Raw genomic sequence first — 72,089 nt, 5'->3', positions numbered from 1 at the left:
AGTTGTGAAGTCCGATTCTCTGGCTAAGCTCTGGGGACAAAGGAAAAAGAATGAGCACATGACCTATGAGAAACTAAGCAGAGCATTGAGGTACTTTAGCAATCTATGTATCAGGCTGAACTTCCAAACAGAAATGTGATTTGGTAAATTGGAATTATTTTTATTTCACAATTAGGCACTTTTAATTATGTACAATCTAGTTATAATAGGGAAGGATTTTGCAAGGCACTGTTCAGTTTACATTGCAAGAAACATATCCCAGAAAAAACTAAATGTTCTCCCTGTGTCCTCATGCGTTTTCTCCAGGTGCTGCAGTTTCCTAACACATTCCAAAGATGTACAGGATTGTAGGTTAATTGGCTTCGGTAAAATTCTAAAATGTCTCCAGTGTGTAGGATAGCACTAGTGTACGGGGATCGCTGGTCGGTGCAGTATCGGTGGGCCGAAGGGCCTGTGCCACCCTTACCATTAAATCTCTACACTACTGTGGCTGCAGTATGAGATGTCTACAAAATGCACTGCAGTTACTAGTCTGGATGACCCCAATCTGGGTCTCTTCCATCAATGGACAAGGGCAAACCAGAGGACATAGGTTTAAGATGACAGGAGGAAGATTTAATAGGAACCCGATGAGTAACATTTTCACACAAAGAAAGGTGGGTGTATGGAACGAGCTGCCGGAGGAGGTCAATGAGGCAGGTACTATTGGGACGTTTAAGAAACATTTAAACAGGTTAATGGATAGGAGAAGTTTAAGAGGACATGAGCCAAATGCAGGCAGGTGGGACTAGTGTAGATGGAACATGTTGGCCAGTGTGGGTTAGTTAGGCTAAAGGGCCTGTTTCCACACTGTAAGACTCAATGACTCTATGAGTTAGTGATGGGCAGAGGCTAAAGGTTTGTTCTATTGGGAAGGTGCAAGTTCCAGAGCATAAATAAAAGTAAGTGCAAGAAAGGTTATGGAAATCCGGTTTATATGTGTTAAGAGATAGCATGCTGCAAATCCTTTGCAATTATAGAATCACTCATGGACCAATCCTAAATACTGGTAGTTTATTATTGCCAATAATACCTGATTGTCACATTTTACAGAGGGAAATAATTGTTGACAGATCACTTCATTTTATTTAGCTTTTCAGGCATTATTACAAAACTGGAAATTTGGAACGGGTGCATAGAAGGTTAATGTACAAGTTTGGAAGGAATGCATATGGCTGGAGATAAATATCCTTGTTTACTCATCAATTACAACCTGATTAAAAATATGGCCCTAATGGAAAATAAGAGACTACGCTAGAATGCACTCGTGCACTCTTCAGGAACTAGGCTATCAGTAATCATCATAACTAGGCAATGTAATCACATTCCTATTACAGATCAAACCCTTACAATGAATGTTGTATTAAAAAAAAGATTAAATATACATTAAGCTCATAATATATAGATGTTGAATTGCAATGTATTATGTTGCAAAGCACTTTGTAAATACTCAGGAGTCAACGCACTTCAAAATCTATGATCTACATCTACCTATCACTTTTGTTTTCTTGTGTTTTATAGACAACCAGTTGTTTATCTCTATTACATTGACCTACATAAAGGATACAGTGCAGAAATAAGCAATATACTTGACCTTCCTCCCATCTTTCCTCGCCTATCCATTTATCCCTTTATTCTTTTCTTCCTTGAATGTTTGTTTAATTTCTCTCAGTGTAGACATTCAATTAATTTGGCAGTGATTTCCACTCAATGGTTTCTTCTGAATTTCCTATACAGATTACCTGTAAATGTATTATTTTTCATTAGTTGAGATACTTTCCCTCTGCTTACTTTATCAGCATATTTCCATGGGGCCAAATCCAAGTCTACTTTGATTTAAATATGTACTTAAGTGCAGAATAGTAAATTATACCTTCTGTGCAATATATAGAGAAGCATTTCCTTTATATCTGAAGGTAGAGTTTGGCCAGCACTTTATATAGATGTGCAAACTATTTTCTAACAGTGATGGCTGAAAATTATTGCTGGTGATGATATTATTTTAACACTTTATTTTATGCAGGCTAATACCTCTGCTAAAGTCGCACAAAGAAGAATGTTATGAGAATGGCACAAAATGCTGTAGTAACTCAGCGGGTCAGGCAGCATCCGTGGAGAACATGGATAGGTGATGTTTTGGGACCCATTCATGTTCTCAAACGATGCTGCCTTATCCACTGAGGTGCTCCAGCATATTGTGCCTGTCCTTGTTAAACCAGCACCTGCAGTTCTTTGTTTCTATCTAATGTTATAAGAATATCTTCAGCACTCGGTCACCAAAATGATAAGCCATAATTTCAAACCTTTTATATTTTTTGTTTATTTCTTCAACATTCAACTTGTATATGTAACTGCAGAACTTTTTTGTACATGCAGGACCAAAATTTGATGGCAATATGAGTGGAACATTTCCACACAACCACATCTTACACAATGATGGGGCACAGCACAAGAAAGAGATAGAGATCCTCCTCGTATGGTGTCAAGATAACAACCTCTCTCTCCATGTCAGTAAAGGAGCTGGCGAAGAACATGCCCACATCTGCATCAATAGTGATGGGGTGGAGACGGTCAGGAAATTTACGTTGCAAGGTGTAAATATTGTCAGCATCTTGTCCTGGTCCAACCACAAAGATGCAATTTCTCTGAATGCATCACAGCTTGGTATGACAATAGCTCTGCACAGAACCATCAGAAATTGCAGGAAGTTCTGGAAGTAGCGCAATCCATTACACAAACCAGCACTCCCCCCCCCCCCCCCCCCCCCCCCCATTATTGACTCCACCTATCTATACTATTACAGGTGCACAACCTTTTATCCGAAAGCCTTGGGACCAGACACCTTTCGTAATTCAGAATTTGTCGGTCTTCGGAATGGAAATTTTTTTGCGTAGATTTTAATGGCTGGCTCAGTGGTAGAGTGCTCGGCTCATATCCGCAAGGTCGCCAGTTTGCGCCTTGATCCCGGCAGAAGTTGGAGCGGGGCTGGGCTGGGCTGCTGCTGGCTGTGGGTCTCTGGGATCTCTGTGCTTGCGGTGGGCCTGGTGGTCGACGTCCAATTGGTCCTGACGTCTCCGGTGACTGCACTGACCTGCAGCCATCGCCGTCGTGAAGACAGTACAAAGCCCCCGCGCCGGTGCAATGAGTGGGGAGCTGGAGAGGGGAGGGAAGGGGTCACACACATGGCCGGGAAGCAGAGGGGTGTAGGTGGGGTGAAACTGAAGGGAGCGACAATCTGCTGCTGCCTGCACGCTGAGTTTAAAAGTTCCCACGCAAGACTCACGATACACTGTGTATCGTGTCTATCATGGGAACTTTTTAACTCAGCGGGCAGGTAGCAGCAGATTGTCAATTATTAACCCTCCCGCGCAATATACTCTCACCTTCTCTTTTATGAATGGGGATTTAGTTCCCCTTTCTTCGAGGACCGACCGGAGGTTCCGCTGTCACCTCTGCGGGCCGCCCTCGGTGAACGTCCTGTCTCCCTGTCCCTGGGATAGTAGGGGGCGATCAAACAGCACAATACCTCCCTCCCCCTCCAACTCCAGAGGAATCCGCTCCCCGATGGGCCGCTATGGCGACAAGTGGCAGTTCGCCCACAGCCCGAGCTGCGCGACCCCAAGAACAAGAAGTACCTTCCACACTATCAGCTTCTGCCCATACACTGCGTGTTCCTCTGAAGTTGGAACGGGGCTGGGCTGGAGTTGCTGATCTGGGATCTCCGTACTTGCAGTGGGCCTGGGGGTCCGTGTCCCGATGAGAGGGCGCAGATCGGGCTGTGGGCGAACTGCCACTTGTCGCCGAAGCGGCCCATCGGGGAGCGGCTTCTGGTGGCCCTGACGTCTCCGGCCAGTTTGCAGTTTTCCTCTGGAGTTGGAACGGGGCTGGGCTGCTGCTGGCTGTGGGTCTCTGGGATCTCCGTGCTTGCAGTGGGCCTGGGGGTCGGTGTCCCGTTGGTCCTGACGTCTCCGGTGACTGCACTGCGCTGCTAGAATCGCCGACGTGAAGACAGTGCAAAGCCCCCGCGCCGGTGCAATGAGCGGGGAGCTGGAGAGGGGAGGCAAGGGGTCACACACATGGCCGGGAAGCAGAGGGGTGTAGGTGGGGTGAAACTGAAGGGAGCGACAATTTGCTGCTGCCTGCACGCTGAGTTAAAAAGTTCCCACGCAAGACTCACGATACACTGTGTATCGTGTCTACCGTGGGAACGTTTTAACTCAGCGGGCAGGTAGCAGCATATTGTAAATTATTAACCCTCCCGCGCAATATACCCTCACCTCTTTTATGAATGGGGATTTAGTTCCCCTTTCTTCGAGGACCGACCGGAGGTTCCGCTGTCACCTCTGCGGGTCGCCCTCGGTGAATGTTTTCAAGGACCTTTCTTCAAGGACCGAAAAAAATGTCGCTATTCGGAGGTTTTCGTTATTTGGATCGTCGGATAAAAGGTTGTGCACCTGTACTAAAACTCTCATCTTGTCCTCTTTCGGTTTGCCTTTTTTAAAAATTTGCACAAATACGGTGCCTTATAACGCTAGGATTTTTTTGCCACTGTACTCACCGTTCTCCTTTGCTCCAAGCGCACCAAGTTTTGTTCCGATCGGTGAAATATTACAAATATTATGAAGGCTTAAAAAATCGTGAGATCAGCAGATTGGTCTTCTCGCCTGTCAGTCACCACGAAGGTAACGCCCCTTCCGGCACCCGCTGTCAATCTCCGGGGCGAGGAGAATAAATCCCGGAGGCGGGGCTGAGTCCGCAAGCCGTACTGATTGAGTCCACAAGTGTGGAGTCAGGGAAGATGCTGTGTGGAGTCAGGGAACCCGTTGAGTGGAGCCGGGAGGTGCTGTGTGGTGCAACTGAGTGGAATCCCTCCCACACACACCCACACCACCCCACTCCACCCCCCCCCCCCCACACCACCCTTTCCCCCACACCACCCCTCCCCCACACCGCTCCCCCACATACCTCCCCTCCCCCACACACCGCCCCCTCCCCCACACACCCCCTCCCAAAAACCCCCTACCCACACCCACCCTCCCGCACACCCGCCCTACCCCACCAACTCCCCCACACACACCCCTCCCCCACACCACCCCTCCCCCACACACCCTCCCCTCCACACACCCCCCTCCTCCACACCACCCTTCCCCACACCCCATCCCCCACACACCCCCCTCTCCCACACCACCTCCCCTCCCCCACACCTCCCCCTCCCCCACACCCCCCCCTCCTACACACCCCCCTCCCACACACAATCCCCCACCCCTCCTCTCCCACAACCCCCCCTCCCCCACACACCCTCCTCCACACCCCCCCTTCCCCCACACCTCCCCACCCCCAGTCCCCCTCCCTCCAACCATGTCCGAATGGTCTCGACCAAAAAAGGTCAGCAATTTTTTCTCTCCAGAGATGCTGCCTGTCCCGCTGAGTTACTCCAGTATTTTGTGTTCACCCTCCAACCATATGTTCACTCTGCTGTCTTGCACTCTGCTGCTTGATTCCTCTCATTCCTTCATTTCTCTCCTGCGTTGAGCACACCCATCAAGGTTTTTTCAGATATATAAAGAGTAATAGAGAGGTTGAATAGGTATTTTGCGTCACTCCACAGTTAAAGACACCAGTAATGTACCAGAAATTCAAGGGAGTCAGGGGGCAGAAGTTAAGGGCCTGTCCCACGTGGGCATCATTTGCGCGTCACGCAGGTTGCCCGCGAAGATTTTGTGAATCCCAAAATCCTGGGGCGCCGCACGCCTACGTCTACACGCACCATGCGCACATATTGCACACCATGCACGCGTAATGCGTGCCACGACGCACGTGTCATGCATCGTGACGCATAAATGATGTCGCGTAAATGACACGCAAAGGACGCCCAAGTGGGACGGGGCCCTTTAGGCAAAGCAGACTTGGGAGACAAACAACAAAAAAATACTGTGATAATAAATCAGTCCAGAAGATGGCAGCAGCATGCAGGTGGAAAACTAAAGGAGATGTGTGCTATTGCAGTGGGGTTCATTAAATTTTTACCAATAAAGAGAAAATATCCATCAATATTATATTTACTGTACAATAATGACCGGGAGTTCCATGAGTTAATACCGGACAGGGTGGTGCAGAAAGTATTTGAAATGTGTCCCATAATCCGTAATGGCTAGTTTTCACGGGGCGACTTGACGCAAGATGTAGCCAGAGTGGAGTGGTCGTGGTCTAGCACGATATCACACGATATAACGGGGGGGTAGACAAAGAGTTCCCACGGTACTCGGCAATTCTGTCATTTTTGCGAGTGACTTGTCCGTCTCCCGATCTTTCCCGATAATCGTGAATGAACATCGTGGACTGTAGTGTAGTTAATCACGTGGCACAAATGATGTTCCTTTGTTGTCACACACTATATTGGTTTTTTTCACCCGAGCTCTATAATGAGCTGAAGAATAACCTGTGTTTTTTTAGACAAATGTTGTTTGGTGTGATGCACCTTCTCTCAATATGTGCAAGAAGTCGTCTTTTTATTTTGTCAAATATGAATAAAGACAGTGTCTCACATTGACCGTGATGATTGTGTTATTTTATGATTTACTGACAGGTGAAACTTTCAGTCTGAAGAAGGCTCTCGACCCGAAACGCCACCCGTTCCTTCTCTCCAGAGATGCTGCCTGTCCCGCTGAGTTGCTCCAAGCAACTGGTGTCTATCTTCAAAGGACTGACCAGGACTGCCTCTCTCTCTCTCTCTCTCTCCCTCCTTCCCTCTCACACAGGCATGACTGGAGGAACTCCGCGGGCCAGGCAGCATTTACGGAGGGAAATGGACAGGCGACCCATTCTTCAGGCTGCCTTATGTCTCTCTCCCCCCCCTCCCCCCAACTCCCACCCACACACACGAATGCTGGAGAAACTCAGCGGGTGCAGCGGGGCCGAAACGTTGTCTATTTCCTTTGTTCCATAGATGCTGCTGCACCCGCGGAGTTTCTCCAGCATTCGCGTGTGTGGGTGGAAGTTGGGGGGGGGAGAGAGACATAAGGCAGCCTGAAGAATGGGTTGCCTGTCCATTTCCCTCCGTAGATGCTGCCTGGCCAGCGGAGTTCCTCCATTCATGCCTGTGTGAGAGGGAGGGAGGGAGAGAGAGAGAGAGAGGCACACACAAGGTGAATGCGAAATCTCACCTGCCTGTTTCAGTGACAGACACCCACCGCCAGTAAATGAAGACACCCCCATCTGTCTCCCCCTCCTCTCCCTCGGCTGCCCCACCTTTCCCTCCCAACTCCAGTCCCGTCCCGACCCCCTGGGAAACTGAAGGGTTCCCGCTGTAATTAAAGAGTTCCCACGGTAGACTGTAAAACTGGGACCCTGGTTCTGACCTCCCCCAACATCGGGAACATTCTTCCTCCATCTAGCTTGTCCAATCCCGTAGATACGATTAGACAGGTATCTAGTTATTTAATTCAATTAATGATTTCTATCGCCCAGCCTCTCATCTTTCAATCGGGTTCGGCCAGGAAGGAACTGCAGATGCTGGATTAAAACGAAGATAGACACAACATGTAGCTCAGCGGGACAAGAGCATATCAGAAGGGTCTCGACCCGAAATGTTACCCATTCCTTCTCCCAAAAGATGCTGCCTGTCGTCGAACTCATTCTCTTTAAACCGGCATCTGCTGTTCCTTCCGATACATACACAAGAAATAAGCAACTTTTCGTGCCGAAACGTTGCCTATTTCCTTTGTTCCATAGATGCTGCTGCACCCGCTGAGTTTCTCCAGCATTTGTGTGTGTGTGGGGGTGGGAGTTGGGGGGGGGGGGGGGGGGGGTAGAGAGATAAGGCAGGCTGAGAAAAGGCTCGCCTGTCAATTTCCCTCCGTAGATGCTGCCTGGCCCGCGGAGTTCCTCCAGTTAGAAACTGCTTTCAGACAAAAAGAGACACACTGACATTAATGAAATGCTTGTTAGCTAGTTTTATTAGATTTGTATGTAAATAGCAAATTGGCTGGATTCACTCTATCCAACTTCCGGGTTCACCGTTCGCAGGAGTTCCCACGGTAACCGCAAGAGTTACTACGGATATCGCACTGGCCACTACGTTCATAAAATGTTGCAATGCTCAACCACAAGTGTACAAGTCACTCTTGGACAAATTCAAACATGTTTGAATTTTCTCCCGAGTACCCAAGTTACACGATTACCTGCCGTTAGCGCCACGGTGGTCCACGAATGCCGTACTGTTACCGCACGAGGTTCCCACGATGTTAAACTCTGGTTACCTCTTGCGTCAAGTCGCCCCGTGAAAAGGGGGTTTAAGGGTATTGAGTACATGAGTTGGGATGTCATGCTATAACTGCAAGATATAAGCCAAATACAGGCAAAAGGGACTAGCTCAGTGATAAAACCTGATTGAATGGATGTTGGGCTGAAGACCTTGTTTCCTTGCTCCATGATTTTGTGACTCTATGATTTATTGACTTCAGAATTAAGGGACAGAAGTTTAGGGGTAATATGAGGGGGAACTTCTTTACTCAGAGAGTGGTAGCGATGTGGAATGAGCTTCCAGTGGAAGTGGTAGAGGCAGGTTCATTGGTATCATTTAAAAATAAATTGGATAGGCATATGGATGAGAAGGGAATGGAGGGTTATGGTATGAGTGCAGGCAGGTGGGACTAAGGGGAAAAAAAGTTGTTCGGCACAGACTTGTAGGGCCGAGATGGCCTGTTTCCATGCTATAATTGTTATATGGTTATATGGTTATAATGGTTATAAGGAATAGGAGTAGAATTAGGCCATTCGGCGCATCAAGTCTACTCCACCATGGCTGATCTATCTCTCCCTCCTAACCCCATTCTCCTGCCTTCTCCCCATAACCTCTGACACCTGTACTAATTGAGAATCTATCTATCTCTGCCTTAAAAATATCCCCTGACTTGGTCTCTACAGCCTTCTGTGACAAAGAATTCCACAGATTCACCGTCAGTATAGTATAAGAATAAAAAAGGATAAATACAATTAAATAAGAAATACAAATAAAGACATCACGGGCCATGTAAAGCGCCACTTAATTTATTATGTTAGAAAACATCATGCAACAAAGCATTCACAGTTTGAGAATGTGGTTAAGTCTGACCACTAGTTTGTGAGTGGCATGTCAGAGAGGCAGGCCACCACATCAGGTGCCAAACTATAAGCCTGAAGAGGAGAGAGTGTTCCTGTTTATTGCAGAGTTAACTTCATAATCTGAAACAGGTGGAAGACCTCTGTGAAAAACACCATCTGCAAGAGAAAGGTAAGAAATGGCTCTATTATAATATATATTTTAATGTAAAATAATAAAAGTGTGATGGCCAGCAGAACTCCACCATGACATTTAGCTTCTGAACATATTGCAACAAGCTAAAAGAATAATAACATTGTTGAAAATATTTAAATAAAAATCAATAAGAGTGTACACAATTTCACACAGTCAGTTTAATTGATATAATATTAATGTGATTTTTATTTAAATATATTAAAATTAGAATATGTATGAAATAATTGTATTGAGGTGTTTATTTCACTACTTTCCTAAACATAGCTGGATTTTAGATTATGTTGCAGTTTATATTATATCTTACTTTAGAAGGAACTCTGACAAAAATGAGAAGAGTTGGCAGGGTAAATCCCCCAGTTAATGGAGAATTGGATTGTCTTTGTGAAATAGTGGGGTTGATTTCAGTGAAATTTCCACCAAATGACTGATCTTTGAGAAAGTAGAGGGAACTATTCATAAATTTGGTTTTGTTTTACTAACATCCTTTCACAAAAAATATAATTTAATATTAACATTTACTCTAATTTAGTTTAGATATATAGCATTGAAACAGGACCTTCGGCCCTCTGGGTCTACACTGATCACCGATTACACACTAGCTCTATGTTATTCTACCTTCTCATTCTACACACTTCCTACACATTTGGGGGCAATTTATAGAGGCCAATTAACCTACACAGTTGATAACTATTTGGCAATACGTTTATCTTCAGTGTTTCAAGATTTTATTAAGTCCAGACTCATTAACATTAACCTCTAACATGGTGGATTGATGTTGTTAATGTTTTGAAATTGCACTTCTTAAAAAAGGGCACGGAAATCTTTAAGATACCCCACCATTCCTGTTTTCAGTTACCTGGTGTCAGGGTAGCTCTAGATATATTATAATAAGTATATACATAGGAAATAATTTGTATGGGTTTCAAACTAAGCACCACACATTTCTTGTATTGGGGTTAACCTTTAGTTAAACAACAGAACAAATATTGTGACACAATGTATTCTTTACTGCTTTTGTAATCCATTTGAAGCAATTGCATAATTGTATATCCTGATTCCTTTTCCAGCTAATTAGCTGGTATTTATGCTGAATGCAGAATATTGCAATATACCAAGGTGTGCTAAAGAATCACAACCAACATTCTCTTCAATTGTCCTTTGTCTACATTCAATACGGGAAAGCAGATTATTATCTAAACGGTGGCCGATTGGGAAAGGGGGAGATGCAGCGAGACCTGGGTGTCATGGTACACCAGTCATTGAAGGTAGGCATGCAGGTGCAGCAGGCAGTAAAGAAAGCGAATGGCATGTTGGCTTTCATAGCAAGAGGATTTGAGTATAGGAGCAGGGAGGTTCTACTGCAGTTGTATAGGGTCTTGGTGAGACCACACCTGGAGTATTGCGTGCAGTTTTGGTCTCCAAATCTGAGGAAGGACATTATTGCCATAGAGGGAGTGCAGAGAAGGTTCACCAGACTGATTCCTGGGATGTCAGGACTGTCTTATGAAGAAAGACTGGATAGACTTGGTTTATACTCTCTAGAGTTTAGGAGATTGAGAGGGGATCTTATAGAAACTTACAAAATTCTTAAGGGGTTGGACAGGCTAGATGCAGGAAGATTGTTTCCGATGTTGGGGAAGTCCAGGACAAGGGGTCACAGCTTAAGGATAAGGGGGAAATCCTTTAAAACCGAGATGAGGAGAACTTTTTTCACACAGAGAGTGGTGAATCTCTGGAACTCTCTGCCACAGAGGGTAGTTGAGGCCAGTTCATTGGCTATATTTAAGAGGGAGTTAGATGTGGCCCTTGTGGCCAAGGGGATCAGAGGGTATGGAGAAAAGGCAGGTACGGGATACTGAGTTGGATGATCAGCCATGATCATATTAAATGGTGGTGCAGGCTCGAAGGGCCGAATGGCCTACTCCTGCACTAATTTCTATGTTTCTATGTTTCTAATAGGTGTATGCTTACAATACAAAAATACATAATATTTTGCAGCCAATGCAGGAGTACTTTGTGTCAACAGCAATGGAATAGAATAAAAAAGATCACCCTTGAGGACTACATCAATAACTGATGCTGTCTGTCTCATTACACAAACGATATTTTCTGAATTTTATCTCAAAACAGCTAAGGGTGTTGAATAAATGTTGTTAGCTAGATCACTCTTATAGATTGGTGTCACTTTAGTGGAACATACAAACCAATCAAATAAATGCAGCTGTTAAAGAGACACAAGAGATTGCAGATCTTGAATGATGAGCAAAAATCAATGTTCTGCAGAAACACAATGAGTCAGGCAGCATATTAAAGGGAATGGACAGACAACGTTTCGTATCGGAACTCTTCTGCAGATGGATTGGAATAGGGGAGAAGACAGCTGGAAAAGCTGTGGGTATGGGGCAATGCCTCACAAGTGAAAGGTGGATACAGGTGAAATGGGGGTGTGGTTGGTTGGCAGATGGGAGGGGTAAGTAACAAAGGGTAGAAGTGAAAAGGAGACAAAAGTTGTTAGATGAAAAAGGAGTGAAATGTAGAGCCAGAGGGGGGATGTGGATCGAAGTACACCACTTACCAAACATTCTTTTGCCCATGAATTACTTCAATCAAATTTAGCAAGTTCCTGTCCAATGCCATCAAAGTTGGCCGTGCCCCACTTTAGAATTTTAACTTGTTTTGCCCTGTCTTTATCCATAACAATTTTAAAGCAAATAGAACATAAGGCAAATAGCCCTGGAAAATTTAGTTGCCGGTGCAGTCCTTCCCTTAGTTAGGATTCCATAATTCCTCCACCGTCCCAGTCATGGAAGGTTGGTTAAGAAGGTTAAACTGTTGAGTATAAATGCAGGAATAGCAAGATGGATTCAACAATGGCTGAATGGGAGAAGCCAGAGGGTAATGGTGGATAGCTGTTTGTCAGGTTGGAGGCAGGTGACTAGTGGGGTGCCTCAGGGATCTGTATTGGGTCCTTTGTTGTTTGTCATGTACATCAATGATCTGGATGAAGGGGTGGTAAATTGGATTAGTAAGTATGCAGATGATACCAAGATAGGGGGTGTTGTGGATAATGAAGAGGATTTCCAAAGTCTACAGAGTGATTTAGGCCATTTGGAAAAATGGGCTGAAAGATGGCAGATGGAGTTTAATGCTGATAAATGTGAGGTGCTACACCTTGGCAGGACAAATCAAAATAGGACGTACATGGTAAATGGTAGGGAATTGAAGAATACCGTTGAATAGAGGGATCTGGGAATAACCGTGCATAGTTCCTTGAAGGTGGAATCTCATATAGATAGGGTGGTAAAGAAAGCTTTTGGTATGCTAGCCTTTATAAATCAGAGCATTGAGTATAGAAGCTGGGATGTAATGTTAAAATTGTACAAGGCATTGGTGAGACCAAATCTGGAGTATGGTGTACAATTTTGGTCGCCCAATTATAGGAAGGATGTCAACAAAATAGAGAGAGTACAGAGGAGATTTACTAGAATGTTGCCTGGGTTTCAACAACTAAGTTACAGAGATAGGTTGAATAAGTTAGGTCTTTATTCTCTGGAGCGCAGAAGGTTAAGGGGGGACTTGATAGAGGTCTTTAAAATGATGAGAGGGATAGACAAAGTTGATGTGGACAAGCTTTTCCCTTTGAGAATAGGGAAGATTCAAACAAGAGGACATGACTTCAGAATTAAGGGACAGAAGTTTAGGGGTAACATGAGGGGGAACTTCTTTACTCAGAGAGTGGTAGCGGTGTGGAGTGAGCTTCCAGTGGAAGTGGTGGCGGCAGGTTCGTTGGTATCATTTAAAAATAAATTGGATAGGCATATGGATGAGAAGGGAATGGAGGGTTATGGTATGAGTGCAGGCAGGTGGGTCTAAGGGAAAAAAGTTGTTCGGCACGGACTTGTAGGGCCGAGATGGCCTGTTTTCGTGCTGTAATTGTTATATGGTTATATGGTTAAATGTACCTATCCATGCCTTGAGTTCATCCTCCTAACCTGTCAGGCCTCTCACATTAAAATATATGCAATTCAATCCAACAGTCCATCCTCGCTCCTAGTCATGCACCTGTCTATTCTGTCCGATGAACTTTCTTCATCACCTTCCATACTGACTACCAGACTCTCACCAGCCTCAGTCCTGCATTGAATCCCACCCCCCATCTCACATCTCACAACCCATGCTAATCTCTCCCATCACTGAGGTTAAGACAAATGGCTAGGTTCATCCTTCTCTTATTTTTGAACGCATGCATAACATTTTCAGTTATTTCCTGGTCATCAAAAGACATCAGAAGCAACTTTACATTAATCCGCTGATGGGAAACTGTGTGGAAGAGGCTGTTTCACATTCTGGCAGAGTGCCAAGTAGATTAAGTTACTTTTAACTTTCTGATGAATTAGACTAGATTAATTTTATGCCTCTTGGAATTAAAAGCACAATGTTCGCTTTGCAGTGAGAATGTAAGTTTTATAAATTAAAATTAAGTGCAAAAGAGATTAACTTAAATAAACGGCATGAATAGTGATCCTATTTTAATCAAATTCACTCTTATGTCTCTATTAGATACCACTTTCTGATGGAAATGGAGATGCCGCTGCAAATAATACCTGAATATTTCAGGAATTCAGAAACCAGGCCAACAATAAACGTCCAAAAGAAAGCCAAGATTTCAGCGCCAAAGGTTTTTGAGCCACAAACTGTTCAGCCAGTTCATGGTCTAATATGGCAAATGTCACCCCCTCAAATCAAGCCACCGGGATCTACATGTTTGGAGACATTGCCCTTGGACAAGAAGACTTTGGAAGATAAGTCTCTGAAACACATGCCTTTAGAGGTCATCCCACCAAAGGCCAAGTGCTATGAAAGGCAAATGGAAACAAAATCTTTGGAAGATCACATGTTAAGATTACAAAATCTCTGCCGCATTTGTGGAGTTTCCTTTAATACCAACAGCTATGACATGAAATACCCAGTCAATGGCCCTGTTGATGATGTCACACAAGAGGTTCTTAGGAAAATGGGATATGGACATAGTTTTTGGCCTGAGCTCATCCACAACACATTTAATATTGATGTGCGGCTGGACTCAGAGGCCAGACATCCCACCCACTTTTGCTACAATTGCTGGCGGATTGTTATTCAGACAATCAACAACACAACTAACGAAGATGCATTTTTTCCCATCAGCACAATTGTTCAGTGGAAGCCACACTCCAATTTCTGCAATGTTTGCAACTTTCGAAATGGGACTCGCAAACGGAAAGTTCTCAAACGAAGTCCACCAGCCGCAAAGAAGCCCAAAACGGCAGTCGATATATCAAGAATTACTAAAAGAACAGATCAAAGAAATTCGACAAGTATTCTATTGGCCAAGAAGATTGTTAACTGCAAGAAGATCCACCTAAATACAAAACTCCTTATGCTCGATTATCCCAATAACTTTATTCAGTCAGTGTCGTGCCAGGTCTGTGAACATTTACTGGCTGACCCAGTGCAATCACCATGCAAGCATCTTTTCTGCAGAACATGCATTCTCAAATGCACTGCAGTGCTCGGAAAATATTGTCCCGTTTGCAGGTTTCCTTGCGATCCCACAGAGTGTAGAAGCCCAGTAAAATCATTTGTAAGTGTTCTCAATTCATTGGTTTTAAAATGTCCAGTGGCAGATTGTGGAGAGGAGGTGAGACTTGGCGAATATCCCAACCATGCCAAGTATCACAAAGAGAAAAGAATGCTGCACGCCTACTCACCAACAAACAAGGGTGGCCGGCCGAGGCAACACTTACTCTCTCTAACTCGCCGGGCTCAAAAACATCGGCTGCGATATCTCAAACTTCAGGTGAAGGCATTTGCGGACAAGGAGGAAGGTGGTGATGTGAAGTCAGTGTGCCTTACTCTGTTCGTGCTGGCATTGAGAGCTGGTAACGAGCACAGGCAAGCAGATGAACTGGAGGCTCTGATGCAAGGACATGGATCAGGGCTGAAGCCAGCAGTCTGTCTTGCCATTAGGGTTAGCACCTTTCTAAGTTGCAGTCAGTATCATAAAATGTATAAAACCGTCAAAGCAACAACCGGGAAGCAAATCTTCCAACCGCTGCATGCACTCCGAAGTGCAGAGAAAACCTTGTTGCCGGGTTATTATTCATTTGAATGGGAACCTCCTCTACCACAAGTCTCTACCAACACTGAAGTAGGGATAATAGATGGTACTTGTGGTTGGTCACACTGTGTTGACGAATATCCAATGGAAACAATTTCAAGACGATTTAGGTACGATGTGGCACTTGTATCAACACTGAAAGATCTTGAGGATAATATTTTGGAAGGTTTGAAATGCCAAAATATCGATGAGTATTTTGGTGGACCATTTACAGTGGTAATCAAAGAATCTTGCGATGGAATGGGCGATGTTAGTGAAAAACATGGATGTGGTCCTCCAGTTCCGGAGAAGGCAGTGAGGTATTCCTTCACAATCATGACTATAAGCGTGGAGAATGAAAATGGTGAGAAAGTGAACGTCTTTGAGGAGCTAAAGCCAAATTCTGAGTTGTGCTGCAAGCCACTTTGCCTGATGCTGGCCGATGAATCTGACCACGAAACCATGACGGCAATCCTGGGTCCCCTAGTCGCCGAAAGAGAAGCAATGAAAAGCAGTGACTTAATCCTTGAAATTGGAGATTTGCCCAGATCCTTTAAGTTTATCTTTCGAGGCACGGGTTATGATGAAAAGCTGGTCCGTGAGTTGGAAGGCCTTGAAGCATCAGGCTCGATGTATGTGTGTACACTCTGTGATGCCACTCGAAGCAACGCTTCACAAAATCTGACCCTTCATTCCATAACGCGAAGCCATGAAGAGAACTTAGAGCGCTATGAAGTTTGGCGCACAAATCCATATCAGGAGACCGCTGAAGAGTTACGTGACAGGGTGAAGGGGGTTGCAGCAAAAGCATTTATTGAAACACAGCCCTCCATAGATGCTCTACACTGTGACATTGGCAATGCAACTGAATTCTACAAGCTATTCCAGGATGAGATTGGGGAGTTGCACAAAAATCCTAGTCCATCTAAGGAGGAAAGGAAAAGGTTGCAGGCAATGCTTGATAAACATTTCAGGGAAAAGATAAACCTGAAACCTATCATGAGGCTGAATGGAAACTTTGCAAGGAAACTAATGACTGAAGAGACTGTGGAAGCAGTATGTGAACTGATTCCTTCTGAAGAAAGACGAGAGATTCTCAGGGAATTGATGCACCTTTACATTCTCATGAAACCCGTGTGGCGATCCACATTCCCACTCAAAGAATGCCCGGATCTTGTTTGTCAGTACAGCTTTAATTCCCAGAGATTTGCAGAACTGCTTAATACAAAGTTCAAGTACAGATATGATGGGAAGATCACCAACTACCTTCATAAGACTTTGGCTCATGTCCCTGAGATCATTGAAAGAGATGGCTCAATAGGTGCATGGGCAAGTGAAGGCAATGAATCAGGCAACAAACTCTTTCGCCGTTTCAGAAAGATGAATGCAAGGCAGTCCAAGAGCTATGAGCTGGAAGATATACTGAAGCACCACTGGTTGTATACTTCAAAATATTTACAGAGGTTCATGGAAGTGCACAATGCAGTAATCAGCCAAGATAATTCAATAAATGAAAATGATTCCAATAATTTTTAAATTGAGTTCTTGGAGCTGAAATCGGTTCTAAATAATTTTAACCACAGGAGGCTGAACAGCCGATGGTCTGGAGGTTTGCCGTGGCCAAGCCTGGGGAGCAGAGATGGTGTTGATGAAGAAATCCCAGTAGTGTTATTAAAATAATATGGTCATTGTATGATGAACAAGGCCAGTGATAACTGCATGTCTCAACTGCAGCCAAAGTGGAAAGTAATCACAAATTGGTGAGCATTTTAGTATTGTTTGGATCTTGTTAGGCAATCACATAAAGCAGGAACATTGGTTAGATTCTCTGTTCTGATATGAAAGAAAACTGGGCAAGATGAGGACTTCAAATGAAGGAGTACTTTTAATTTTCGTAATGCCAGATGAAAACCTTTTAAAATAAACAATGGCATGGTTATTGATGGGAAGAAAGTGACGAAGATCTGCAGTGCCAGTCGATTGTGATATTTTGCTTTTCTGAATTTTTATCTAATTTCTTGATTTCTCTGACAAAAAATGTATTTGCTTTATTTTAAACTTTACGATTGTTTTTTTTTAAACAATTAAAATGTAAGATGAAATGCAGCTTGTGATCCCTGCAGCCAAGGCTTTGGCTCAAATTGATGCCTTCTATTGGGAGAGGTGAAGGTGAAAGCTCGAGCGAGTACTGATAAAGACCTCATAATGATTCCAGCTCAGCTGTGAGGAATGGCGTCTACCAACACACAGGTCTCTTGCATGGACATGTGCTGTTTCCATGGCATTGAATCTGAGTCCAAAATAGGCAGCAACAAGTTTGTATTCCTTAGTTATTTTATATGCAGTAATTTTGTGGTCAATTTCTAATGCTACATGGAAATATATTGCTTTGATTTTTGAGTAACCTCATCGGAGAGTCACTGACATTTATTATAGACATAGAAATTAGAATTTTGTCATTTCATATTTTATGTAGCTGTTGCATTGTGGCATTACTTTTGCCAATACACACATGCACTGTTTTTTTTTAAAGGATATGATCAGTACCTGTCACCACATGATTTTTGGCCATTGATAGCTGAGCTGTACATTCATGGTTTTCTACAGACAAAATAAATTGCTGTCAACATATACCACTGGTTTCTTGGGTGATTTAGAAAGCTTTAAAACAAATTGGGCAGGTGTAATTTATTTCCCAAATCAAAATACAAAAAAAAATCCCAGGTTGCAATGTCACCAAAATAAGATTAGGCTGCACGGACTTGATTTTTATTCAGAATGCCGTTAAATTGAGCCACAAATGCACAATTTACATGGTGGAGATTAATTTTTTCAATGCCAGTTCATTTTTCTTAGTTCTGTCAGAAATGAAATCTAAGATCCCAAAGAGTAGACACCAGTGCACTCATTTTTTTAATCTGGTGCTACAAAGTAAAAACAGGAACTGGCTAAATGCAACTATTTCAGTCTGTATGTGTGGTGTTTGTTTACCATCTGTACTATATTGGCAACAAAAAGATGGACGAATACAATTACAAGTAATGTTATTGCTCTGGCTATTGATGGATAGAAAAAAATGTTTAAGGAAGAACCAAGTGTCCTTGATTGCATGAGAGCAAGGATTTAAATTGTCTTTAACTGAAATATGGTAATTTGGCGATGGGCGGAATACTTGGGGGGTTATCTGATAGTTTGTATTTTTAAGCTAAATTTAATATGTTATTTTGTTAGTGATGGATAGTCATGTATGGATAATATTTTTTATTCAGACATATGTAGAATTTAATGAATTGTGTTGAAGTGTTAATTTCTGATATTACAGAACTCACAACAGTAGATAGACACAAAATGCTGTAGTAACTCAGCAGGACAGGTGACATCTCAAGAGAGAAGGAATGGGTGATGTTTTGGGTCAAGACCCTTCTTCAGACTGAGCCACCCATTCCTTCTCTCCAGAGATGCTGCCTGCCCGTTGTGTCACTCCAACATTTTGTGTCTATCTTCGGTTTAAACCAGCATCTGCAGTTCCTTCCTACACAAGCTCATAACAGTCACGGGATTTGGATGCAATTACATTGCAATCCACAGTTTTACACAGTTGACTCTGTACAAAGCAAACTTTGAAGTTAAACAAATTCAATGGTTTCAATGAGAATAATTAAAGACAATATTCTCCATGAGGTTTATGTTTAATCACAACACCTATTTATTTAAAGGTCATATCAAGATGTTAAGCAGCTAATAAAATACAGAAAATTCTGGACGTAATCAGCTCTTCAAACAGAATATATGGAGAGAGAAATAGAGATAAAGCCTGTAGCCAAAAGCACGATTATAATCCTGTTGAATTTTGCAGTAGGGGAGGATGTTGTGGTTAAATAATCATATGCCATAGAATACATTGTGAGGACTCTGTGTATTGAAAATGTATTTTCTTAAATTTGTTTCTGCTTTTTAACAAGAAATAAAGATCACAAGATTTCTGAACATTGGTTGTGAATTTATTATTTGTAATACTCGCCATTATTTTATTACTGAAATTCAAATGATGTTTTGTGATATAGAAATTTGATTTTTAAAACCAGTGGGAGGTCTTTACATCAGTCTACTGGAACTGACTGAGGGCTTACATCTCATGTCCTGCATAGAGCCTCATTTAGCTGACACCGATGAGAGATAATTGCCGTTCAACCACCTTCCTGCTGCTTTCTGGCTCTGACGACAAGAAATTGGTTCGATCCAACACCAGTTTGGGAAAGGAGACAACTATACGGCGGCGGGTGCAAGAGACATGAGAAGCTTCCAGTAGGGCAGTGATTTGTCCATAAATCCTGTAAGAACGCTCCTCCCATGCCAATGGGCACAAAAGCTGAGCGCTTGCACTAATGTTTTTTGAGTGTCTTCGAGCATTCATTTTGAACATTACAGTTTAGATTGTTTGACACTGACTACAAGTGGGAGGAACATGAAGGATGTATGTTCTCCCTCTTTGTTCCTTTGAGTCAAAATTCTGCAGTTAGGATTGGGAGTGTGCTAGTTAAATTACTGGTCCTGCAATTCAGACAATTGCATTAAAAAAAGATTGACCTCAATAGTGAAAGCCTTGAAACTATTAGATTAGAAAGTTGGAAAAACTCATATGTTTCACTCATACCTGGTCTACATAGAAACATAGAAAATAGGTGTAGGAGGAGGCCATTCGGCCCTTCGAGCCAGCACCGCCATTCATTGTGATCATGGCTGATCTTCTCCAATCAATAACCCGTGCCTGCCATCTCTCCATATCCCTTGATTCCACTAGTCCTTCCTCAAATTCGGAGACCAAAACTGGACACAATACTCCAAATGTGGTCTCACCAGAGTCCTATACAACTGCAGAAGAACCTCTTTACTCCTATACTGAAATCCTCTTGTTATGAAGGCCAACATTCCATTAGCTTTCTTCACTGCCTGCTGTACCTGCACGCCAACTTTCAGTGACTGGTGTACAAGGCCACCCAGGTCTCGCTGCACCTCCCTCTTGCCTAACCTAACCCCATTGAGATAACAATCTGCCCCCTTATTTTTGCCCCCAAAGTGGATAACCTCACATTTATCTATATTATACTGCATCTGCCACGTATCTGCCCACTCACTCAACCTGTCCTGGTCACCCTGCAACCTCCGAACATCCTCTTCACAGTTCACACTGCCACCCAGCTTTGTGTCATCCGCAAACATGCTAGTGTTGCTTCTAATTCCTTCTTCCAAATCATTAATATATATGGTAAACTATATGCGGCCCCAACACCAAGCCTTGCGGCATTCCACTTGCCACTGCCTGTCATTCTGAAAAGGACCCATTCACTCCTATTCTTAGCTTCCTGTTTGCCAACAAATTTTCTCTCCATGTCCCTACCTCCAATACCATGTGCTCTAATTTTAGTCACCAGTCTCCTGTGCGGTACCTTATCAAAGGCTTTCTGAAAGTCTAGATACACTACATCCACTGGCACCCCTTCATCCATTTTGCTTGTCACATCCTCAAAATATTCCAGAAGATTAGTCAAGCATGATTTCCCTTTCATAAATCCATGTTGACTTGGACTAATCCTTTTAATGCTATCCAAATGCCCCATTATTAACTCTTTAATAATTGACTCCAGCATCTTTCCCACCACCGAAATCAGGCTAGCTGGTCTGTAATTCCCCGTTTTCTCTCTTGCTCCTTTCTTGAAAAATGGGATAACATTAGCTATCCTCCAATCCACAGAAACTGATCCTGAATCGATTGAACATTGGAAAATAATCACCAATGAGTCCACTATTTCGAGAGCCACCTCCCTGAGAACCCAGGGGTTTTATCATCCTTCAGTCCCATTAGCCTACCCAATACTATTTCTCGCATCATGAAAATTTATTTCAGTTCTTCTACCCCCTTAAATCCTCTGTCCTCCAGTACATCTGGGAGATTGTTTGTGTCTTCCTTAGTGAAGACAGATCCGAAGTATCTGTTCAACTCTTCTGCCATTTCCTTGTTGCCCATAATAATTTCACCTGTGTCTGCCCTCAAGGGACCCACATTTGACTTTGTTACTCTTTTTCCCTTAACATATCTAAAGAAGCTTTTACTGTCCTTCTTTATATTCCTGGCCAGCTTCCCTTCGTACTTCATCTTTTCAGCCCGTATTGCCAATTTTGTTTCCTTCTGTTGTCCTATGAAAGTTTCCCAATCCTCTGGCTTCTGGCTACTCTTTGCTGTGTTATACATCTTTTCTTTTAGTTTTATTCTATCCCTAACTTCTCTTGTCAGCCACGTTTGCCTACTACTCCCCTTAGAATTTTTCTTCCTTTTTGGAATGAAATGATCCTGCCTCGTCCGGATTATACCAAGAAATTACTGCCATTGCTGTTCCACCGTCATTCCTGCTAGGATCCCTTTCCAGTCTACCTTGGCCAGCTCCTCTCTCATGCCTTCATAGTCCCCTTTGTTCAACTGCATCACTGACATTTCCGATTTAACCTCAAATTGCAGATTAAAACTAATCATATTATGATCACTAACTCCAGCGGTTCAACATAGAAAATAGGGGCAGGAGTAGGCCATTCGGCCCTTCGAGCCTGCACCGCCATTCGATATGATCATGGCTGATCATCCAACTCGGTATCCCGTACCTGCCTTCTCTCCATACCCCCTGATCCCTATAGCCACAAGGGCCACATCCAACTCCTTCTTAAATATAGCCAATGAACTGGCCTCAACTACCCTCTGTGGCAGAGAATTCCAGAGATTCACCACTCTCTGTGTGAAAAATGTTTTCCTCATCTCGGTCCTAAAAGATTTCTCCCTTATCCTTAAACTGTGACCCCTTGTTCTGGACTTCCCCAACATCGGGAACAATCTTCCTGCATCTAGCCTGTCCAACCCCTTAAGAATTTTGTAAGTTTCTATAAGATCCCCCCTCAATCTTCTAAATTATAGCGAGTACAAACCAAGTCTATCCAGTCTTTCTTCATATGAAAGTCATGACATCCCAGGTGAACCTTCTCTGTACTCCCTCTATGGCAAGAATGTCCTTCCTCAGATTAGGAGACCAAAACTGTACGCAATACTCCAGGTGTGGTCTCACCAAGACCCTGTACAACAGCAGTAGAACCTCCCTGCTCTTATACTCAAATCCTTTTGCTATGAATGCTAACATATCATTCGCCTTCTTCACTGCCTGCTGCACCTACATGCCTACTTATAATGACTGGTGTACCATGGCACCCAGGTCTCGTTGCATCTCCCCCTTTCCTAATCGGCCAACTCGGTTCCTTTACCTTGAGTTCTCTTATCATATCTGGTTCATTGGACAACACTAAATCCAGAATTGCCTTTTCTCTGGTCGGCTCCATTACAAGCTGCTCTAAGAATCCATCTCGGAGGCACTCTACAAACTCTCTTTCTTGGGGACCTGAACGAACCTGATTTTCTCAGTCTACATGCATATTGAAATCCCCCATCACCACAGTGGCATTACCTTTGTTACATGCTAGTTTTATTTGGGGGTCTGTAGATAATACCAAATAGTGTCTTCTTGCCTTTACAATTCCTCAACTCAATCCACAGTGACTCTATCTCGTCAGTCTCTATGTCTTCCCTCGCAAGGGACTGAATTCCATCCCTCACCAGCAGAGCTACCCCCCCCCCCCCCCCCCCCCCCCCCCCCTCTGCCCACCTGCCCTGTCCTTTCTATAGGATGTATAATCCTGAATATTAACTTCCCAGGCCCAGGTCCTCCTGCAGCCACGTCTCAGTAATCCCCACAATGTCAACCTCTAACTGAGCCTCAAGCTCATCCACCTTACTTCTTATACTTTGCGCATTCATATACAATACTTTTAATTCCTTACGCATCTCACCTTTCACAACGATCCATATTACACTTGGTCATACTCTCCTATCCCTTTGTGAGCTTCTTTTCCCATTAATTCTGGGGTCATTAACGATCCCTTTACCCTCTTTCCCTTTAACTCCGTCCTTGACTATCCCATTTGACTCCCCTCCTACATTTGACTCCAGACTCATGGTAATGTTAGACACAAAATTCTGGAGTAACAAAGGCAGCATTTCTTGATAGAAGGAATGGGCGATGTTTCGGGTCGAGACTTTCTTCTTCTGATCCCATCAGACCCTCCTTCTTCTTGTCTTGTCAGATGCTGGGCGATCTGGCAATGTAATTCCATTATGTTTTAATGATGGGTAATTAGATTCTCTCTTGCTGCAGATGGTCAGTGCCTGGTCCTTATGTGGCATGAATGTTACTTGCCACTTAACAACTTTTGCTTAAATGTTATCTAGGTCTTGCTGCATGCAGTTGTGGATTACCAACATGCGTTGTTGTAACCAGTGAAATCATCAGGAACATCCCCATTTCTGACCTTATACTGAAAACAAAGTCACTGATGAAACTTACAAAGATGTTTGAATGTAGGAACTCCCACAGTGATATCCTGGGTTAAGATAGCCTACAATCACAACTATTTTTCTTTATTAAGGTATGTCTCCAACCACTTGAGTGTTTTACCCCTAGTGACCATTGACTTTAGTTTTACCAAGCCTTCTTCATGCTACACTGTAAAACTTTACCTTGACAGCAAGGGAAGTCACTCTTATCTCACCTCTGAAATTTAGCTGTTTAATCCATGTTTGGACCAAGGTTGTAATGAGGTCTGAAGCCAAGTGATCTTGGAAGAACCCAAACTGGGCATCTTCTAATAGGTTGTTCATGAATAAGCGGAATTTGAGAATGCTCGTGATGATAGCTTCCATCACCTCACTGATGATTGAGCATAGACTATTTGGGTGGCAATTAGCTGGGTTGGAATTGTCCTGCTTCTGTGAATGAAAATATATCTTGGCAATTGTTACATTATTGAGTAGATGTCAGCGATTGTGGAGGCATTTGTTGTGATCTTTCAAGAATCACGAGTGGTTCCAGATGATTAGAAAATTGCAACTATTACTCTGCTGTTCAAGAATGAAGTGAAGCTGAAGACTGGAAACTATAGGCCAGTGAGCCTGAATTCAGTGGTTGGTAAGCTTTTAGAGTCCATTATAAAGGATGAGGTTTAGTTTAGTTTTGTTTAGAGATACAGCGCGGAAACAGGCCCTTTGGCCCACCAGGTCCGTGCCGACCAGCGATCCCCGCACAGAAACACTACCCTACACACAATAGGGATCAGGCAGCAACTTTACCGCTGCGCCACTGTGACTGCCCTGAGTACGTAGAAGCTCATAATAACATAGGACAAAGTCAGCATGGTTTTGTGAAGGGGATGAATTTGTTGGAATTTTTTGAGGAGGTAAATAGCAGGATAGACAAAGGAGAGTCAGTGGGTGTTATTTGCTTGGATTTTCAGAAGTCCTTTGATAAGGTGCTGCATGTGAGCCTGCTAAAGAAGATGAGAGCCCATGGTATCAGAGGGAAGATGATGGGTAACAGGTTGGCTGGGTGGCAGAAGGCAAAGAATGGCAATAAAGGGGGTTTTTTCTGCTTGGCTGCCAGTAACTAGTGTTCCGCAGGAGTTGGTGCTAGGGCCACTTCTATTCAGGTCCCAAATCAATGATTTGGTGAATTTGTTGAATATCACTCATCTTAAGATATGGTTTGAATTTTTTTATCAGTGTTCCAACATTATCTCTTTATTGATTCTAACTTTTGGGGATGCTGCTGTGTGGTGTGTACAGTAATACCTTGACTTTCGAATCTTTATTTAGTATGCTTCCGAGAATAGTTTGTAGTTCAGCCAAATTACTGAATTTGTTATGACCTTGATATTACAACAGAAAATGCTGGAAACACTTAATAACCAGGAGACATCCATGGAAAGAGAAACAGAGCTGATGTTTCAGGTTGGCGATACTTTATCACAGCAGGGCTTTCATCTGTTTGAAAGAGTTTGTTATTTTTCAACTTGTCAACCTCTGGTTGGGTTAACAATAACATTGAGATTGTAATAAATAACATTCTGTAGAATGAAGAGAAGGACATTCACATCAAAGGCTGTGAAGTCTTCAATGTTCTTCCAGGATTAGATGACTGCACTGTCCTTGTGCTCTCCTCTGTTCTTCGCTCCATTGGGGAATGGTTGTTAGGTCAAGGATGGTCTAGACATGCCATGGCATCAGCTAGTGACCTTCAATGCTTTTCCATGAACCTCCTGTTCACTGGCTTGCAAGATTTATGTTGGACCTCTGGACCCAAGCCTGTCCAACATAATGTATATATGCGGAAATGTCATCTCACTAAATATCGTGTTGTTTGAAGTTTGGTCTTTACAATATGCTCTAACCTCTGGCCATTGACCTTATCTTTCTCCTGGAATTTCTGCCCACATGCCTGGTTCCTAATCTCAGTTAGCCTACCATTGAAACCCTTATTCATACGTCTCTCATGACCTGATCCAATCCATTTGGCCAGCTTAGCATTTTTGATATGTTGTAAATTTGAAAACTTGCTGCTTTTGTCCTGAAATGTACCAAATCATCTTAATGCATCAGTTCTGTGTTCATTGAATGTCTCGATTAAAAAAAAATCATCCTTGCATTCAAACCTTCCAGACCTACAATGCTTTAAGATATCTGGTTCCTACAATTCCCGGCTCTTGCACATCCCAAATATGAATCTCATCCTAATTTGCAGTAATGCCTCTGCATCAAAATCTCTTGGCTCTGGAATTCCATCCCTAAACATCACCACCTCTTCTTGTTGTCTACTTATCACCTTCCAAAATTCTACAGATTTTGAAATTGCTCAAACAAATAGGAATGCAACAAATGTAATTGCATTGTATTGTATTGTATTCAATTTATTGTCATTGTTCCAATTTGGGACAACGAAATGAATTTTCCTTACAGGCAGTATCATTAAAAAAAATCACAAGAAATAATAAAAATAAATAATAAATAAATAATAAAACATATTAAAAATAAAATTGAAATTGAATTAAAATTTATCACAATCGTAACACAACGGCATTGTGGAAAATGTGAAGTTATTCCCTTTGGTAGGAAAAAACATAGAGGCACTATGTATATAGAGTACTATATAAGTGTTGATGCGCAAAGGAATCTGGGTGATCTTGTACACCTGCCGATGAAAGCAAATAAGCAGGTGTAGCAAGCAGTTAAGACAAATGGTGAGTTGGCTTTGAGGTTTTGTGTACAGGAACAAGGAGTCTAGCTACTATTATGTAGAACCTTGCTGAGCACACACCTGGAGTACTGCATACAGTTCTGGTTTTTCGGTTTAGTTTTAGAGAAACCGAGCAGAAACAGGCCCTTCGGCCCATCGAGTCCACTCCGCACTATTAACATGATGCTACACACATTAGGGACAATTTACATTTATACAAAGCCAATTTACCTACATAGCTGTACGTCTTTGGAGTGCACTCCACTCTTCAGAAACAATATTCTCACCATAAAGGCAGTGTAACAGAGGTTCACTAAACCTATTCCCGTGATATCAAGAAGGATTGGTCTAATTAGGCTTACATTTGCTGGCATTCAGTAGAATGAGAGAAGATCTTATAGAAATTAATTGGGCTTGACAGATGGGATTCAGTGTGGCTGTTTCCAATGGGTCAGTGGGAGACCAGGGGTCACAGACTCAAAATATGAGGTAAATGATTCAGGAATGCGATGAGAAAGTTCTTCACTGCGGTGGTATTTTCATCTACAGAAGGCATTGATATATCATGATATACTAAATATATGTAAGAATATAGATTTATAGACACAAGACTGATCAAGATACAGGAATATGGTACTAAAATACAGAGTTGGGTACACAGGATTAATGTAGATGGGCAAAAAGGTGAGTGTGGATGTGGTGGGTTGAAAGGCCCATTTCTGTGCTGTACATCTCCATGATGGTGTCATCTTTATGATGGTTAATTTTCAAGGGAGAGTTATATTTAGCTCTTATGGCGAAAGGAATCAAGAGATATGTGGAAAAAGCAGGAACGGGGTACTGATTTTAGATGATCAGCCATGATCATATTGAATGGAGTACTGTAGTAATGTAGTAATGTAGTTGGCTCAAAGGGCCGAATGGCCTACTCCTGCACCTATATTTCTATATTTCTGTTTCTATGTTTCTAATCACTTGTGCTTGTACTGATTGCTACAGAAGGCTGGATGAACCAAATATCCAACTCCTCCTCTTAAGAGGCTGTCCCACTGCGGCGACCTAATCTGCGAGTTTAGAAGAGTTTGCCCTCGAATCAAACTCGCAACATGGCCGATATGTGGTCCTAGGAGGTCCTCTGAGGTCATTGGAACTCTCCTTCATGTTCGAGGAAAGTTCCTGCAAACTTACAGTCTCCGCTAGGTCGCGGAAAATATTTCAGCATGTTGAAATTTAATCGGCATGGTTCTTTTTAACTAGTAGTGCAATGGAGTGGGGTTGCTATTTAATTACAGGCAGTCAAGGGCAGCCGTAGGCAATCTCCTTCGCTGACCAGGCATTTTGATTGGCTCATTGGAGTTTTCAGGACCAAAGAAAACCGACCGGTAGGTTAAATGCCCGCTAAGCTTTATTATACTTCTTAAAAGTGTCTCCACTCCTTCTCTCCCCCTTCTCCCCCCTTCTCTCCCCTTCTCTCCCCTTCTCTCCCCTTCTCTCGCCTTCTCTCGCCTTCTCTCGCCTTCTCTCGCCTTCTCTCCCTCTCTCTCCCCTCCCCCCTCCCCCCCCCCCCCGCGCTCTCTAAAGGACTGTACACTGTGCAGCCGTCTTTTATCATCCTCTTCTTCGCAGGTGTGAATTTCAGACAGCGCTCTCCCGCTTTCCCTGGCCCCCGACTTTGCGATGTGTTTGTGTTTGTGTGTGTGTGTGTGCGGTCGGTCGATCCAGCTCGCGGTTTTCCAGGCGAGTGCCCTCGAGCTTGAAGGTCGAAGACACTCTTCTTAACTCGTGGATTAGGTCGCTGCAGTGGGGCAGCCCCATTATTTTTCTATGTTTTGATCTCTGTTTCTTCAAGCTGCATGATAAGACCAACCTTTTCGATCAAGCCTTTAGTCATCTTCCTTAACATTTCTTTCTGTGGCACAGCATCAATATTTTTGGAATAGAACTGGTATGTCAATGGTGTTGTAATATTTCAAATTATTGTTATTAATGTAGAAGTAGAAATGGTACAGTGCAACAGGACAAATTTAATTGTCCGATGAAGGGTCTCGACCGAAACATCACCCATTCCTTCTCTGCAGAGATGCTACATGTCCCGCTGAGTTACTCCAGCTTTTTGTGTCTATCTTTGGTCTAAACTAGCATCTGCAGCTCCTTCCTACACAACTTTAATTAAATTAACTATTCCAAACTCCTTTATAGAAAAGCTTCTACTAACACAAGCCATTATCTTGGGTGTCCAAAGCTTGGCAGATGTGTTCACGAGGGGATTCCAGATCTTAAAAGCAAGCCGTGAATGACGAAAGAATTAAAATCAGCGATGCTGGAGTTTTAAGCATGCACAAGCTTTTAGGTCACTTTGGGATATTGTTTTACTGGAGGGGTTGCAGGAATATGGAATGTGCAGCCAAGAAGGGATTTGGAAGATGGGATCAAAAATTTAAAATTGAGACATCGCTGGATCAGGAATCACATATATAGGATATATGTGTATATATATATATATGAGCTGGATAGGTCATGTGTGATTGCTAAATGTGAGTTTACCCAAATTAGGATTTGGCAGCAGAATTTGTTACTATGCCTGAATGATTTTGGTTTACAGAGAATGTAAAACCTACATGCCCGTACTATGACTTGCATTACTAAACACATGAAAATACTTTGAGCAAAGTTAGAAAACTAAAACAACAACTAGAGCTGGAGACCATTACAAAATAATCTTCAGGACATATCTCCAAGGCATCGGAATGAACACAAATGTTGAGATTCATTTATTAACTTATGTTGAGATATCATTTATTAACTTGCAGGAATATGCAAGTCTGAAGAAGGGTTTCGGCACGAAATGTTGCCTATCTCCTTCGCTCCATAGATGCTGCTGCCCCCGCTGAGTTTCTCCAGCATTTTTGTGTACCTTCGATTTTCCAGCATCTGCAGTTCCTTCTTAAATAAATAATTTATTAACTTATATTTTGATGATCACTTCACTTTTGGACTTTTTGTTACCTTATACTTTTCATAGAATTCTACATATTAGTGCTCGTGATTAATTAAATTTATTGTGTAGATTTCAAAAGTCGCAGTTCAAGCATGATTATCATATTTTTTTCTTTACCAGCACCATTGAGTTAATAATTGTTGTTTTACAAGCAGAGTACCAGAATTTATTTTGCTATCTGTTTCTTTAGTAATTCATCTGAGCATCAAATATGTTCATAGGTTCAAAAGTCATGGGTGCAGAATTAGACCATTCAACCCAACGAGTCTACTCTACCATTCAATCATAGCTGATCTATCCCTCTCAACCCCATTCTCCTCCCCATATCCCTTGGAATGCAGCATTCAAGGCACTAACGCAAAGAAATAGTGAAGGTAACCTTATGAAATTGTTCAAGATCAAATAATATTTAAATATAATTTAAACATAGGTTCCCATTGGTAATAAAGAAAGCAAACTCAATGCTTGCATTTATTTCAAGAGGGCTTGTATACAAAAACAGGGATGTAATGTTGAGGCTCTATAAGGCGCTGGTAAGGCTGCATTTGGTATTTTGTGAGCAATTTTGGGCACCATATCTGAGGAAGGACGTGCTGACTCTTGAGAGGGTTCAGAGGAGGTTTACACGAATGATCCCAGGAATGAGTAGGTTAACCTACGATGAGCGTTTGTCGGCACTGGGACTGGACTCGCTGGAGTTTAGAAGAATGAGGGGGGACCTAATTGGAACATACAGAATAGTGAAAGGGCTGGATAGAGTGGATGTGGAGAGGATGTTTCCATGAGTGGGAGAGTCTAGGACTAGAGGTCATAGCCTCAGAATTAAAGGGCGCTCTTTTAGGAAGGAGATGAGAAATGTATTTAGTCAGAGGGTGGTGAATCTGTGGAATTCTTTGTCACAGAAGGCTGTGGATGTCAAGTCTGTGGATATTTGTAAGGCAGAGACAAATAGATTCTTGATTAGTACAGGTGTCAGAGGTTATGGGGAGAAGGCAGGAGAATGGGGTTGGGAGGGAGAGATAGATCAGCCATGATTGAATGACAGAATAGACTTGATGGGCCAAATGGCCTAATTCTACTCCTATTCCTTATGACCCATTACACAACAGAGTTTATTGCTTTTCAATGTGTTGTGTTTTATTGTATTCTGAGAAATTTGTGCAATTTACAATATAATAATAGTCACATTTGACCAAACGGCATCTTTTGTTAAATCAGTTTATTTAAACTTTTGTTCAATAAGAAATAATTTCCACCTTGTTATCAGTAAATGACATTAACTAATCCAGAGATGGCCTTTAGCTGCCTGGTTGCTGCATTTATATTCCACAAAATAACGACTGATATCTTAATGCAGTAATAGGTCTGGAATATGCTAAAAGTCAGAACCCTGTACTGTTTATAATTATCTGCATGCAGTATTTTTGTTATAAGTTTTACAATTTCAATCAAACAGTCTCTTCAGGAAGCTTTTCTTCATTGGTGTCCTTTTCAGTGTTGCTGGTGACTTCTTACGTGGGGTTTTTATTGGTGTTCGCTTTATCTGCTTTATCTTTGGTGGAGTTTTAATGCTTCTATCAATAAAGTGTTCATTGCAAAAGTACGTTATGTTCTCCTGAGAAAACTGGATTAGCTGTGATTCTGTGAGATTCATGCACTGAGCATGTACCCAGTGTCCATCATCACCTGCATTTGAACAGAAGATCATTGCTGGTTTATTGAGTTCTGTGGAATAATAGGGCACCCAGATCTTGATATTCATATTGCAGTTGGCACTGCATTTTATCCAATATCCTTCTTCATCACCTTCATTCAAGTTTTCCACATATTCAGAGGGATCTGGTTCAACTACAAAGTGAAATTCTTCTGAATCTTCAAATGCACTGCATTCCTCAGGATCAGTAAAGGATTCCTGGCTGGCAGACATTTGGCTCTCCTCTTTTGGCTGTCCAAAATTTGCTATATAGAAGTAGTTTGCTTCTGATGTATCCTGTTTTGTATTTCCAGGAATTCCTATTAACACTGCACCACTTCCCATATCGCTGCCAAACCAGGTTTTGCTTGTGTTTATATCACTAGTCCATATTGGGGGATCTTTATCCAATATCTGAATGCTATCATCCTCCAAAACGATGGTGTTACAAATGATTCGCTTCTTGCTCTCAGATTCATAGCCGCCAACAATGATGAATTCATCTTTGCCAGCTTGGGTCACTATTGCACTTGATACAGAGATACCCCCATTCAGTACTGTACATTTAACACTGGGATGGATGCCTGAAAGATCTACTTTTAGACTAAGCAATCTTTCAGGGCGATGATTGTCTTTGATGGAGTGGCCACCTAATATATAGATGGTGTCAATTTTTGAAACAGCAACATGGAATGAAAATCCTTCTTCTATTTCTGGTAGCATGTGGGATGTGCAATGGCCGGTGTTCATATCAATCAGAAAAACCTCAGGCAAACAATCGACTAAGCTGTTCCAGTTTTCTGTGGTTCTTTGCCCAGGAGGCTGGTAGGATCTACCCCCAAACAAGACACATATAGTTTGTCCCTTGCTCTGAATCACATTGATGGTGTGGCCATATCTTCCTGTGGGGACATCTCCTTTCAGATTTTTTTCACTGCAACAAAGAGATGTTCTCTTTTTGGCAGTATTGTCATAAACCCTCATGACGTAAAGTGAATTAGGCACTTCACTATTCGGAGTTCTCCCACCGTGAATGATATAATAAAGGCTTCCTGTTTCTGAGGGATCCGAGTAATGAGTTATTGCAGGCCGGCGCAGCGGTGGAAGGTAGCATGATTCCGATGAAAATGAAACGGGTTTAAGTTTCAGTAGATGGTCCTTGAGATGAAGAAGAAAAATGCCTGTGCTGCAGGATCGTTTAGGCCACCCTTTTTGCCCAAAAAGAAAGACTTCACCATGAAAATTGAGTAAGGAGAATCCTGGCTGTATTAGGTTGGTACTGCTGTTCACTGAAACCATTTGCAGGGACATTATTGCAGTCAATAGCAGGCTGGACCTTTGAAAGGAAACTGAATGTAACATTATGTTAGAAATGAAAAGAAAATCAAGACATATATTTTATTACAGACTATGATGATGTAAAACTGACCATTCTACAAGGCAATTTGCATAGTTGCTGCCATTTAGCATTATTTTAATGATAAGCCAATGATTAAGAAAACATATTTTTAAACTGAATTATTTGGGGTTCATGCTTTCCTCATGGTTTATTGATGAAAGCATTATATTCATTAACTTAAAGAAAAATTAACCGGCAAATTATTATTGCATCTCACATTGATACAGTAATTCAGTGTCAATAAATCTTCATTCAGTCAACTGTACGTTTTTGGAATTCTAGTTCAGAATACTTTTTTCTGTTTTTCAGTATTTGTTCTTTATTTGTAACATTGATGGGAAAAGATGCAAAATAATTTTCAATCTTTCGAGAGCAGTATTGGTTGCATGTGCATCAGATGGAGATTATGACCTCAAAATTATGGTAGCAGTGAAGGCTGGAATAGGTAGGTGAAGATCATTGCTAGGCATTCCCAAATATGTTCCTGAATTATAAAAAGCAGCCCTCAGATAGGTCCTCGGAGGGGAGTAATGAGTAATGATCAAAGGAACGAATTGATTGTGGGATGGTTTGTAAAATAAATATTTGTGAAGGCTGGATAAACTAATCAGGAGAAAAGGTTACGTGGCGTCTGGCCTTAATCTACAGTTATCACTTTGTCTTAACCTGGAGCCAATTGGAGCTGAATATTTATATTTAGTTTAGTTTAGAGATACATAATGGAAACAGGAGGCAATATGCAAGAAATACTCCATCAGCCAGATGGCACTTCTGGTGAACGTTCAAAGTCGACTTCCAGCGGTTTCTATTCTTATTATTTTATTTAAATTGGTTTGAATGCAAATACAAATATTGGGATTTAAAAAAATGATCTATGTTTTTCCCGCTCTTCCTTACATTTGTTTCAGGAACTAAGTTGAAGGTTTATTTTCCCAGGCGGACCCAATTCAAATGTACGTGGGCGCCGCGGTACCTGATGGGAATTGTAGTTTAATTTGGGGCGCAATGGACTCCATCTCCCGGCGGGCACCGCGTCACGGCGCGGCGTTGCCAGGGCCACGGGATGGGAGAGCGACGCCGAGATTGTCGGGCGAGTGAGTAAAGACCTGGCTGAAGTGAAGTGGCGGCTCTAAAGTTGGCCATCGCCTCTTTTGTAATGCTTAAACTGACCGTTTGATCTCCCCCACCCCAATAAACGCAGTGGTTGATTTTCTGGCGCAGCCCAGCCTCTTGCAGTGTTAAATCTACCAGGGGTTTAGTGAGTGAACCGTGGCCTATGATAATGATGCTCTTCATCATCTCGCCGCTCATTTACCTCTCCTCGTCCACTCCAGACCCACAAACACACACACACTGACCCACCGAAAGTACCAGTGGCCTGTAGCGATAGCATGCACACTCTGCCCGGGGGGATGGGATTACAACAAAACGCACGACATCTTACATCTTGGTTCGCAGAAACTATGGGGTTTCTATGGGCTTCAACTGGCCACTCAATGGTTCAATGAAACCGATCTGCCAGATTATGTTTTCATTGTTTTGAACTAATTATCTATTTGACTTATATCCCATGTTATTTCCCTGTACTCTTTTAGCCCAAATATGTATATTTATACATCCATATTTCCCTACAATCCTTATCTTGTACCCATCATCATTGATCTGTACACTGGATAGCTTGACTGTAATCATGTATAGACTTTTCCTTGACTGTATTGCATGCAAACAAACATTTTTCACTGTACCTCGGTACATAGAAAACGATAAACAAAACTAAGCTAAACTTATCACCCAATAGGCTTTTGAAATCTGTAACACTGTATTTGCATTATTAATATATTTATTTTTTCACATCATTATCTTGCAGTTGTCAGATATCTTTGCCCTTTGAGGTTTAGGATTATTTCCTTGCTTCACTGCCAGTAAAGAAATTACACCATAATCTTAGAGAGAATGTCGATATTATTTAATTTGTTAATCCATGTCCTTATGAAAATGTATGTCAGGGATGCTCCTGGCATTTGGACGGTGATTAAAACATGATATTTTTCTCAGGAAACGTGCCAACAACGTGCACTAAATCTTTATATTACAGCTTCAATTTGTAAGCATGATGTAGAAGGCAATATGTCTGAAAAAGTGATTTCCTGCAGTATGAATCTAAATTCTTTGCGCAGTAAATGGGAGGGCATTGGAGAAGCATGAGACCTAGAAGTACTGGTACATAATCCCTGAAAGTGGTGCCTCAGGTAGACAGGATGGTGAAGAAAGTATTTGGCACATTTGCCTTTGAGAGAGTACAGGAGTTGCAACTATAGAAGCCATTGGTGAGACTGCACTTGGCGTATTAGGCACAGTTCTGTTCGTCAAACTATAAATGGCTACTACAGGAACAATGTAATTAAGCTGGAAAGGGTGCAAAATATATTCACAAGGATGTTACTGACATGGAGCCTAGGAGGCTGAGGGAATTACTTTATTGAGGTTTATAAAATCATGAGGGGCATAGATAAGGTGGATGGTAGGGGAGTCTAAAGTTAGAGGGCAGTGATAAAGAGAGAAAGAAAATATTTTAAAAGGACATGAGGGCAACTTTCTCCACACAGAGGACAGTAAGTACAGGTATACGGTATGAGCTGCCAGGGCAAGCTTTTGATGCAGATGCAATTACAAAGATTAAAATAATTTCGATGGGTATCTGGATAGAAAAGATTTAGAGGGATAGAAGCTAAAATCATTGCAGCTATAATGATGTGAAGATGTTTTAATTTAAATTTCAATCTTTGGCATTTTGTCCTGTGGCTTTGGATGGGGGTTTCGGTCTTAATTGTGTCTATCTTGTTTAACATCAAAACGTGAATCCACATAATCAGAAATATTGAAATTGATTTTGTCATTTTTATGGTTAATGATAAATGAGGCAAATTTATTATCAATTTTATCCATTTAAAATTTCGTTCTTACTTTGATGTTAAAATATAATTTGACATTTAATCTTAACATTATTTATGCTTAGCATAGACAATACTTAAATTAATACAGTAATTAATTTGGCTTCTACTTACAAAGAATTTGGTTACTTTTCAAAAAAAAAAATCAGCATATTTGTTTTATTTTACAGAAAACCAACTACTATTTAGTCTTTGTTAACTGTAGTGATACAAGCCATGTTAGTTTTGGGAACTATCTACCAATTCTTGCCCCATTTTGCTTTCATGTAGATTTGAATTAATGAACAGGTTGTCCATTAGTCCTTTGTACCCTTCATATTTGACAATTCTTTGTATATTTGAGATGGACAAGATGACAAGGGGCCAGGGTGAGAAGGAAAGTTAATTTTTGTTAGTGGACTGGTCAGGGAATTTGTCAAAGGATTAGAAATGAACTAAGGAAAGATTTTCCATTCAAAGAATTGTGACAAAAACTTAAAACACATTTTAAAACATTATCTGGTGGAGCACACAAAGCGCCTCAATTTGCAAGATTACAGATTAAATTGGAAAATTAGATTAAATTAATTATCTCTTTTTTGGCTGGCCTGCACACATTGAGTTGATCTGTTAATTTAGGTGTTTCAATGAACAATTACTATATTGTCCAAGGGGTACTCCAGATCACTAGGTGTAAGTAACTTCTGGACTTCATAACAGGAATGTGAAAAGCCTTGCACAAATGCAATTTATTCTTTTCATCTTTTCTCGGTTTCTTCTTTACCAGATGTATTTCAAGATAACTTTGCTTTTTATCAATAACACGATAATTAGGAATTACAGAATTTCATTTTACTTTTCCAATTTTGCACTTTCTTTCAATGAAACTACAATTGGTCCATTAACTGAATTGGTTATTACAGTATAATCTGTTGTGTTTTAGCATATAGACTTCCATTGCCCTTAGACATAGTTATATTAGAATTCTCAGCTACCATTGCCTACAGAAGGAAGTTACATTTTCACCACAATTATTATGATAATTATTAGAATGGTCTAATTTTCTTTGCAGTTTATTGCTTAGCAGATGTAATATAATGTTAGCACTGCCAATTAACCTTATAACCACTGGATAAACTTAATTAACACTTGTTAAAACAATTGTAGTAAGTTGACTACAAGTTTGGCTCTTTTTTATTACGCTGGGTATCACTTGACACCTTTTCTAAACTTTAAGTGGTTGTATTGTCCATACAAGACAGCTGTTAGGTAGATCAACTACTGTGACAATAGTTGTTGTCACAATAATTGTTCTACTGCCTATAATTTGAGCATAATACCAAAACAAAATTACCTGTAAAGTGCAAGAAGTTGAAGAGACTGGAAATGCTTGCTGAAGTCGCAGAACACTTGGTAAATATGTAGTATGCAGGCAATGTAGGATATTTCTGAGAGCGTTTACAGCTGGTGCAGATGATACCAAGCACTTCCTTGATGAGATCAAATGCCGGTGCACAGCAGATGCATCAATGATGTGGTGTGTTTCAAATATGCAAGATAATAAATGTTTAGGTGTACATTACTATATGACTAATATCTTGTATATAATAAGTATATAAATAATAACATGTTATCTCCTGCATGTTTATTCTGCAAAGTAAATTCCCTTTTTAACTCTCTTAATGTTAAATCTCATTCTGAATTAAACAATGGGCTTTGATGTTCTATATGTTTGGACCCATAACATCAGCACAATCTAAACAATTTGTTAAATCAGCATGGAACAATTGATGAACTTTAAATAGGAATAACAACCATAAATGATTATACTGGTTTAAGCTTAAATCTGCCCACTTTAGGTATCACCCACAACAATAGTCTTGACCCCTTCAAGGATTGTTCTGGTTTATCAGTCTATATCAAGAGAAAACATATTTTAAAGCTTATTTTACTTTTAGAGGAATGCCTTATTAAATAATGCTTATATTTGGTAATAAAGCAGATTTGAGCAGAATTCTGCTCCATGCTACCACTGCTGAAAAGATCAGGGAATACATTTTCTGGAGAAAAAAAAAGCTGCATACTTGTGCTGGGATTTCTGATTATGCAATTTAATTAAGAATTATTTGAATTGGAAGGCAGATGAAGTTGGGAATAAATTCGGGACCAGTTTTTTGATTATGGCACAGATGAATATGCCAATTTAAAATGATTTTTGCAAAATATTTCCAATTATGTTTACAGCAAACACTGCTAGTATGCTACTGATTTCAGTATTCCAACAAATTTATTGTGGGTGATTCTCCCAGAATTGAACCGAAGAAATTATTGGGGGGATAGTCTACATTCAAGACCTAATTGTTGAAGAGTTTTATGTGTCATAAACATCACTTGGGCTGTCCTAAGCAAGTTCTGCCTGAGTAATTCATTAAACAAAACCAGCTTATGTCTCACCCCCAACCTTAGCCAGGGCTTTGATCTTTTAAAAACATCTTGAATGTCTTTAACACAGTTTGTTATATTGAACTTCATGATGAATCATAATGGAACACAACCAATGGTCCAGAAGCAAATTGTTGATGGCACCTTTGGATTTCCACTTTTTCACATGATTTGTGTCAGTCCTGACATTCCTCTCAGTTAAGCAAAATAATGATGTCAAATACTGATGATTTTGCTGTCATAATCCTTAACATTGAGGTCATGTTTTAAATGACATAAATGTGCAGTAATCATTTTTACTATGCTTAGCATAAATCTTTTCCTCTTGATTAGTATTATAGACCTATAAGGGCACCCAGTTTTAATTTGTTCAGGTAGGAACAGGTGAAATTTTGAAGAAGGAATGATGTGTGATTGACTTTGTAAAACACTTTTACTGAGGCCTTGCTCCGTTTTTACCATTTGGATTATTGTTCTGCAACCCACCATTGTTCAAAGCTTTTGTAGTATTGTGAGTATCAGTTAATAGGTGCACTGTGGTTAATTATAATGGAATACTTAAAATATAGAATTCTTTCTCGACCAATCCTAAATTAGTATTTGCATGAGATCTAATGTGGATTCTTATAAAATTATCAAACATTTGGATTAGAAAATATAAATAGCTATGGAGAAGGCTGCATGAGCCATGAGCAGCATGAGCCCTCATTCTCTGCCATTCCATAAGATTATGGCTTATCTGCTTATCAGCCACAACTCCACCTTCCTGTTTCATATCCCATGTGGTTAATAATACATCCATTTCAAACTGTGAATGTACTTAATAACTCAGTGTTCACAGTTCTCTGAGCTAAAGAATTGCAAAGACTTTAAGTTGTTGAAATTCTGTCTCATTTTAATCCTAAACAGGTTTCCCATTATCCTGAGAATTGTGAGCCGAACTCTCTAACTCTAGATTCCCTCTGTAGGGAAATCGACTATTCACCCTGTCATCCATCTCTACCACCCCGCCTCCTGGATTCCTATAATTCTATTATAAGGAAAAGGTAAAAATAATCATAATCATACTTTATTAGCCAAGTATGTTTTGCAACATACGAGGAATGTGATTTGCCATACTGTCATACCATTAAAAGCAACAAAACACACAAAATACATTTTAACATAAACATCCACCACAGTGACTCCTCCACATTCCTTACTGTGATGGAAGGTGAAAAAAAGTTCAATCTCTTCCCTTCTTTGTTCTCCCGTGGTCAGGAGCCTCAAGCCTTCCATTGACGGGACGATCTTGGCTCCCGTAGCCAACGGTGTTCAGGCCCTCCTAGTTCGGGGCGATCAAGCTCCCGCATCGGGTGGGATGTCAGCACCGCCGCGCCGGGCGATCTGACCCTGGGTCGGGGCTGGTCGAACCTTCTGCGTCATATGAAGCTTCCCAACATCCGTCTCTACCCGAGACTGCGAGCTCGTCGATGGTGAAATCCACATGCCGCGGTTGGAGCGTCGATCCCAGGCACGGGGTCGGCTCCGATAGTCGGACCAATTAAGAGATTGAAAAAAAAGTTTCCCCCGATCCCCTCCCCCACTCTCCACATAAAACAAACCAGAGAACATGAAGCCAAACTTTAAAAACACACTAAAATTACAAAAAAAAAGACAAAAAGACAGACAGACTAGACAGTTGGTGAGGCTGCCATCGTGCGGTCCCCCCTGGTGGATTAGTTGTTTTCTGTTTAGTGATGGAAAATAGGACAGCATACCTGTAAGATCTTCACCCTACGTTGCATCTTGTCATGTTTTTCTGAGAATCCTGTATGTTAATAAAAACAGTAAACTAGCATGACAGAGGAGAAGCCGGCCAAATGTCACATAAAACAATTCAGCACAGGAACGGGCACTTTGGCCCACAATATTCGTGCCGAATATGATGCTGGTTAAACTGATGTCAACTGCCTCTACATTACCTGCCATTTCCTTCTATTCCCTGCACTTCCATCTGCCTATCTAAACGCCTCTTAAACGCTACTATCATATCTGCTTCCACAACCATCTCTGGCAAAGCATTCTAAGCCCTCACTACTCTCTGTGTAAAAAAAAAAGAAAAAAAATTACCATCGAACTTTCCCCCTCTCACCTTATACCTATGCCCTCTAACATTGGCCATTTCCATCTTCGGGAAAACCTTTCTGACTCTCCCCTATCTATCCCTCTCATAATTTTACTTCCATCAAATCTTCCCTCAACCTCCAACGTTCCAGACTCATGACTTCCTGACTCATATTAAATGCCCTTAGCAATGAAGGCAAGCATAGCTTACACCATTTCTACCACCCCATCCACATGTGCTGCCACCTTTAGTGAGCTATGAACTTGCTCCCAAGATCCCACTGTGCATCAATGTTAAAGGTTTTGCCATTAATTGCACACTCTCTCTTTACATTCAACCTCCCAAAGTACAACACCTCACATTTGCTCGATGTAAACTCCATCTGCCATTTATACGCCCATTTCTGCAGCTCATCTATATCCTGCTGAATATTCTGACAGAATTCCTCAATGTGTGCAACTCCTCCAATTTTGGTGTCATCAGCAATCTTATTCACCAACTAATCTACATTTATGTCTGGGTCATTAATGACAAACAGCACTGTGGAACTCCACTGGTCAAGACCTCTAGCCAGAATATCTACCTTCCACCGCAACCCTCTGTCTTCTATGAATAAGTTATTTCTGAATCCATATGACTAAGTCATCATGAATCCTCCAAATCTTAATTCTGGATCAGCCTACCATGAGGGATTATCAAAAACCATGCTAAAATCCATGTATACAACATGCATCGTCCTACTTTCACCAAACTCCTTCGACATCTCAAAAAAACTCAATCAAGTTAGTGAGACACCACTTGCCATGTGCAAAGCGTGCTGGCTATCTCTAATTAGCCCATTCTCTTCCAAAGGGGAGTAAATCCTTTCTCGAATAATTGTCTCCAACATCCAGACGTCCCTATTCAAAACAATCTTAAAACTTGGAGTTGTGATTACTATCTTCCAATTCTTCTTCCACTGCAGCGCCAGTCACCTGACCAGGCTCAGTTCTCAATACCAGGGTCCAGTATGAACCCTCCTTGAGTCGGAATGTTTAAGTCAACCTTCTTGAGTACACCTGACAAATTCTGCCCCATCTAATCCTCTTGCCCTGAGTAAGTCCCAGTCAATATTGGGGAAGTGAAAGTCATCCACTGCAACAACCCTGTGAGGCTACAACCATAATCAGTGAGGTGGGAGGCAGTACTACGTGTGCAATTTCCTTTCACTGCAATCATTTCCACATAGAGGAGAGATGTTTGCAGAAGCCAGCAGAAGGGCTCCTCATCACTGGAGATTTTATGAGATTCAATGGATTATCTAGGGCAGTCCAAAGGCGTTGAAGCAAGATTGATTTTTCTTTAACGCTCTAATCAAATGTTTAGTATTGGATTTTCAGCTATAGGATTCGACCCTAGATTAGGCTTGTGCAAAGAGGGCAGTGATGTTACATCCTGGGTGTGCTGTCAGATGTATTGACCCTATTGTGTTATTACAAAGCACAGTTGGGCTGTAGGCCCACAGACTGACAAGTCAGTAAGGGGAGTAATTAATTTTTAATTGTTTGGAGGCACTGAGGATAAAGTTGGAGGGAAGATAGACACAAAAAGCTGGAGTAACTCAGCGGGACAGGCAGCATCTCTGGAGGGAAGGAATGGGTGACGTTTTGTGTCGAGTCCCTTTTTAAGTGGTTAGGGATAAGGTAAACATGAGGTATAGACTGTAATGTGGAGAGGGGGGGGTGGGGGGAAGTCAAAAACTTCAAATTCCTGCGCGTGCATATTTCCGAAGATCTTTCCTGGACCTAGCACACTGATGCAATTATAAATAAAGCACATCACTGCCTCTACTTCTTGAGAAGATTACGGAGATTTGATATGTCAGAGAGGATTCTCTTGAACTTCTACAGATGTACAGCAGAGAGCATATTGATTGGTTGCATCATGGCCTGGTTCGGCAATTTGAACGCCCAAGAGCGGAAAAGACTGCAAAAAGTTGTGAACACTGCTCAGTCCATCACCGGATCTAACCTCCCCACCATCGAAGGGATTTATCGGAGTCGCTGCTTCAAAAAGGCAGCCAGGATCATCAGAGACCCACACCATCCTTAACACACACTCATTTCACCCCTGCCATCGGGAAGAAGGTACATACGCCTGAAAACGGTAACATCCAGGTTCAGGAACAGCTTCTTACTTACAAACTTACAAAATTCTTAAGGGGTTGGACAGGCTTGATGCAGGAAGATTGTTCCCGATGTTGGGGAAGTCCAGAACAAGGGGTCATAGTTTAAGGATAAGGGGGAAATCTTTTAGGACCGAGATGAGGAAAACCTTTTTCACACAGAGAGTGGTGAATCTCTGGAATTCTCTGCCGCAGAAGGTAGTTGAGGCCAGTTCATTGGCTATATTTAAGAGGGAGTTAGATGTGGCCCTTGTGGCTAAAGGGATCAGGGGGTATGGAGAGAAGGCAGGAACAGGATACTGAGTTGGATGATCAGCCATGATCATATTGAATGGCGGTGCAGGCTTGAAGGCCTACTCCTGCACCTATTTTCTATGTTTCTATGTTTCTACAGGCATCAAGCTATTACACTACAACTTCAAATAAGCTCTGAACTATAATAGACTATTATTATTATTGCACTACCATTGTTTGTTTTTCGAGTGTGTGTATGTGTGTATATATAGAAATATATATACATAATACAGAAATATATAAATATATGTATATATATATATATATATATATATATATGTATATATATATATATATATATATATATATGTGTGTGTGTGTATATATGTGTATATATATATATATATATATATATGTGTGTATATATATATATATATATATATATATATATATTGTGTGTGTACTTGTGAGTATGCACACTGAAATGGTTTCTTCTCTTGTTTATCATATTGTTTACAGTGTACAATGTGTATATATTCTGTTGTGCTGCAGCAAGTAAGAATTTCATTGTTCTATCTGGGACATATGACAATAAAACACTCTTGACTCTATTTGTGTCTGTCTTCAGTTTAAACCAGTATGCAGTTCCTTACACATAAAGTTGGAGGGAGTTGTTTCATGGAAAAGGTTGCGGGAACAGGCATTTTTTTTTAGGATGAGAAGCATCTGTGACACTGGCTATTTTATGGTTTACAGAGAAGTTGATCAAAACATTTAGAAGAATGTGGAACAATGAATTGCAGAAAGAGAAAGTAGGGCAGTGGGCTACCACGGACAGTTGTCTAAAAGTTTTCTATTTAAGATTCAAAGATTTTAAAAAAGAGACAAAAGTTAAGACACATTAAATTGCTTACCTTTTTTCTTTAAGATGTCTTGCAAGGATTCAAGTATTGCTTCTCCAGTTCATCTGAAAATGAACGCGTCTTGTTTCTTGCCTAAGCAATAGTGGTATGGTTTGGTGGCTGATATACTGTCCTCATAAAATAGAGTTCCTAATCCAGTCTGTGTTTGCTTAAGGTATCTTCAGAACTATATACTCCTCTCATACTGATCAACGTTCTAAATCTGGTTTGTACTGCACAATATTCTGTGAATTAAACATTTTCAAAATTAGGTTGTGGAATAGAATGTTTACTATTCTGTAATGATATGACTGAAAAGAGCACACACTGACTTTCTTTGATCACCTCACATTATGCATATTGTATGTTGCCAAACATAAAATTTTTTTGTGGTTGTCACTGTATAAGTGTTCTTCCTAGAAAATAAGTTGACAGATGCCCATGGATTCATCAGTTCAAACCACAGAATGAAGAGAAGCTCTATGCTTCCTGTAATTCATCTCTCACTGAGCACTTCGCCAGAGATTTTATTAAATTTGTTCGTAGTTTATAACTACATTTTTATAACGTACTAGACTAAGTGGGACCAACCCAGCATCACATGGGAGGGCTGGTCCCCCAACGCAATATTCCACCTCTCCACCAATTCCAATATTGGTGGGCAATGGGGGGGGGGGGGGGGGGGGTTCTGGAGCGCTAGTATGGGTGTTGTGGGCTGAAGGGACTGGTTTCCTGAGGGCTAGTATGGACATTGTGGGCCGAATGGATTATTGGGCTGGCGGCTCAGTCACTCAAGCCTGTTGTGCTGGCAGCTCACTCACTCACGGCTGGTGGGCTGGCAGTTAACTCACAGCTATTTCTTGAAATTCCATTTCAAGCAGGGTGCAAGGCTATAAAAACCTGGATGCAACATAACTTCCTCAAACTCAACAGCGATAAAACAGAATTCCTCTTCATAGGCTCCAAATCTACACTCAGCAAAATCAATAACCCCACTCTCACCATCAACGGCACCACTGTCTCCCCAGGCCCACAACCTTGGCGTGATCTTTGATTCCACCCTCTCCCTTGAGCCTCACATCCGCTATGTCATTAAAACCTCCTTCTTTCACCTCCGCAACATCGCTAAAATCAGACCCTCTCTCACACACCTCCCGCTGCTGAAAGACTCATCCATGCCTTCATCTCCTCCCGACTGGACTACTGCAACTCACTTCTCCTTGGCATCAGCTCCACCTACATCAACCAACTCCAACTGGTCCAGAACGCAGCCGCCCGACTCATCACCCACACCAAATCCTGGCATCACATCACTCCAGTCCTCAAACAACTTCACTGGCTTCCCATCTCCCACCGGATCACCTACAAAATCCTGGTCCACACCTACAAAGCCCTCCACCATCTGCCCCCCCCATATCTCACTGACCTCTCCCCCTACCAACCCTCACGGTCCCTCAGATCCACATCAACCGGTCTCCTCTCCATCTACAAGTCCAACCTCCGCAGTTTTGGGGACAGAGCCTTCTCCAGGGCAGCTCCCAGGCTCTGGAATTCCCTCCCCCAACTGATCCGCAATTCCGTGTCCCTCACCATCTTCCAGTCCCGCCTCAAGACCCATCTCTTCACCTTTGCCTATCCTTAGCCCCACGTCCCCCTCTCTTTTCATCTGTGCTTGAATTGCCTCATATTGTGTTTTGAATTGAATTCTGTCTTTAATTTGTGTACTAGTCATGTCTCTACTATTTATTTAATTCCGCTTACATGTTTTTCCTCTACTTGCTAAATTTTTGTAAGGTGTCCTTGAGACTCTTAAAAGGCGCCCATAAATAAAATGTATTATTATTATTATTAAGGCCACTAAAGACAGCGAGTCGTGACCCCTCCCTCCTCCATCTTGCAGAGACTGAGCCACGCCCACACTTCTGGGTTTTATAGCCCCTCCCCCTCCCACCAGAAGGGGCGTGGTCTTCATGGCATGATTGCCAGGAGAGAATCTCAAATGTTTTAAAACACTAATAACTTTTATTTTTCATTGATGGGAAAAATCCTCGGCACCTGATGAGTGGAGGGGGACTCTGAGTAAGATGGCCAAAATTCACAGCAGTACATGGTAGCATTTTTTCTAAAATCAATATAAAGCGCAAACAGGAAGTGGTCAAGATTAGACTTTTAATTATTTAGAAGGCAACGCAACTTCAATGAGGCAAGGCAACTTTAATTAGGCAAGGCAACACAGCTTTAGCATTTCCAAACCAAAGGCAACACAGCTTTTGCATTTCCAAACCAAAGGCAACACAGCTTTAGCATTTCCAAACCAAAGGCAACACAGCGTTTGCATTTCCAAACTATATTTTCAAACCACATTAAGGGCACTGACAGTAAAACCACTCAAAGTTTAGTAGACATGTGTTCAGTGTTATTCATAGCTCAGACTGAGATACGTGACCCTCTCGCTCCTCCATCTTCCAGAGACTGACTGAGGCACTCAACACGTCCGGGTTTTATAGTCCCTCCGGAAGGGGCGTGGCCTACAGGAGAGAGAATCTCAACATTTTTTAACCACTAATAACTCTTTTATTTTTCATCGATGGGAAAAATCCTCTTTTCCTGCGCAGCGGAGGGGGACTGAGTAAGATGGCCAAAAATCACAGCCGTAAGTGGCAGCGTTTTTTCTAAAATCAATACACAGAACAACAGGAATTGGTCAAGATCAGACTTTTAGCAACATAGATTTAATATGAATCCCTCTATTATACAATGAAATCCTTCTGTATTAAAGATAACAAGATTGTTATCAGTATAAATTGCAATGTGAGTCATCACATTGTAAGATATATCTGGTCCCAAAATGACCTAATGGATTAACGTAGGCTAAGGGACACACAAGGGCTAGAAATATGCTCATGCTGAAAATCACATGTTGAAATGACTATGTGCTGGGATCCATGCTGGTTTGACTTGATGCTGTTTGTACCTTCTGAAGTGTTATTCATGCCATTCTTTTTTACATTAAAGGGGATTGGTTATGGGAGTTCTAACCACCAACTGAAAGTAACATATTAATTGCTTGCACCTCTTAAAGGAAAGATGCTCACTGTTTGCAGCAATTATTTCGGGGTACTGCACAGGTTGGTGAGTTGAATATTCACAGCAGCTGTGTGAAGACAGATATTAGCTAAATGTTGCCCTCAAAACGTGGCAGCACAAATATTTTGAAGAAAGACTTTTGAAGAAGTTACGATCATTGATAAGATGATGAAGTATTTACCCTTGGTTCCTGAGCCTTTCTGGATTATCCGTGTTGCCAGACCAACATAGGTCATGTGAGGGATGGGGGGACGGGGTAGCAGATACCGAGCCACAAAGCTGTGTATGGAAGAGATTATCATGAGAACAGATCTGCCGATTCTGGCCGGGCTGGGGTTCCAGAGCCCCGGTCGCAGGGGGCAGATTTGACTCCAAGATGTCACGGAAGTCCGGATGAAGTTGAGATCAGCAGCCTCACCCGACCTAGGCGCCAGATTTTCAGGGGTGCAATTTGTCTGGATTAGAGGGGGGGATGCGGACAGCCAGTTGCTGGAAAATCAGTGGTGGGCCTGTAGCATAATTTTGAAAACCTTAAGTGTAAGTGAGCTGTAAGGGCCTGTCCCACTTTCCCGAGTTATTCACGAATTCTCCCTAGTTTTCACTTGCAGAATGTTCATAACAAGTCCGTAGGATGCCGTAGGAGTCCGTGGATATATCGTGGCGGCTCGTTATGCCAGCCGTAGGTAAGTCGGGACATTTCTTCCAGCCTGATGAATTAATGTCCACGAGTAAAAAAAAGCCCCAAGTATCTACGGCTGGCATAACGAGCCGCTACGATATATCTACGGCCTCCTACAGACTCGTTACGAACAATCTGCGAGTTTGAAAACTCGGGAGAATTCGTGAATAACTTAGGAGAATTTGTGAATAACTCGGGAAAGTGGGACAGGCCCTTTATGGATACAGATTTGTAAAGGAGGCAAGATAAGGATGTCGATCAACTGCATTTGGTGCAAAGTGCAGTTACACTATTTTCACGAGTATCATACAAAACTAATGTTAATATTGGTTCACTAGTTGCTTTTGAGTTGGAAGGTCCATATGTGAGGGTGCTTCTTGGGGGAGACATTTAACCAAAGTTTTTTATGCCCTTTCAGGTTGACCTTAAAGATTTCATGCCAGTATCTGATGGCGAATAAGTTGTCCTGAGGTCATTTGTCCTTTGCCCATCACAATTAAAAGTGTTTACCTGTTGCTATTCATGGAATCTGGCAAATGAGATTGTTATCCTGTGCGTAGGAGTGGTACAAACACTGCAAAGCATGGTGGGGTATATACATCACTACGAGGCCTTGATGAGCAGAAAAATATACTGACATTTTCTAAATTGTAATGATTGTTGGTTGGGAAGTTGAAGACCAACAAGGTCCAGCCTCTGCTTAGGTTTGCTTATGTTTCACACATTCTAAAGATGTGCAGGTTGGTAGGCTAATTTGTCCTAGTGTATGGTGCATGGTAGTCTCGGGGAAACTGGTGGAGATGGGGATGAGGAGGTGGTTAAAAAAGGGATTTGAGTGGGATTAAATTATATGGGCACTTGAATGCTTGATGTGAACTCAGTGAGCCATATGACTTATTCTTCTTGCGTATGGCGTGCACAGCTTAAAGTTGTTGGACAACCTGTTAGCCATATGACTGACTCCATGGACCTGAAGGTTATCGTGGCACTTCCTGCAGAGGAGTGATGAATTCTTCCAGTTTCCTTGCCACTATTTTTCCACCTTGCAAAACAGAAGCAGGTTACTGCATCTCAATTGCTGTACGTGAAATCTGCACTAACAGAGACACATTTTAAGGCTTTGTAGAGGATGAAAAGCACAATATAATTACAGTTCTTTATTTCTTTCTAGGAAGATTGCTCTTGTGAAAAAACAAACAGTGCAATGAAAGATTAACAAACATTCTGATTTAGCTCAGTTTGTATTCCCACACAATTTGTATAATATAGTCACAGTGCAAATAAATAACTTGATCACTTACTTGATAACACATATGTTCTCCAGGGGATCATTTTCAATTCCGGATGTCAGTTATTACATCAACAAATAAATTGTATAATTAATCAAAGGTATAACCTACAACTTTTTCAGACAAGTTTTAAAATTACTGCAGCAGTTTGTATGTATACCAACTTATCAATGGTAGAAGTCAGAACAATAGATAAGAAGATTTCCTGCTTCAAAACCACCAAGTTTTGCATAAATCATGGAGATTGCCTTGTGTAAACAGTTTGTACTGGTTCATTCACGATTCCCCAGAGAACACATTTGCAGAAGTTAGATAAGTGTTCCTATTGCAGATTTCAACTGTTGTGTTTTAAGATGACTTATGATGTAGCATCTCGGTTTCCAGGTTAAAAATCAATTAATTTTGGAAACATCAGCTATATTCGGATTCATCATTTGCTTTGAGTTTTTCCAGTTAAAACACTAGAAATTTATTTTTTTAACAATTTATTTGATTTTATCTCTTATAGGAAACAATAATTACAAAACTAGGCAATAAAAATATTTTCAATAAAAATTCTCTCAGTTATTTTCAGCAAGATTTGTGCCCATCTTTTTTGCGAGATTTTGATAAATGTTGGTCCCTTAGAAGATGAGAATGGGAATTAACAAAGGAAATTGGGAAATTTGCAGAGGTTCTGAATGATCATTTTGGACTAGTCTTCATGATAGAACACTAAAATCATCCCAATAACTATAGATAATCAGTGTGCTTGAGTCTGGAGAAAGGTCTCGACCAAAAATGTCACCCATTCTTTCTCTCCAGATTAAGGGCCTGTCCCACTGCGGAGACCTAATTCGCGAGTTTAGAAGAGTTTGCCCTCGACTCATACTTGCAGCATATTCAACATGAGGTCCTAAGAGGTCTTTGTAACTCTCCTTCATGCTCGAGAGTTGTTCCCGCGTACTCGAGGCCTCAGTTAGTTTGTGGCGTTTTTTTCTGCAAGCTGAAAATTGCCCGTGAGTAAAAAAAGGTTGCCATGGAAAAAATCAATATTTTTTTACTCGTAGGTTTAGTTGAGGTAGGTTGTAGTAGGTCGTTATGCTATCGTAGGTAATCAAAGGTAATCGGAGGTAATAGCTCGTTGAGAAAAAACAAGGTAAGTAAAACGACTGGTAATGTTAAATGCCCGCTAAACTTTATTAAAAGTTGTCTGGCTTCTTAAAAGTGTCTCCACTCCTTCTCTCCCCTTCTCCCCCCCTTCTCCCATCCTTCTCCCCCCCCCTTCTCCCCCCTTCTCCCCCCTTCTCTCCCCCTCTCTCCAGTTCTCTCCACCCCCTCCTAAATGAAGTGGTTGCCGAGAAAGATGAAGTATTGGTTTAATAAAACAAAATACCCTGCATTCTGGAGAGGTGCCAGAGGATTGGGAAATTGCAAATGTGATGCCAATATTCAGGGAAGAAGGGTAGCAGAGAGCAGGAAAGCTAGTTAGTTTATAGTTTACTATCATCTGTCATTGAGAAAGTGTTGGGAATCCATTATCAAGGCGGTAGAAAAGTAGACATGCAGAAAATCATAAGACCATCAATGAGCCTTCATAGTTTTATGAAAGGGAAATTGTGTTTGACAAATTCACTGGAGTTCTTTGACAATAAGAATTGTGTGCAAAAGAGAACCAGTGGATGTAATGTTCAAGAAGGAACTGCAGATGCTGGAAAATCGAAGGTAGACAAAAGTGCTGGAGAAACTCAGTGGGTGCTGTAGCATCTATGGAGCGAAGGAAATAGGCAACGTTTCGGGCCGAAACCCTTCTTCAGTCGATGCCGACCTAGTTTTCGATGCCGACCTCAGTTAACATTGGCAGATTTTTGAAAGGGATTTCAATGTCGACATTCGAGCTGCCCATCGCAGAGCGCCTCCAGACCAGATAACTGCTGTACGGATCAGTCGCCGGATCTGAAGCCATTCAATGAGATGAGCGGTTCCTCTATGCCCCGACTGTAATGAGTGACAAAAATGAGGAGACCACCCCTCAAGAGTCTATAAACGACCCATTCTGTCTAATGACCAAGTTCAGTCACCTGTGTGAACTTCAGACCAATATGGTTATGGAACGCAACAAATTCTATCAAGGAAACTAGCTCCCTGGCGAGCCTGTCGAGGCTTACATCAGTACCATAAAACACATTGCAAGCCGGTGTTGTTTTGGAGACCTGTGTGACGAGGTTGTCCACGATAGCCTGGTGAGTGGCATCTTGAATGATAAAGTGAAAAGTAAACTACTACGGGATGCTGATTTAACTCATCGGAGCAGAGAATGTCTGCCGCGTTGCTGAAGCTACTGACTCTCATATCCGCCTCGCAGGGCTGGGTCCGCAGTCATCGTACCATGTGAGTGTTGCCAACCCATTCTGTGAGGAAGCTGCCGTTACAGGCATTCCAAGCCGCTGAGAGTGTTCTCCTGACCGGAACTCCATCATCCGGCGAGAGGGCCTGCAACATCAGACTGCCGTTGCGACGACTGCGGTGGCCTCAATAGGCCCGACCATGGGTGAACAAAACAAACTTCAAAGAATGGAATCCCAAGGCATCATCGCTGCAGTCAACGACCCGTCGGATTGGGTCTCAACCATAGTAGTGGCCGCCAAGAAAAACAAAGACGAAATACGAATCTGTATCAACCCCAGAGATCGGAACAGTGCAAAATTCAGAGTCTCTCTGAGGATCCTTCAGTGCTTCTACTCAGCGGCTGTAGAAAGCATCCGGCAACATCACTATCTTTTTTGGGAACTGCTCTGCACAGGACAAGAAGGCTTTGCATTCGGCTGAACGCACTATGGGAACTACACTCGACCCCCTGCAGGACCTATACATCAGAGGTGCAGATCCAGAGCCAGCAACATTATGGGGGACCCCTACCACCCCAGCAACGGTCTGTTCCAGCTGCTATGGTCAGACAAACACCTCCGCTGTCATGCTGTGAAAACAGAGAGGATGAAACGGAATTTCTTTCTGCAGGCCATTAGAACTGTATCTAATCTCACCAGGGACTAATTTACTGTACCAATTTACTATTATGTTGTTCAAGAAGGAACTGCAGATGCTGGAAGATCGAAGGTACACAAAATTGCTGGAGAAACTCAGCAGGTGCAGCAGCATCTATGGAGCAAAGAAAATAGGCGACGTTTCAGGCCGAAACCCATGTTGTGTCTTCTTAAAAATTGCTGGGTTTTTTTCTAATATGTAATTACTGATTCTGTTCTGTAGTTTTTTGCACAATCCGCAGGCATTGGCACTTTCATTTCACTGCACATCTTGTATGTGTATGTGACAAATAAACCTGACTTGACTTGACTTGATGTTTGCTTTGTTTAGTTGGTGGTACATTTAAGTCTTTAAACAAGGGAACTATGGTTTAACGTGACTCAAGTGTGGAAGTGCTATTTAGAGACTACTATATTATTGGAAGTATTATTTCATAGATGAAACTCTGCCTCATAGAAACCGTGGAGCTTGCTGCTGCATTCAGCTTGATCATGGCTGAACTATATGTTTATTTCAGTGGCATCAATCTGTTACCTGTAATACCTTATTTAACATCTAAATCTAATTTTCTCAACTTTGAAATTCCAATTTAGCTAGAGTTAGTAGCATCTTGGTGGCAAGGTGCGAAAGTGAAGTTGAGGTAAATGTTCGACCATGGTCTTATCGATTGAAAAAGCAGGTCTATGAAAGTGTATGGCCCTCTTCTTTTATTGACATTTTCCAGCCATAGTTTTTGAATGTCACATCTTTATTTGTAAAGTTATGGACTTTCCCCATAGGAGAAAACACAGCACATCTTTACTTATCTCAGGCACATCAATTAGATCACTTCTAATCTTTAGTCAATGAAGATAAGCTTCAGTGGTGCCACCTGCTTTCATCCCTACATAATTCTGGTAAATCTGTATGCACCACCATTGTGTTTCCTCTCCCCTTTAACTCACCAAAGACCAATATAGCTCAATATATCCTGAGAAACAGTGTCTCAAACTTAACTGGATACTCTAAATCTGATTCTATCTATACTTTCAGACAACAGGTCACATAAATTATTTCCCCTTTCATTCATGCTCTCTAAAGATAAGGGCATATCAATTTGAGTATAGGAGCAGAGAGGTTCTACTGCAGTTGTACAGGGTCTTGGTGAGACCACACCTGGAGTATTGCGTACAGTTTTGGTCTCCAAATCTGAGGAAGGACATTATTGCCATAGAGGGAGTGCAGAGAAGGTTCACCAGACTGATTCCTGGGATGTCAGGACTGTCTTATGAAGAAAGACTGGATAGACTTGGTTTATACTCTCTAGAATTTAGAAGATTGAGAGGGGATCTTATAGAAACTTACAAAATTCTTAAGGGGTTGGACAGGCTAGATGCAGGAAGATTGTTTACCCGATGTTAGGGAAGTCCAGGACAAGGGGTCTCAGCTTAAGGATAAAGGGGAAAATCCTTTAAAACCGAGATGAGAGGAACTTTTTTCACGCAGAGAGTGGTGAATCTCTGGAATTCTCTGCCACAGAGGGTAGTTGAGTCCAGTTCATTGGCTATATTTAAGAGGGAGTTAGATGTGGCCCTTGTGGCTAAGGGGATCAGGGGGTATGGAGAGAAGGCGGGTACGGGATACTGAGTTGGATGATCAGCCATGATCAGATTGAATGGCGGTGCAGGCTCGAAGGGCCGAATGGCTTACTCCTGCACCTAATTTCTATGTTTCTATGTTTCTAATTGTTCATACTTTTTTTTATTTACCACTAGTTTTATTTAATTTCTATACTTCGGTATAAATATGTTTCTCCATAATTCCTGAATTATCAATGTTTAGAAATAATAGGATGAGAATGGATTCACCCCATCACATCACCTTACACTGACTTAAAATTAATTTGTTTTTTTGTTTGAAATTATTGAATGCTATATCTCTAATTATACTTTTTTCCATTTCAGGATAATGCATCAGACATGCCATTGTTGTCAGGATCACAAACAATGGAGAAGGAAGAAATAACCTGTGATGTTTTAGAAAGGTTCTGCAGGAGCCATGAACAAACATATGAGGAATTTCTAGAATCATTTATACATCTTAAAAAAGGCAAGCCACTCCATCAGATTGGATAAAAACAAAAATCTATTTTTATTCATTCACAAGATGTTAGCATCGCTGTCCATAGAATATAGAACAATGAACAGTACACCACATGATGCCAAGATAAATTAATCTCAACCGCCTGCACATGATCCATATCTCTCCATCCTTGGCATATCCATGTGCCTATCTAAAAGCCACTTAAGCGTCACTACAGACAATAGACAACAGACAATAGGTGCAGGAGTAGGCCATTCGGCCCTTCGAGCCAGCAACGTCATTCAATGTGATCATGGCTGATCATCCCCAATCAGTACCCCGTTCCTGCCTTCACCCCATATCCCCTGACTCCGCTCTCTTTTAGAGCCACTATCATCCATACTTAACATTTTTTGAACAAACCTACTTATTAAGGCTGTGGACTGGAATCTAAAATAGACCAGATGTAACAGTAATGGGGTCTGTTGTTGGGTGCACAAATGACATGGTTTGCCCAATGTAGCGGTCTGAATGTAACAGCCTAGATGCTGGGGGATGTTGGCCTCAGCGGGGAACAGTGATGTTGGTTTGATTATCCTTCCAATTAATTTGGAAGATTTATCAGAGGCGGTGTTTGTGATATTTCATCCAGTGCTTTGAGATGTCAACTGTTGACCACCCAGAAGAATGGGCATGATCTCTTCTTCAGACCATGAGTTTTGTGGCATGTTGAGGTTGTAATTTTCAAATATCTTTCCCTCATTTGACCAAAATGAACTGGTGGTGAATTTCATCACTGATGCCTGCTTTCCCAGAGAGTTGGCATCTGAGATACAGGAAGCAGTCCATCTTTTCCAGGGCCTCATGATGATTTTTTATTGTTGGAGGCTATTGTTATGCAGTGGGGATAGGTTGGTTGAGGACCTTTTGCCTTGTGAATGTGTGGGTACAGCTAATCCTCTCATGTGCTTAAGTTCATGAGTCTATGATGGTTTGCAACCACCGGTGTGCGAAAACATATGCATTTTCTGTACATCGTACGATGACTCCAGGTGTTGGAGTGATCTTTAGATTGTGAATAGTTTTCTAATAGTTCCGAAGATTAGCTCCATTCTAACTTTATTGAAGGTGAGGTGCAATGTTGAGAAAAGATTGAGAAAAGTGTTGGGGGAACAATGCAGGCCATCCTGAGATTAGTTCAAATGTAGACCAATTGATGGGTACCACAGCCTCCATATTGTTATAAAGCTAAAATAAGAATTGAATTGAATTTCTGTGCATAGCTGAACTTGAGTGTGTTCTACAGTCCCTCTTGAGGGTTAGTATCAAATACTTTGAATTTGGTTTCCTTTTCATAAGTGGCAGCAGGCAATATGAGTGTGGAGATTTTCTTGATTAATGATGCAGCAAAATGCTGACTACTGATATTGCATTAAGAAATCCACACAAAAATCCTGACGTAGAACTTTATATGATTCAGAGTATAGATTCTGTATGTTTCTTCTTCATATAGATTATCGAATAAAAAATGCATTGTGCCGTTCTAGATGCAACATAATGCCAAGCTTCATGACTTGTGAACAAAAGTAGTTTTAAAGTTTCTATCTAAATATGGTGTCCTTGTTTCCAGATGACATGAAGAAACAAAAGATAGCATCTCCTACCACTGCAGGGATAGCAGAAGATGCTGGAAAAGACCAAGATGTGAAGCAAGTATTGATGCGCTTTCATGAGAAGGGAGAACAACCACTTAAGGATGATGATGAGGCATGTTTGAGCTGGAGATACATAGGAGTTATGTTAACATATTACATTACATCTTGACTCGTACTCATTTCCTTCAACTTTTTGACGTATTTATTTCCTTCGATTCCTCATTCTTGCTACACTTTTGGTTATCCAATATTTTTGGCAAGATTTTTTGTCTTCTGCTAAGACTTTGACTTCTCTGCCATTTCCTTATTCCCTGTTGTAAATTCTCCCATTTCCAAGGGACTGTCATTTGCCCTTTTCCTTTTTGACATACTCATAGAGGATCTTACAGTCTGTTTTTGTTTCTCACTAGTCTACTTGCATATTTTATCTTCTCTTTAGCTAATTTCTTTGGTCTACTGAACAGTGTTTTAAAACAGTCCCAATTGTCAGGCTACTACTATTTCTGGCAATTTGATAAATCTTGTACTTTGATATAATGCTATCTTTAATTTTCCTTAGTCACGCACGAATCACTTATTTCCTTTGTTTTTTTGTGTATGAAGTAATCATTTTCTTACAGTTTATGCATGATTCCCGTAAGTGCCAGTCATTGCCTGTCAAATATTTCAATGTATTTTTAGTCATTCAAAGTCAACTCTCCCCTCAAATGTGCATATTTTTCTTTGTTAAAATTTAAAACTCTATTCCTGGAGCCAATTATGTCACTTTCAAGCTAAGCATCCTGCTTGATAGGCTCCCCATACACAAATATTCACTCACTCCACTACCAATGCATAGTAGCAGCACCAGTTGGTACCATCTGCAGGATGCACTGTGGCAGCTCACCGAGAATCATTAGACACCACCTTCCAAACACACAACTTCTACTAACTAGAAGGATGAGGGCAACAAATGTATTGGAACACCACCACCAGGTAGATGCCCTCCAAGTCACATGTCATCCTGACTTGAAAATATATCATCATACATGATGATGCTGCTAGTAGAGCTGCAGCCTCACAGCACCAAAGACCTATGTACAATTCTGACCTCAGGTGCTGTCTGTGTGGAATCTGCATGTTCTCCCTGTGACTGCATGGATTTCTTCTCCCACATCCAAGGACATGCAGGTTTGCAGTTTAATTGGCCTTTGTAAATTACCCCTAGTGTGTAGGGAATTGTTGCGAAAGTGGGATACCATAGAACTTTTGTGTGAACTGGTGTCAATGGTCCGCATGGACTCAGCGGGTCGAAGGGCCTGTTTTGTGCTGTATCTTTTAATCAATCAATCACCAGTCCTTTGCTATTGCTGGGTCAGAATACTGGAATTCCCTCCTTAACAATATTGGGGTTATCACTACTCTTCAAGGACTGTGGCAGTTCAAGAGGGCAGCTCACTAGGAACCTCTTGGTACAATTAAATGCTGACAAAGTCTAGATTCTTTGGATGAATAAAATATACAAAATGTTCTCTTCTCGTTGTCACTCTACCTCAAATATACCTGTACAACAAGGTTAATGACTTTTCATCAATCATCAATTTAAAATGTTAAACTTTGTTTCTCTCCTGCCCATCCTCCCAACCTATCCAAGTCACCCTGCAGCCTCATAGCATTCGCCTCACAGCTCACACCAGTGCTTCCACAGTGCTTCCACACCTCAAAAAAACATTTTTGGAAATAGACTCCCAGATTTCCTAGAATTTGATGGTATTTCTTGAAATTTAAGCCTTGCCCAACTGCGCATGTGCGACTGCTGCCCCAACTGCGCACGCGCGGATACTGGGCCCACTGCGCACGCGCAAGGAGACGGCATCGTTTTGCGTCCCTACCCTGTCACTGGCACCATTTTCAACTCCCCCAACTGCGCACGCGCGAATGGTCGGAAAAAAAAAAAAATCCTCATATCCCTTCGCGTCTCCACGCACGTGTGCAGTTGGGGAAGGCTGTGAAATTTCCCGAAATTATCTAATTTCCCTAAAATTACCCGAAGACAATCAGAATTTCCCGAATGTCGGGTAATTTCTTTCAAAGTGGAAACACTGTTTCACACTGCCACCCAGCTTTGTGTCTTCCGCAAATGTAGAGATGTTACATTTAATTCCTTCGTCTAAAACGTTTATATAGATTGTAAAACAACTGTGGTCCCAGCACCAAACCTTGCAGCACCCCACAAGTCACTGCCTGCCATTCTGAAAAGGACCCGTTAATTCCTACACTTTGCTTCCTGTCTGCCAACCAGTTCTCTATCCATGTCAATACCCTGCCCCCAATACCATGTGCTCACTAATCTCTTGTGTGGGACCTTGTCAAAGGCTTTTTGAAAGTCCAGATACAGACTTTCTATTAAAGAATATGGGTCCTTTTTTGTATACATTGTTACATTTTGTGATTTTTAAATCAATCAAATCTCCCATCATTTGTACTAATGAAAACAGCCCCACCCTTTCCAGTTCATTCTGTGCTTGCTGTATAGACCTGTTGCAATGGGATCAAATTCCAATTTAAACTAAATAATGCATCTGTGCCTTACTTAATGCCTGGAATACGAAATTTCAAATGAACATATATCAATAATTTTGCTCACAATTAATTTTATATGGATAAAAATGTCTTATTTTCTTATATTTACTGCAGAGAAAAGACAGCAATAAGATAATATTTTTCAAACAATTTTAATATTCATGTTAAATATTTTTCAAATTCAGTTTGGTAATGTGGCATCAATGTGAATGACCAAATATTTGTAATTTCCTGAAGACATTGATGTATTATCAAAATATGTTAACTGTTGCTGTCAAATATATTCTCAACCAGATGGTGAAAACATGTTGCTCGGATTGGGTAGCAGTGTAACCCTCACCATATTCTTTAAGTATTTGAAAAGTTGTAATCTACAATGTGTTGCCTCCTTCCTCAACATAATTTTTATGTGATACTTCGCAATACACGCTCTGTGTTAATTGCAATTAGGTAAAGCCTGGCTGTTAAAAGTATGATATATATTCTCCAAAGATGTGAAGGATTGTAGATGACTATAAATACTACACATTTCTGAATTAATTTTAATAATTTCAGTGCCAACTAAATAACTGAGATCACATTAGTTCAGGCTTTCCTCGTGTGACATGTTACATTCTGGCTTGTGTTTTTATGTTTCCTGTTTTTTGTTAACCATATAGAACAGTTGTTATTTTGTTAATGGTAGACTGAACAGAACATGGTGTTTGGAACAAAATATATTCTGTACTGTGAATTTTATTTACATTTGGAATGATAAATAACATTCAAATTAAGTCGGCTTAAGAGAGAAAAAAATGAAGTAATGCTTCTGCCCACCTTGTGACTGTTTATCATGGTGTGCTCAATATTTTAATCCTGAAACAATCAAATACACCACCAAAGATAGTGAGTTTCACAATGTCACAATTGTCAAGCGAGGTGTTTCCTTTGTACTTTTTAATCTTTCAGTTTATTCATCCATGACCCAAGGGCGAACAGACCACCAGGGCTACTTTTCAGGGTTAGTGGTGAAAAATCACCTATGCTAGTACGGTTATGCCCCCTACAGTCAGATCTGAAACTAGTGTGTAGCCCAAAGTAGGTTGCTTTGGTAAGTTAAGCAATGCATTCACTCTGAACAATTTGTGTCCTAATTTGACTAAATCGTGCAATGTCAAGATTAGTGAGCATTTTACAGTGGTGAGTTTGATGTCATAAAAGTTACAATGTGCTGAAAAAGCATTTGCAAAATAATTACTAAGTTAAGATTTTTCTCCATAATTCATCAGAATCCACAAAATATTACTACGATTATTTTGAAATTAACTAAAAAACCTAAAGAATAGAGAAACTAGCAACTGTAGATGCTGGTTTACAAAAGAAGACACAAAGTGCTGGAGTAATTCAGCAGGTCAGGCAACACCCCTGGAGAATGTGGATAGGTGAAGTTTCGGGCCAGGGCCGTTCCTGACCAAAACATCATGTGGCACATAATTCTGAGTATGAGAATAAAGTGAGTGAAATTGATTTGAGACTGATTCATTAATAACCTAGAATTTTGAATTTTGATTTTTGAAAATAACACATGAATGCCTCTTCAACCCGACTTTCTGGTTGAATCAACATACCTTAATTGGTACACGTGACAATAAACCGACCTTTGAAACGTTTGAATTAAAAGGCCTATATATTCATTCACCATGCTGTAAGGTGCTACTAATTGTCTGTGGCATAGTTTCCTTCCTTTATGAAATGTACAAAGCAAAGATACTAAAGGTATCGAAATTTCGTTCAGACTGAAAAGTCTGAATGACAATAAAGGAATACAATACAATACAATACAATGCAATGCAGGGAAGTGGGATGATTCCTGGGGCTGGGAGAGAGAGAAGTCCCAATCAAATTAGGACTTGATCAGCTGGTGGTGGGAGTGGTGGATGGATATCTGAGCTTGTGGCAGAGAGGGGTAGGTGATGGTTTTAGATATGACTTCTCAGTTTAGAAGCTTTCTTCCATCCTTTCCATTTGGTTATCTCCCACATATGGCAAATGAACAAATGTTACAAAATGTGAAAATCAATCTACTTGAATTATTTCCAGTTTATTCATGAAAGGTTCCACCAGAGAGGAGAATAAGAGGTTATAATGTTTAAACCAGGTTCTTTCCCTTGGATTTTGGGATCCATCTGAACTTAATTCTCAGGATCTGTGAATGGCAGCAACTAAAGTGAGATTGGAGCTGCCAGATCCTGCTATTTGAGTGTTGTTTATGGGGCAGGACAGGTGGATGGAACTGTTTCCTTTCTCCTCATATGAACCTATTGTAATTTCTCTACATTCTTGCGATTTTCTCTGCAACTTCTTGACATTCTGCAATGTCCTTCTCTACTCCTTATGTCTCTGCATCAAGGTCACTGCCCCCTCAACACCCATTGTGGGTACCACCCAATGTAGTCTTTCACATATGCTTTACGGTCAGACTATTGGCCACTTTGCCGACCTATGCAGTTGCCAAGAATGAAAAATACTTTTATGATGTGCTGCCATTAAAATTTGCCTGAAATAGATTATGGTTTCTCAGTCGTATGATTTTCTCATCTCCCAGTAAAATACAGGAAATAAATCTTCAGGGAATAATTATATTTTTAACATTGTTTAAATAACCTTTGAGATTTGCAGAAATTTGAAATGTTTTGTCTCTTTGCCCCTTGCTTTCCATCACCCGTTCCTGGTCTTCTTGGGAATATATATTTCTTGGAGCATTGTAGAGTAAGCACTGTTTACCCTTTCATATGATGCATCAATGCTTTCTTATCAAACATCTGTTTTTCAAATTTTATACTATAAAGGTTTAATTTATGGTATTGTACAAATGGAAGATAGTTTAATAATTGACTACATATTAATTTAGCAAGGTTATGGTTTGCATTTAAAGATTGTTTGTTAACTTTTGGTTGTCTTTAATACATTTAAGGAGGACAATGACATTAACATTGAGGACATGGACAGCGACAAAGAAAGTGAGCAACAACGTGGTGCTGGTAGGTATGCTGTAATCATTTAAACTGGATAAATGGGCAGAATAAGATTAGAATAAAGACTATTTTCTGGTGCTTAATAATCAATTCTCTTGCTATTTATTTTAGCATGCGCTTATAGATTTCAAATTTTCATATTTGCAGAAATAGTTTTCAGTCACTGTGGGACAATTTGTCCAGAATAATTTCAAATCCAGTATGTGGCAGTTCAACTTTCCAATATTTTTTAATCGACTTGTAATTTATTATTTGTTATTAAGAATTTAAATAATGAGAACATTCAACATACATAAACACAATTAACTATAGTAGTTAGAATTATTGAATCACGTAGCTAAGAAGGAAGTCATTTGGGCTATATTGCATACACCAGTTCTTTGAAGCAGCTATAGAATTAATTCCCGTCTCTTGCTTCTCCTTTGTAGGCCTCTGAATATGATATTTCTTTTTTAAGTAAATCTTCTACATGTCTTGACAATGTTATCAATTTGTTACTATCTCCTCATTGCATACTACATTGCTGAATTTGGATTTGCTAACAGATTGTGAAAATATGGAGAATTATTCCACCTTAATCTATCTACATTTCTTACACCACATTCCAACCCTTTGTTATCCCTGAAAACTGTAACCCTTAAGCTCTTCCTCTAGTTCCGAGAAAAGGTTGATGTCCTGAAACTGGTTTCTCTTTTCACAGATACCACTTGCCTGGCTGAGTTCCTAGGGCACTTCTTTTTGTAATGTTTTTTTAACTTTAAAATGATGTCCACTGTACTTAAATTCAGGGAAATTAAACAAAAAAAAATTCTGAAAAGCATGCATGTTGATGAGCTATGTTGCCAAACCCAAAAATCGACTTTCATTTCTGAGTCTATGCTTTACAAAATATCAAGTAATTATGTCCTGGACAAATGTCTCAATTGGCTAAGTGGCCATGTTGTGCTTTTTCTGTTTTAAAAAGCGTTCTGAGGTTAAGAAGAAACATAAGAGCAGGAGTAGAGCATTTAGGCCCTCAAGCCTATTCTGCCACTTAATGATAATTGTGATGTAATGTTATGTATTATCCTTTGTTTCTGGTTAGTGTCTTTCAATTAACCAGGAATAATTGCAAAACTCTATTTATTTATCATGGCCAGATCAGCACCACAATATGAAATGAATATGGTTTAATATTGTTCTTCATATCTATATTAGACCTAATCCAATCTGGCACCAGTGCAAAATACTTCAATTGATAATTAATAATTTTAATGTATTTGCTTGCAAATTCTTCCCTTTAAGTTAGGTCCTGTTGTGAACTTCCATTTGCAATTCAGTGAGCAAGTTCATATATTTTAAAACAATATTAACTGCTTTTATTTACTGAACTAAATATGGTTATGTTTTTACTTTTTAACTGTGTGAACTATTTAGTGACCTTTGTATATAAATGTAAGTTATCCATGATTAGCGTAATGATGATTCTAGCAACTGCTATCCAGGGACAGTCCCTGCTGCGCCACAGTTGCCTCAGACTAAGCTGTTCTGCACCAGTGCTGCTCATTAAACTGCAGCTGGGCAGATAAGTAACAAAACAGCAGAGAGCAATAATGAATATGCTTACAGGTACAGGAATTGAGGCAATATTATAGTTGGAGCATTATGATAAAAAGCGTTTTTTTTAGTCGCGGCCTCAGAATGGTCGCAGCAAATTTTTCAACATGTTGAAAATTCACTTGTTGGTAGCTGTTATTGTTTCCTTGCAACCTAATACCCAAGTACTTCTCTCTTTATTTTCATCTTGCCACTAAGGTCTCTCATCAGCTGTTGCAGACATCGCTTCACTTAAAGTCGCTTTCTGTGACTGATGCTGGCCATTCCTTAAATTTTACATAATGAATGTACCCAGTTATAAAGTTACAAAGTTATAACAATATGTTTAAACAGTCTGAATATTGAGATTTTGATGAAATGGTGGGAACATAGATTTGATCGGATTCCAAGCCTGGCGATCGCTTCGCCGAAAAATTTGCTGCAACCATTCTGAGGCCGCGACTAGTTCCCAGAATGCGGGAACTCCTCGCGACCATGAAGGAGACACACCAGAGACCACCAGCGAACATGTGGCACCATGTGGCGTTCATGAGGCGAGTGCAGAGTCTCCTGCACTCGCCTAAAAAGTTGCCTAAGTGCGACACATGCACAAATTAAGGTACAGTGATGCACCTTAAGGTACAGGCCATTTAGACTATTAAAACAGCAATAACTGAGACCAATATTGACGAGAAATGCAATGGTGCAAATATGATTGACATTGGCAGCATTCTGTGGCGTGCATATCTTGACAGTAAAACTCATTTAACAAAATTCTGTGACTTAAAATGATCATGTAATATTGGGAGCATCATTGACATAATGCAGTATTGAAAGAATATTAGGTGGTTCAAAAATAAAACTAAAACCAAAATGCTATTTACTTTCATAATTGGAAGGGACTATATTTGGTTTATGGGTATTGCTAGTCATTTCACATTAATTATGCAAACTTGATAATGGGCATTTTATTTGAACCTCTGATGGTATGCTCACAAAATAGTGATCACTGTGTGTTCAAAGGTTTTCGTCAAAGCAGTTATTTATGAAGAAATTGTCTTTCATAGAAGGTATTTACAAAATAAGGTGAAAATTGTATTCCAGTAATGCACACCGTTTAATTGTATGTGGATGGATATTTTCACTTCCATCTTAATATCAGTTTAGCCAAAATTTGGTTGGTTATATATTTATAAATATAATCAGCATGTTATTTACTGTCATTGTCCATTTAATCTAGGAGGAGAAATACTCCCAGGTAAAATAGAAGAGGAGATTCCTGCAAATTATTCTTATTGTGAATACAAGCACACAACCCTTGACTTCAAAGTGTATGCAGGTGTTGAAGAGTTTAATAGCCAAGCACATGACCAGGTATGCTGATTGTTTAAGATATTTGAATTATTTTTGAAACTTTATGCTGCTGCAAAGTAACTATATTGCTGTTGCCTGTAGATAATGTTTTTTTTGTGATTGTTGATTATTATTATGTTATATTTGGATATTGTTCAAATCCAAAATGCATTTACTTCTACTTGGCTGAGTACACAAAGTTCCAAATACTCCGTTTAGTTTAGTTTGGTTATTGTCATTGGTACCAAGGTACAGTGAAAAGCTTTTTGTTGCAGCTTTTGTCAAGCTGCCCATGGTGTGCAGATACAGGGTAAAGGGTATGGTGTTTAGTGCAAGATAAAGTCTGATTAAAGATAATACAAAGGTCTCCAATGAGGTAGATGGGAGGTCAGGACTGCTCTGGTGAGATGACAGTTCAGTTGCCTGATAACAGCTGGTAAGAAACTGTCCCTGAATCTGGAGGGGTGTGTTTTTAAACTTGTGTACCTCTTGCCTGATGGGAGAGGGGAGAAGAGGGAGTGAACAGGATGAGACTGGTCCATGATTATGTTGGTGGCTTTGCCAAGTCAGCGTGAAATGTAGATTGAGCCAATGGAAAGGAGGTTGGTTTGTGTGATGGTCTAGGCTACGTCCCCAACTCCTTGCAATTTTGGATGGAGCTGTTCCCAAACCATGCTGTGATGCATCCTGATAAAATGCTTTCTACCGTGCATCTATAGAAGTTGTTTGTTGGGGACATGCTGAACTTTCTAAGCCTTCTCAGGAAGTAGAGGTGTTGGTGTGCTTTCTTGTAGACCAACGGTTATCCTTTATTCCCAAGATCTTCCAAATATTTTACTTCTTGGCTACACATTGACAGTTTAGTTTTCAAAACAGATGGTTTCTTCTAATTAGTAATGTAAGAGAAAAAATAAGAGAATGAAACAGTCTTTGATTTTGTTTGCACTCTTATCTATTATAATATGTGATCTAGTTAGCAAAAATATGGTGACATTTCACATTCGTGTGATTCCAGGTAAGTTTCAATCTTTAATGTAAAAAACATGGAGGACTTTTAAGCAGCTTGCGATTTCATATATGTATTTTATCTTTGCTGTAAGTACTAAGCAGCACTATTTTGTGTTGATACAGAGCACTGCTGATGTTAGTTCATGCATCTATATTTTCCACTTCAATTGTAGTTTGCCAACATGAAATTACTTTATTTTTCATCAGGTATTGACAGATGAAGTTCAGCCTTTCAAGTTGGATGAAGAGTTTGACTATAACTGTGTCTACCTCAAGCCCAAATACACTGAGGTTGAACTTGCTGCTATTTCTGCCTTGTCACAACACCAAACAGAAAGTGGAGAATGTAACACAACAAAGTTGAAAGATTCTGACTTGTGATACAGTTGTCATTTTCTGGTGCAGTCAACCTGGTAGCTTGACATTCTGTCTAAAAGATAACAATTCTTATATCTAAAACAGAATCTGGGGATGAGAATTTATAAATCCCAGAAATTGAAATCATGGAATAAAATCATTAAAAATGTCATATTATTTTTGATTACATTTGTTCTTATTTTGTATCATTAAAGTAGACAAAGATATAGATGTCTGATTCGTTTGTTTTTTCTAACTGGATTATAAAACATTTCATCCTATTGCTTTTTATGGAATGTAATAAATACCTGCCCATTTTCACGTAGTCATTTTTTTGGATTCATGTACAGAACGAGCAGAGCTTGTGCCTTGAATTCCCATAGCACAGGTCCAAATATAGAATTGCTGGATTTAGGAACAATTTTGTAGTCTTGGTACTTTGATACTTTAATAATCTGGTCAGTAGTAATCTCGGCAGTGTTGATGATGGTGGAATCATGATGGTCGTGCTATTGAGTGTCAGGGAAATGCTTAGATACCTTCATACTGGAAGTGATCATGCTCTGTGTGTCCTGAATTTGTTTGTCTCAGTAGTGGTGCATAGAACACAAACAATTTCAGCATCAGTGCTCTTGGAAGTGGAACTGTGAACATATGTATTTCTGATATAATGGAAAAGGAGTCATTCATGAAACAGCTGAAAATTGTTTTGCTAAAATATTGTTGTAAACAGCATTGTCCTGGGGGCTGAGATGATTGGTCCGTCAACTATAACCATCTTCCTATAAACTAAATGATGAGCTAATCTACCCAATGGAGAGATTTCATTGTCACTAAGATTTCACAGCAATGTGAAGGGCAGTGTCCTTAATTTCACTTTTGGAGGTCTGTTCTTTAGTCTGCACGAAACCTGGTTTGAGGTTTGCTTCTAAGATATTCCTTCTACCATGCCTCCTCCGAACTAAACTAAATCAAATCAAAATGATTTATTGGTTACTTGGCAGTACTTTTGATAAAAGTTTCTATACCTTTGCCACTGATTGAGAGTAGATTGATTGGGCTGAATTTTCCCAGACATAACATACCTGGAGACATTTTCACTTTTCCAATTTCACTGGATAAGATTGTACCCCTTTCTGTAACATAAATTTTAAAATCCTGCGGCTGGAATGTTAGAGATCATAGGACGTTTTATATCTAATGCACTTGAGCATTTATTGATATTGTGGAGGATGGCTTATAATGATGCCAAATTTAAACAGGAGACTAATATAGTGGCAGATTATTATATCGTTCAAGAGATCGCTCCCTCTAGCCACTTAGGAGAAAACGGAGTTAGGAGAGTGTCGTTTTACGCATGTGAGCTCTCCACGCGAAATTCAAAGTTTCTCGAAAGATAAATCTTCATAACACAGTCTTTTGACTAATAGTTTCTTTATTGTTGAAGAAAAACAGTAAGATATTCACCCAGCCTTCTTCTTTGACTCATACACTGTAATCTTCATCAAACTCCAGCATGTCGCTTTTAAATGTTAGAAAACTCCTCATGTTGGAAAGTCTGACCTATGGTCGAAAGATATTCCTTCTACCATGCCTCCTCCGAACTAAACTAAACCGCTAACAGCTTTTGCGCAAGAATCCCAGCAGCAAACACACCTCTGACTTCGTAATATAAATCTCACCCTTTACTTCTATATTCTGAGAAGATACAGTAGCTTTAAAATTTGGATGTCCAGACATTAAGAAAACTCTCTTGCCCACATCTATCAGATTCCTGAAACATTCATCTTTCACATCACCTTCTCTGATGTGCTACTCTTTCTCTTAACTCCACCTCATTCGGTTATTCCATTAATGCACTTTATATATTTTGCAATACTTCGGGTTGCACTACAATTTGCATTGGACTATAAACTTGCACTATTCTGCTGTTTTACACTCTTTGTTTTATTTATTGTTATATTTGCCTTTACTATATGTTTATTGTTTACTCTGAGCTTGATCTGAATATGGATTTTCAATGCCCTTTGGTGTATTGACAATAAACAAATATGAATCTGAATTTGATTAGGTGGAATTTGATTACACTATGAAATTGTAAATGTTCTTTGTTTTGATATTGCACAATGTATATATTAAAGTGAGTTGACCTATGGAAATTTTATGAAGTACATCAGTTAGGTTTTACGGTAGACAAAAATGCTGGAGAAACTCAGCGGGTGAAGCAGCATCTATGAAGAGAAGGAAATAGGCAATGTTTCAGACTAAGTTTTTGTCATTTATTGCTGAATATGCATGCAATCATAGAGTTATACAGTACAAGCAGACCCAAGTGCTCAATCTAACTCAGCACATTGACGACGACTTTGAGAGGAATGAACCAACTGGCGTCGTCTTTGTTGATCTAACAGCTGGCTACGACACTGTGATCCACCGACTGCTCCTCAACACACTCCATGACTTGACCAAACTGATTCAACAGTTACTGGAAAACAGACGCTTCTATGTTGAGCTAAATGATAAACGCAGCAGATGGCGGAAACAAAATAATGGCCTACCTCAGGGCAGTGTCCTTGCTCCGGTGCAGTTCAATGTATACACTAATGATCAGCCAGTGTTCCCAGGGACGAGAAGCTTCATTTACGCTGACGACCTTGGAATAGCAGCCCAGAGCACTTGCATAGATGAGGTAGAAGCTACCCTCTCATTATCCTTAGACAACTTGACAAACTACTACAAGGACAACCAACTGAAGGCAAACCCTGCTAAGACCCAAGTTAGCATGTTCCACTTTCGTAATCGCGAAGCTAGGAGAAAGCTGTCCTTAACATAGAATAGTGTCCCTTTGAGACACTGTGACTATCCTGTCTACCTTGGAGTCACTCTGGACAGAACCCTCTCCGTCAAGCAACACATCGAAAGGGTGAAGGGCAAAGTGAGGACGAGGAACAGCCTCCCACGCAAGCTGGCAAACTTGTCATGGGGTACCAATGCATCCACACTGCGGCCAACAGCTCTTGCTCTGTGCTACTCTGCTGCAGATTATGCTTATCCTGTTTAGGAGATATCATCTCATTCGAAGAAAGTTGATGCCGCCCTTAATGATAGCTGCAGATGCATCACTGGCTGCCTAAAACCAACGGGTATGGATAGCTTGCATGTGTTGGCCGTCCGTGGTAGCGACTGTGGAGGGTTCAAGGCCCTGATCACGGGTGAACAAAGGAGGATGATTGACTGAACTTTATCGCCTTCCATCATAATGAGGAATGCTGATACCACTGTGATGGATGTTTATGTTAAACTCTATCGTGTTTGGGTTATTTTTACTCGTATGGTTGTATGGTAACTCAAATATCACTGTACCTTAATTGGTGCGTGTGACAATAAATGTGAACTTAAACGTATTGCTCCACCAGATCAGTTGCCGGAAGAACTGAATGTAGTAGGCAAGTTGGGGACACCCGCCATTTCTGTCACTCCAATCACCCAGCCCAAAAATGGCTGAAGTCGAGGAAGGGCTTCCTTCACACAATCCAACCACTGTCACAGTCTCCTCAAGCAACCAGACTTGCCTTGTGGGAAAAGAAACGCAGTGAAAATCACCACCACGTAAAGATGCCAATCCTAACCAAGGAACAGTTACCACCTGGTCACAGGAGTGACTGGAAGACCTGGAAGTCCCACAATAAGCTTCGTACACGAATGGGCCGATGCAAGACCAATATGAGCAAATGGGGCTATGCAGATGCGGCAGACACAGAATGTGAATGTGGAACATCCGTACAATCCATGCCACTCCTACTAAGATGCCCACTTCTTGGTGAACAATGCTGCCTGGAAGATCTAGCGAGAAGGCTGTCCACTGTGCAAGAGCCTGCCCGAACAATTGAAACATAGATGATGGACACGAAAGAAGAAGGCTCACCCTGTCCTTAACGACCATTATTCTTATCTAGGATGCTCTGATTTACCTGTGTTTGTTCTTTAGCCATCTTTACATTGATGATTCAAATGCAGTTTCCTTCAAACTAGATGTAAACAGCACATAGATTATATGCTACACAAGGCAATGGAATGATTTGAAAGCATGGATAAATCTCTAACGATCAAAGTGTTGCTTAACAAGGAACTAATGTTAATAAGGGAGCATGAGTGATTGGTGAATTTGACATTAAGAGAACACATTGACAGTTCTGCAGCATTGTTGCCATCATGCAAATTCAATTGAATAGCCTGGTAGCCAGCATTTACACTGACAATAAAAGAACTGAAAATGAAAAGAGCTACGACACCAAACACCATGATATTCCTGCAGGTGGCCAAAAATGCTGGAGAAACTCAGCGGGTGAGTTCCATCATCTATGGAGTGAAAGAAATAGGCGACGTTTCGGGTCGAGACCCTTCTTCAGACTTCAATGATTTGCATGCACATTGTAGGGATGCTTATGCAACATAAAATTGGAACATTTCAGAGTGATCTTGACAACAATGCTTGACCATCTCTGCCATGAACGGTGTAATAAAATTACATTTTAAAATATATTTTGCATTTCCTACTTTGTAAGCACAGTACCCTTGTATTGTATTGACATTTCAGCTTTGGTGACCAGATTTACAAATGCCTTTTTTTTCATCTTTCATTTTTAATTACCACAGCTCACTTTCATGAGCAGATGCTACATTGCATAATCAACAGCATATATTTTTGATTACAAAACACAATTTTATATTGACTGCAAGCAGAGTACCAGATAGAAAGGAGTTTGCAGTTAAAATCATTGTGGCTAGGGTTTTGTACCACTGATAGTTGGTATAACTAAACTTTGCAGTTTTTCTTTAAACTGTATGCAGAGATGTAAGATAATTACAGATGGTTCAATCCTGTATTTGAAACTAAGAAGCCTAAAACCAAAGAGAAGACCACATGAATTTCAGTTAAGTGTACCGCAAAGATGTATATGTGATTATGGGCTTTCCCACTCCAAGCAGCTTAGAAGTGGGTTAAAATGGCAGTTGCCACAGGTGGGCGAAGGTATAGCACATGTGGTAAGAATTACCTCAAGTTGAGGTTGCTCTAATGCGATTGGATCATTTCTAGGCCATTTGAAAGAACTGCATCCATCATTGTCAGGTGCTCACTGTTATACATGTTAAAACTCACCATTGTCTTTTTCAATGTTTCAGTTTTTTGCAAAGGTATTTGTTGAGTTAAACACATTTATGTAAAATACTAACATAGGTCCGTTCCAATTTTTTTAATTTTCTAGTGTTTTGTAGGCCCAATGTAGCATCCATATGTTTGTCAGATTTAGTGTCTTTTATAGGAATTTGTCGGTGTAATTTCAGAGATATGATGGCGTTCTCAAAATTTCCAAAATGAAATCGGGACAAAAGGCCGTCTGTTAAAATTATATTGGTAAGTTCAGCCTTGGAATCTTGCAGTTACAGATGTGCCACAAATCTGCATTACAACAACAATTAATTTCCATATATCTCCAGTGCCAGTATTATTAGGTTAGGTTACAAATGGGATGCAAGTATCACAGGTCTTAATGTACTGATCCCAAGAAAAGCTTGTTTTGGGCAATATGAACCAAGTTTGAAGCCCAGAGAACAGTAATGTTCATGGAATCACAACCAGGTGACAAAGGTTGTAAAATAATTTCACAAGTGCTAGACGCGATAACATAATATACATGAGATAAACAATACCTGAGTGGCTCCTGGATAGAGATTCTTAGACGCTGTTTGTGTTAGGTATCCAGTGGTGGCGTATTATTTCCTGGTTGTGGGTCTTGCTAGGTCCCAGGAGCGTCAATGAAGGTCTGTTTTGGGAGGGGAAAAGGATGAGGTAGGAGGAAAGAGAAGTGATTGGGAAGGAAAAGAAGAGTTTGGGAATGGTCTTTGAGACTATTTGCAACTTAGCACTCATGAATGTGGATCTGCTCAAAGCTTGGCTGATTTTTTTAATTAGTTGCATATTTTAGTTTACAACTATGTACCCTGCAAGCTAAATAAGTTGCGTAAAGTATCATTGAATCTCTTTACTGAAATTTATTTTATGTATTATTCAGAATTCCCTTAATTGACTTAATTGATAATCACTTTAAATTACTTTCCAACCAAAATTGCAGTGATGCTGATGTTAATGGGATTGGCATCATGGTGCATAATACAGTCCAGAATCTGTCATTGCCAAAAATGATCCAATATTCTCATCATTTATGAAATCCTATGAATCCCTTCATTTGATCAGAATGCCCTCATTAGTTCTGTGTATTATCTTCCTGAAGATAATCTGATTAAATTAAGACATGAGAAACCATATGGAAATGGAAAGTGCTGTACGATTAATAATAATAATAATAAATTTTATTTGCGGGCGCCTTTCAAAGTCTCAAGGACACCTTACAGAGATTAACAAGAGAGAAAAAACATATAGTCGGAGTAAAATAAATAATAAGGACATCACCAATACACAAATTAAAGACAGAAATCGCTCCAAAGACAAAAAATTAAAAACACAATGTGAAGATTGCAATTAGGTCCCAAACAATATTCAATGTGTAATCGAGAGAGACAGAACCAGGTTTTAATACTTTCTTGAATTGTGCAGTAGTCTATATCTCTGAAAGTTATTTTCTAAAAGACAATTCCTTGAGGCGGCACGGCGGTGCAGCGTTAGAGTTGCTGCCTTACAGCGCCAGTGACCTGGGTTCGATCCTGACTATCTGTACTGAGTTTGTACATTCTCCCCATGACCTGCGGGGTTTTCTCCGGAAGCTCCGATTTCCTCCTACATTCCAAAGACATACAGGTTGTAGGTTAATTGGTTTGGTAAAATTGTAAATTGTCCCTATTGTGTGTGGGATAGTGTTAATGTGCGGGAATCACTGGTCCGTGCGGACTCGGAAGGCCGAAGGGCAT

The 72,089-nt window shown here is 40.8% G+C and overlaps 4 protein-coding genes across 6 annotated transcripts in view; 3 read left to right on the top strand and 1 right to left on the bottom strand.

Moving 5' to 3' along the window:
• Positions 1 to 1,776, top strand: part of ehf (ets homologous factor) — a 7,446-nt gene extending 5,670 nt beyond the window's left edge. The window contains 2 exon segments of the mRNA XM_055649970.1: positions 1 to 90; positions 1,140 to 1,776. The exon segment at positions 1 to 90 is cut by the window's left edge and continues 61 nt beyond it. Coding sequence (XP_055505945.1) covers positions 1 to 90; positions 1,140 to 1,224 — 175 coding nt within the window. The 3' untranslated portion in view covers positions 1,225 to 1,776.
• A 7,429-nt stretch (positions 1,777 to 9,205) lies between these two features.
• Positions 9,206 to 18,811, top strand: rag1 (recombination activating 1). Its single transcript, XM_055649382.1, has 2 exons — positions 9,206 to 9,310; positions 13,895 to 18,811. Exon 2 carries the CDS (start codon positions 13,908 to 13,910, stop codon positions 17,004 to 17,006), a length of 3,099 nt encoding a protein of 1,032 aa, XP_055505357.1. The 5' UTR covers positions 9,206 to 9,310; positions 13,895 to 13,907; the 3' UTR covers positions 17,007 to 18,811.
• Positions 18,812 to 29,832: 11,021 nt separating this feature from the next.
• Positions 29,833 to 44,002, bottom strand: rag2 (recombination activating gene 2). Of its 2 annotated transcripts, XM_055649378.1 has the most exons (4): positions 43,511 to 44,002; positions 39,852 to 39,901; positions 37,004 to 37,139; positions 29,834 to 32,669 (listed from the first exon to the last, which is right to left on the bottom strand). In XM_055649378.1, the coding sequence occupies exons 2-4, from the start codon at positions 39,876 to 39,878 to the stop codon at positions 31,072 to 31,074; spliced, it is 1,761 nt and encodes a 586-aa protein (XP_055505353.1). In that variant the 5' UTR covers positions 39,879 to 39,901; positions 43,511 to 44,002; the 3' UTR covers positions 29,834 to 31,071. The 2 variants fall into 2 exon arrangements, with proteins under 2 accessions (XP_055505354.1, XP_055505353.1); XM_055649379.1 differs by lacking the exons at positions 39,852 to 39,901; positions 43,511 to 44,002 and having other exon boundaries at positions 29,833 to 32,656; positions 37,004 to 37,686.
• iftap (intraflagellar transport associated protein) lies at positions 33,710 to 65,389 on the top strand. 2 transcript variants are annotated; one of them, XM_055649381.1, is made up of 6 exons: positions 33,710 to 33,813; positions 53,521 to 53,665; positions 55,269 to 55,405; positions 60,809 to 60,875; positions 63,685 to 63,818; positions 65,013 to 65,389. In XM_055649381.1, exons 2-6 carry the CDS (start codon positions 53,536 to 53,538, stop codon positions 65,184 to 65,186), a joined length of 642 nt encoding a protein of 213 aa, XP_055505356.1. In that variant the 5' UTR covers positions 33,710 to 33,813; positions 53,521 to 53,535; the 3' UTR covers positions 65,187 to 65,389. The 2 variants fall into 2 exon arrangements, with proteins under 2 accessions (XP_055505356.1, XP_055505355.1); XM_055649380.1 differs by lacking the exon at positions 33,710 to 33,813 and adding an exon at positions 39,563 to 39,604.
• The last annotated feature ends 6,700 nt before the right edge of the window (positions 65,390 to 72,089 follow it).

Source organism: Leucoraja erinacea, chromosome 18 (assembly GCF_028641065.1).
Source record: "Leucoraja erinacea ecotype New England chromosome 18, Leri_hhj_1, whole genome shotgun sequence".
NCBI lineage: Eukaryota > Metazoa > Chordata > Chondrichthyes > Rajiformes > Rajidae > Leucoraja > Leucoraja erinaceus.
Note: the sequence above shows the minus strand (reverse complement) of the source record. Positions and strands in the feature narration are given on the sequence as shown.

What these genes read in the sequence shown, in the direction of transcription:
- rag1 (XM_055649382.1), top strand. Translation starts at nt 13,908, where the DNA reads ATGGAAATGGAGATGCCGCTGCAAATAATACCTGAATATTTCAGGAAT.
- iftap (XM_055649380.1), top strand. Translation starts at nt 39,578, where the DNA reads ATGCCGCGGTTGGAGCGTCGATCCCAG. An exon ending in GGTTGGAGCGTCGATCCCAG is followed by an intron (nt 39,605 to 53,520) that starts GCACGGGGTCGG and finishes TTTCCATTTCAG; the next exon opens with GATAATGCATCAGACATGCC. An exon ending in ATAGCCAAGCACATGACCAG is followed by an intron (nt 63,819 to 65,012) that starts GTATGCTGATTG and finishes ATTTTTCATCAG; the next exon opens with GTATTGACAGATGAAGTTCA.
- rag2 (XM_055649378.1), bottom strand. Translation starts at nt 39,878, where the DNA reads ATGCAACGTAGGGTGAAGATCTTACAG. An exon ending in GTAGGGTGAAGATCTTACAG is followed by an intron (nt 37,140 to 39,851) that starts GTATGCTGTCCT and finishes GATCTCATCAAG; the next exon opens with GAAGTGCTTGGTATCATCTG. An exon ending in CAACTTCTTGCACTTTACAG is followed by an intron (nt 32,670 to 37,003) that starts GTAATTTTGTTT and finishes TGTTACATTCAG; the next exon opens with TTTCCTTTCAAAGGTCCAGC.